Raw genomic sequence first — 72089 nt, 5'->3', positions numbered from 1 at the left:
AGTCTGTGGCATCCACACCTTCTCACGAGGTGAGCGCACAGCATTTTGCACACGACTCGGATCCTGACCAGGCATCCTCAGCAGCACCTATCCCGAGCTTCGCATTTGAGCATGACGACATAGAGGATTCGGATCCCATTTTCCCTCCGGGATTCGACCCGGATCACGACATTGAGTTTATCCCGATGGACCAGCTCGTGGAGGACCCCGCTGATCCAGTTGACCCTATTGATCCTGAGTTCGACTTCGATATGGCTTTTGATGACCATGAGCCTGCCTTGGCTCCTGAGCAGGCAGCTGCTCTAGATCCTATGCATGAGCATGACCTGGTACATGCTGGCGTTCCTGTTGAGCCCATTATAGCTGACCCGCCTGTTGGCGATCTTCCTGTTGATGATGTTCCTTTGTTAGTTGGTGATCATGTTGTTGCTATCGATCCTGTTGTTGATCCACCTTTAGTTGCTGATGTACCGGTCGACCATCCTATTGCACCAGTTAACCCTGTCGTTGCTCCTCCATTTGATCCCATTCCGCTCGAGCCTGAGCACGCACTGTTTGCAGAGCACATGGATCCACCCGATGAGGATGCTCAGCACGGTTGGATACCTGCTGACGAGGACGTCCCACCTTTGCCCCCTCAGATCCCTGTTACACGATCTGTTGATTTCACTTTTCAGGTTCCTCAGTTTGTACCTCCAGCGAGGCCTGGAGAGGGTTCCTCAGCCCATCCTTTTGGGCACATACCGATGTCTATTCCCTTCGTGCCCCAGATGTCATCTGTTCCACCCTCTACTTCACCATTTCATGTGGCACCATTTGACCCCACCAGTGAGCCCTTGCTTTGGCCGACGCCATCAGCCATGCCACCTACTGATCCATACCATTCGTTTCACGTTGGACACACTATAGAGGACGTTTTGATGTCCTTCGTTCATCAGCAAGAGTCGCACACGCAGCGACTCCAGGAGCTTGAGAGAGCTCAGATGCCACCATGTTCATGCCATGGTCAGATACACTCCCCTCTTCAGCCAGGTCGATCTTTACCCCCAGATTTTGCTGCTCGTCTCTTTACCCTAGAGCAGCAGGTTGCTTCTGTTATTCGCACTCAGCAGGCTATAGAGGAGGATTGGCTTCTGTTACGCCGCTTGCTTTACCCTCACTTTCCCCCTCCTCCCCCGCCATCCGCTTAGAGCTCATCAGTGCTATATAGGTAGACGTTGGTGAGACGACCGCGATTGTGACTGCACAGCATTTTGGAGACCAGCTGATGATACTGACTTTTGTTGATACTTGTTTGATGTACTTGATGTATTTGTGTGACAACCCGAACTTTCGAGGTTAGTATCGTTTACATTAACAATTCCAAAATCCTCATTGTTTTCCTCAATCCATGCATTATTTAACTTAGGCACGTTAAATGTCGTGTGCTAACTTTAACGGAAGTGATGACTGATTTCGTTATGGGCCACGAGTAAATTGGGCCACATTCTTCTTAGTTACATGCTACTTTGTGGGCCGATTAGTTGGAGTGTGTCACTTAAACGCCGGTTAGTGGATTCCTTATATGTATCTACACAATAATTATATTTAGCAAACGTATGCTAACACATACATGGTGGGCCGATATTTACACACACTCGAAAAAAAAATTGAATAGTTATGCTTGGGCATGTTTGGGCCACAACTGAATTATCATTTGGGCCAGTCCCTTTCATCAGTGTATAGGCCGGTTCTTATTATTAATATATTGGCAAGTATGCAACTTATGTATTAGTAATTACCTCAAACCCTAAACTCCCTCTCAAAACCACATACGGCAACAGGAGACCCCCTCCATCGTGATATCATTCTAAGGGATCAAGGGTGCTAGGTTAGTGATCTCTTATGTGGAATTGTTATTGTTTGATTGCTTGTTTTTTTTATACACGAACTTGATAACAGTTGGCATGAATATATGTGATGTTAATATGGCTATTCTTGTTGATAATTTTCATAATCAATGATGGTTCACTATTAAAATTACTAGAATATATGGGTATAATGAGGTGTGCACCGGTTCAATAATTAAATCTCCATGTGATTTCACTGTTAAGTGCGGTCCACTAGTATTAGGATAAGGAGCACAGTGTTCGGCCATGGGATGTAAACTACCGATTATAATAATGATGTTATGTATGCTAGCATAGAATAATTCTTAATGTATATACCACCCACCATATATATATATCATATGTCTGAATAATAGGGAATATGCATGAGCTACCATGCTAATTTTAGGGTGACTGACATGTTGAAATCGTTTATTGAAACTTGATTGATAACCTGTGGTGTTTGATTAGAATGTAATGTGTCTCACATACTGGATGGATCTAAATGATAATGGGCCGCATATTAGGTGATGTATTGTGCTGTATAGTTAGTAAATGTGTGTGGTACGAAACCTACATGATCCGAATGATTGGTCGGGCCGTACTATTGTTTGGATAATCGGTAATTGTTAAGTGGCTGGTACAATCGCTGGGCCATTGTTATTAGGGTGGGCCGAATGGACTAAGTGGCTGGTAGTGGCGACGACCTTATGTTGATCGCTCGCTGGACCTGTAGGCTTGGGAGTTACGGACTGGGCCGGGTACATGGGTTAGATTCGTGTAACCTAATAGAGAGGTTATATGTTGCTGCAAATTAAATGTGTGTTGAAACTCTTGATGATGGGGGTAGACTTTTAGTATTAACAATGATCAGCCCAGTTCATCGTGAATGGAAATAGAACATGACGATGTGGACGGCTGATGTTATGTGGTGAAGTTACTAAAATGCTTTGAAACATTAGTCAAGTCATTATTTGGTATATCGCGGATTGGGAATCGGGGCAAACCAACCGATCGGCCCACAACACTTGTGAAATCTGGGCCGCACGGTTGCACGAAATTCAGGTTGGGCCAGGGCCCGAACCGGGATAAATGTGATTACATGATTGTTGTGTTATATGTTGGTAATGTTACGATGAGCTGTGTATGTAGACTAAACGGAATAGGTATAGGGCTTGAATGCACACTAAGGATATGCGATGTTGCGACTATTTGTTACAGCCTATGTGATTGTATGAATCATACTTGTGATTAATTATTCTATGTGCACGAGAGATTGTGATTTATGTAAACGTGAAAACTGATTATCACTGGTGATCATACTAGGATTTGATTTACCAACTGTGAACGGGCATTTAATCTAACCGAGCAACCCAAAGGTGAGTTCACTACATTCGAGCATGCGTCCCAGTGGTTGGGGACAGTCAGTGGGTATTCCATGGGGGGGATGAGTCTTTGGGTAAAAACGAGTATATTGGTTAATGATCTCACCTATCATCATTTGTAAGTCCCTCATCGGGTATTAGTTAGTAGCGCTACTTAGGTTTGGCACCCTCACCCCGTGCCTGTAGAGGACGGAGGTGAACTAATGACCCAGTCTGGCCCAGTACTAGATAGGAGTACGTGGGAAGGGCAGTCGTGTATTTCAGGAGCCGTCATTGTTCGGAAATGAGATATTAACAATATTACTTGCATTGGTTAATGAACTGTTTTACATACAACGGGTAACAAACGTTTTCTAAAACTGTGAACTCGCCAGCTTTGTCTGATACGTGTGTTACATGCTCGCAGGTCCTTAGATACTTGGAGCGCAGGAACTTGCTGGCTGGAGGGCGTGAGTGGTCATGGTTGCAATGTCAAGCTATTTATCGAACATTTATTTACCTTGGTTGTGTGAATCATATATTTTGTGATACGTTTACGCTACCACTGAATTGATGGTTTCGAACAACTTGTGCTTGAATTTTATTAATGATAATTATGAAACTTTGTTTTGAACTTGTGATTCAATGTAATTGGTGGCTCATTGCTAGTAGTCACACGCCCAACGGGGACACTCCCTAGGTGGTAATTTGGGGGTGTGACAGTTTGGTATCAGAGCCAGGTTATAGTGAATTTGGTTTTAAAGATGATTTATAAAACCAGACTATAACTGAACTGATACGACATACTGATACGACATGGACCATGACACTCAGCTCCAGGCAGCAAGGTTCGTCTCTTGTTTACTATTGCATAACATAGTTAGTACATACTCATGATTAGTATCACACTCGAGCGCACATATGATATTACAATATGAATTACTATGCTATCTGACTATACTACGTGTTTCAAGAGTAGGACTCTTCTTGGACTTACATGCTCTATGTGTGATATCGACGGTCGTACTGTATGAATTTGGGGAAACCTTTTTAACATAAGTAGGGAGGAACTGAGATAAACATGCAAATCAGGTTATTATTATGGGTGCACACATAATAACAACGTGAGGTGCATGTGAGTCCCAGTAAATCTCAACTAGTGTGAAAAAGGAATCTCGCGTTGTTAGTCAATTTTGTATTAGAACCTCGAAAACTGTGAACACTATAGCAATACTTGACACCTACTTGAACCTGTCCGTTAATCCGTTCTTTTCCCATCTTTTTAGAATCATGAACGGACGAGGTGGAGGTCGTCGGGGTGGACGTGGTGGAGGCCGCGGTGGTGGGCGTGGCGAAATCCATATGACTCAAGCTGAGCTAGAGGAATTACTCAACGCCCAGGTGGCTGCAGCCTTGGCAGCATACCAGGCTGGTATGACACGTACCAGAAATTCCTTCCTTTGAAACGTGAACTTGAGTCTTACTTGTTGGTATGTTTTCTCCCGTTAATAGGTCAGCCGGCGCTACAAAACCAGCCTCACCCACCGGTTTGCACATTTAAAACTTTCATGGATTGCAAGCCACAGACCTTCAGTGGCACTGAAGGGGCTGTAGGACTTATACGCTGGTTCGAAAAGGCGGAGTCAGTGTTCGCGATATGTAACTGCCCGGTTGGGGATAGAGTAAAGTTTGCAGCAGGCACGCTTGAGGATGGTGCCTTGACCTGGTGGAATGCCCAGGTTCAACTGCTAGGTATTGAGGCGGCAAACGCCACTACGTGGGACGATTTTAAAGAACTGATGAGAGAGGAATACTGTCCTCGAGACGAAATACAGAAGTTAGAGAATGAGTACTATAATCTGAAAATGGTGGGGTCTGAAATTGAGGCGTATGTGAAGCGGTCGTATGAGTTAGCTGATTTGTGTCCGAACTTGTCCCGACCCATGTCCCGAAGAATCGAGTTGTTTATTAAGGGGTTACCCCCACGGGTGAAGGGTTTAGTTACAGCAGCGAACCTCAATAACCTAACCCAGATTGTTAGATTGGCACATAAAATCGTTGACCAGGAGGTGGAGAGCGACTTATTGCCACCTCGTATTTCTAGCACTACCACAGCTGCCACTACTTCCACTGCATCTGCTGCTGATAGCAAACGTAAGTGGAACGATACGGACAAGGGGTCCAACCCTGCACAGCCTCAGAAGAAGACAGATACTGGCAGCACCCGCAGTTCCAGTCAGACAGCATCAGTGAATCAGAACTCGAGTAACAAATCAGGGCAGGGATCATATGCGGGGAAGCTACCCTTGTGCAGCAAGTGTAATTATCATCACAAGGGACAGTGTGCTCGGGTTTGTCATCGATGTAATCGACCAGGGCATATGGCTAGGGATTGTAGGGCCACTTTTCCAGCTCAGCAGCAGCCGTCACAGCAGATGGGTAGGCAACAATCTCAACAAAATCAGGGTACTCAGAGAGGGTGTTATCAGTGTGGGGCCGAGGGGCACTTCAAGCGAGACGGCCCTCAGCTGAAGCAGAACACAGGGGGTAGTAATGGGAACAACAATGCGGGGAGCAATGCGGGTAATGTCGCGCGTGGGCGCGGGTTTGTGTTGGGAGCTGGTGAAGCGCGGAACGACGGAAACGTGGTTACTGGTACGTTTTCAGTGAACGGTGTTATTGCTTCTATTTTATTTGATTCTGGTGCCGACTGGAGTTACGTGTCTTTGGAATTTAGTTCTCAGTTAGGGTTAAGTCCTACACTTCTCGTAATGAAACACATAGTAGAAATCGCAAATGGTAAAACCATCGAAGCTACACATGTTCTACTTGGGTGTAAAATCGATCTTCTGGGTCAAGTATTCGACATTGACTTAATACCTATTACTCTTGGAAGCTTCGACGTGATCGTTGGAATGGACTGGTTGTCCAAGTATCAAGCGGAGATTCTCTGTAAGGAGGAGATCGTACGTGTTCCCCTTCCTAGTGGGGAATTTTTATCAGTTCAGGGTCATCGCAGTGGGACCCCGGTTAGCATTGTTTCAGCAATGAAGGCTCAGAAGTATCTGCGTAAGGGCTATCCGGCAATTTTCGCTCTTGTCACTGATTCACAGTCAGACGAAAGGAAGATTGAAGATCTTCCAGTTGTTCGTGAATATCCTGACGTATTTCCTGAGGAACTCCCTGGTTTGCCTCCACATCGTCAGGTGGAATTCCAGATCGACCTCGCCCCAGCGGCAGCCCCGGTTGCTCGTGCTCCTTATCGTCTTGCGCCAGGGGAGTTACAGGAATTGTCAAACCAACTCCAAGAGCTGTTGGATAGGGGTTTCATCCGACCTAGCTCTTCCCCCTGGGGAGCCCCAGTCCTATTTGTGAAGAAGAAGGATGGGTCTTTCCGGATGTGTGTAGATTATCGCGAGCTCAACAAGGTGACGGTATCTACTACTTCATGGAACGAATATGGGTTCCTTCATTTGGTGATCTTCGAGAGCTTGTGATGGACGAAGCACACAAGTCACGATATTCTATTCACCCAGGGTCCGATAAGATGTACCAGGACCTCAAGGTTTTGTATTGGTGGCCGAATATGAAAGCTCTTATCGCAACATACGTGAGTAAGTGCTTGACTTGCGCTAGGGTCAAAGCAGAGTACCAGAAACCTTCGGGTCTACTTCAGCAGCCGGAGATACCCATGTGGAAATGGGAACAGATCGCTATGGATTTTGTTACGGGGTTACCGAGAACACAGGCTGGGAACGATACTATATGGGTGATTGTCGACCGTCTCACAAAGTCAGCACACTTCTTAGCGATCAAGGAGACAGATAAATATTCGCAGCTCGCAGCGGTGTACCTTAAAGAGGTGGTTTCTAGGCACGGAGTGCCGACTTCTATTATTTCTGATCGAGATCCTCGTTTTACTTCGGAGTTATGGCAGGCTATGCATAAGTCGTTCGGCTCGCGTCTCGATATGTGCACAGCCTATCACCCACAAACGGATGGTCAGAGTGAACGCACCATTCAGACGCTAGAGGATATGTTGCGGGCATGCGTTATTGATTTTGGAAAAGGATGGGAGAAGCACTTGCCGTTGGTAGAGTTTTCCTACAATAACAGCTACCACACCAGTATCAAGGCGGCACCATTTGAGGCACTGTACGGGAGGAAGTGTCGTTCACCTCTTTGCTGGGCTGAGGTGGGTGATAGTCAGATCACAGGTCCTGAGATAGTACTCGAAACTTCAGATAAGATCGTGAAAATCAGAGAACGTATGGCAGCTGCCCGTGATCGTCAGAAGGCCTACGCGGACAAGCGTGCCAAAGAGGTAGTGTTTGAAGTGAATGACCGAGTCATGCTGAAAGTCTCACCATGGAAAGGGGTTGTACGCTTTGGGAAACGTGGCAAGCTAAACCCATGTTATGTTGGGCCGTTTAAGGTTCTGGAGCGTATCGGTAAGGTGGCTTATAGGTTGGAATTACCTACTGAGCTGGGTAATGTTCACGACGTATTTCATATATCACAGTTAAAGAAGTGTTATGCTGACGATCCATTAACGGTACCTTTTCAAGAGTTAAAGATCGACGACAAGCTGCAATTTGTTGAAGAACCTATCGAGATCATGGACCGTGAGGTTAAAGTGCGTAAACATAGTCGTATTCCCATCGTTAGGGTTCGTTGGAACTCAAGACGTGGACCGGAGTTCACGTGGGAGCGCGAGGATCAGATGAAACTAAAGTACCCTCACCTCCTTCCCAAAGACAAAGCAGAGTCAAGCACGACTGGTGAATCTCGGGGCGAGATTCCCTTTCAAGTTGGGGATGATGTCACACCTGAGCAAAATCCGCAACAATCTTGAATTCTCACGTCATTCTCTGTGCTTACTTGTCAAATTTCGGGACGAAATTTCCTTCAAGTTGGGGATGATGTGACAACCCGAACTTTCGAGGTTAGTATCGTTTACATTAACAATTCCAAAATCCTCATTGTTTTCCTCAATCCATGCATTATTTGACTTAGGCACGTTAAATGTCGTGTGCTAACTTTAACGGAAGTGATGACTGATTTCGTTATGGGCCACGAGTAAATTGGGCCACATTCTTCTTAGTTACATGCTACTTTGTGGGCCGATTAGTTGGAGTGTGTCACTTAAACGCCGGTTAGTGGATTCCTTATATGTATCTACACAATAATTATATTTAGCAAACGTATGCTAACACATACATGGTGGGCCGATATTTACACACACTCGAAAAAAAAATTGAATAGTTATGCTTGGGCATGTTTGGGCCACAACTGAATTATAATTTGGGCCAGTCCCTTTCATCAGTGTATAGGCCGGTTCTTATTATTAATATATTGGCAAGTATGCAACTTATGTATTAGTAATTACCTCAAACCCTAAACTCCCTCTCAAAACCACATACGGCAACAGGAGACCCCCTCCATCGTGATATCATTCTAAGGGATCAAGGGTGCTAGGTTAGTGATCTCTTATGTGGAATTGTTATTGTTTGATTGCTTGTTTTTTTTTTATACACGAACTTGATAACAGTTGGCATGAATATATGTGATGTTAATATGGCTATTCTTGTTGATAATTTTCATAATCAATGATGGTTCACTATTAAAATTACTAGAATATATGGGTATAATGAGGTGTGCACCGGTTCAATAATTAAATCTCCATGTGATTTCACTGTTAAGTGCGGTCCACTAGTATTAGGATAAGGAGCACAGTGTTCGGCCATGGGATGTAAACTACCGATTATAATAATGATGTTATGTATGCTAGCATAGAATAATTCTTAATGTATATACCACCCACCATATATATATATATCATATGTCTGAATAATAGGGAATATGCATGAGCTACCATGCTAATTTTAGGGTGACTGACATGTTGAAATCGTTTATTGAAACTTGATTGATAACCTGTGGTGTTTGATTAGAATGTAATGTGTCTCACATACTGGATGGATCTAAATGATAATGGGCCGCATATTAGGTGATGTATTGTGCTGTATAGTTAGTAAATGTGTGTGGTACGAAACCTACATGATCCGAATGATTGGTCGGGCCGTACTATTGTTTGGATAATCGGTAATTGTTAAGTGGCTGGTACAATCGCTGGGCCATTGTTATTAGGGTGGGCCGAATGGACTAAGTGGCTGGTAGTGGCGACGACCTTATGTTGATCGCTCGCTGGACCGGTAGGCTTGGGAGTTACGGACTGGGCCGGGTACATGGGTTAGATTCGTGTAACCTAATAGAGAGGTTATATGTTGCTGCAAATTAAATGTGTGTTGAAACTCTTGATGATGGGGGTAGACTTTTAGTATTAACAATGATCAGCCCAGTTCATCGTGAATGGAAATAGAACATGACGATGTGGACGGCTGATGTTATGTGGTGAAGTTACTAAAATGCTTTGAAACATTAGTCAAGTCATTATTTGGTATATCGCGGATTGGGAATCGGGGCAAACCAACCGATCGGCCCACAACACTTGTGAAATCTGGGCCGCACGGTTGCACGAAATTCAGGTTGGGCCAGGGCCCGAACCGGGATAAATGTGATTACATGATTGTTGTGTTATATGTTGGTAATGTTACGATGAGCTGTGTATGTAGACTAAACGGAATAGGTATAGGGCTTGAATGCACACTAAGGATATGCGATGTTGCGACTATTTGTTACAGCCTATGTGATTGTATGAATCATACTTGTGATTAATTATTCTATGTGCACGAGAGATTGTGATTTATGTAAACGTGAAAACTGATTATCACTGGTGATCATACTAGGATTTGATTTACCAACTGTGAACGGGCATTTAATCTAACCGAGCAACCCAAAGGTGAGTTCACTACATTCGAGCATGCGTCCCAGTGGTTGGGGACAGTCAGTGGGTATTCCATGGGGGGATGAGTCTTTGGGTAAAAACGAGTATATTGGTTAATGATCTCACCTATCATCATTTGTAAGTCCCTCATCAGGTATTAGTTAGTAGCGCTACTTAGGTTTGGCACCCTCACCCCGTGCCTGTAGAGGACGGAGGTGAACTAATGACCCAGTCTGGCCCAGTACTAGATAGGAGTACGTGGGAAGGGCAGTCGTGTATTTCAGGAGCCGTCATTGTTCGGAAATGAGATATTAACAATATTACTTGCATTGGTTAATGAACTGTTTTACATACAACGGGTAACAAACGTTTTCTAAAACTGTGAACTCGCCAGCTTTGTCTGATACGTGTGTTACATGCTCGCAGGTCCTTAGATACTTGGAGCGCAGGAACTTGCTGGCTGGAGGGCGTGAGTGGTCATGGTTGCAATGTCAAGCTATTTATCGAACATTTATTTACCTTGGTTGTGTGAATCATATATTTTGTGATACGTTTACGCTTCCGCTGAATTGATGGTTTCGAACAACTTGTGCTTGAATTTTATTAATGATAATTATGAAACTTTGTTTTGAACTTGTGATTCAATGTAATTGGTGGCTCATTGCTAGTAGTCACACGCCCAACGGGGACACTCCCTAGGTGGTAATTTGGGGGTGTGACAATTTGACACTGACATGATATAGTTTTTGGACAGGGGTGATGTAGCCCCTGATTGATTGATGATTGTATGACACAGTGATGTACTGATACACTTACTACATTGTGGTCTCGATATATATGGCAATCGCAGTATTCTCACCGTATCTGATTCACTTGATTGCTTATTTATATTTTTAGGACATGGGATGTTGTGTATATAACACTTGTGACATGGGATGTTGGGACATGGGATGTTGTGTGTATAATAATCGTAACATGGGATGTTGTGTGTGATATATTGATAACATGAGATGTTATGTGCTATTACTATTACTATATACATACGCTTTATTATGGCCTGACCGACATATACATCTTTAGAAGATGCCGCCAAGACGTCAACCTCGGCCAATGCCTACTACTCAGGACGAACTACAGCAAGTCATTGTTGCTGCTATTGCTCAATATGCTGCCTCTCAAGGAGGAATGAGTGGAAGCAACTCCGGCAACACGGGCAACAACAACAATCCACCGCATGGGTGCACTTACAAACAGTTCTTGGACTGCAAGCCCGTAAACTTCGATGGCACAGGTGGTGCTGTTGCTTTCGTCCGCTGGGCTGAGAAAACCGAGTTCGTACTTCGCATGAGCAAATGCGCGCTGGATCAACAAGTCACTTACATCTCAGGGCTATTTTTGGATGGAGCCCTATCATGGTGGAATCTACAAGTCCAAACACTTGGCGAAGCTGCTGCTTACGCACTGACATGGACCGAGCTGAAAGAACTCATGCGCAAGAAGTAATGTTCTCGCGCTGAAATTCAGAGATTGGAGACCGAGTTCTGGCATCTAAAAATGGAAGGTCCTAAGATAGCTGAGTATGTTCAGAGGTTCCACGACCTGTCGCATGTGGTACCCTACATGGTTACGCCTGAGTTCAAGAGGATTGAACGCTTCATTTGGGGATTGGCTCCTCAAATAATCAGCATGGTGACTTCCTCCAAAGCTGCAACTATCACAGAAGCCATTGATTTGAGTGTGGCTCTCACCGAAGAGGCAATTCGGTTGAACAAGTTCGATGAAACTGAGCCCAAGAAAAAGGAGACTCATGTGGAGTCATCTGGAGGAAACAAGCGAAAGTTTTCGAATTTCAAACAGGGCACCGGGATGGTGGTTAAGAAAGGGGAATCGAATGCGCCAGCTCAAGATTCAGCTGGTGGTAGGAAGAAAGGTAAGGGATATATGGGTGCACAACCCAAGTGCAACTCATGCCAACGCCATCACTCTGGCCGATGCGGGCCAAAAGTTTGTGAATCATGTGGGAAGACTGGTCATTCAAAGGATTCTTGTTGGGCTAATGCTGGCCGGGGAGGCCAAGGAGGATATGGGAATAGGAACAGCCGTGGTGGTGCTGGAAACCGCCCACAAGGAAACCAGGGAGGTGATGGAAACCGTGCCAATCATGCTAACCAAGCGGGCGCCATGAATCGAAACCAGGGAAACAACCAAGCAGGAAACAATGGTGGGAACGGGCAGAGGCCCGGATGTTTTAACTGCGGTGATGTTGGGCATTACAAAAGGAATTGCCCGGAATTAAACCAAGCACGCGGAAGAGTTTTCAACATAGAAGCAAGGGAAGCGCGCCAGGATCCCAATGTAGTCACTGGTACGTTCCCTGTAAACCAACGCTATGCATCCGTTTTGTTTGATACTGGCGCCGATTATAGCTTCGTGTCGTTAGAATTTAAGAATATGCTTGGTTTAGCCGCTAGTAAGTTAGATATTCCATACTCGATTGAATTAGCGAATGGAAAGTTAGTGGAAGCTAATGAGGTGATTCGAGGCTGCGTAATCGAATTGGGAGAGCGTGAGTTCGCTCTAGATCTACTACCAGTCCAGTTGGGAAGCTTTGACGTGGTAGTAGGGATGGATTGGTTATCGAGTAACAAGGCCGAGATAGTTTGTCACGAGAAGATTATTCGTATCCCGACCAATGATGGTGAGACCATTGTTGTTCGTGGGGAGAAGCGTGAGACGCCGTTAGGGATGATTAGCTGCCTGAAGGCAAGGAAGTGTTTGCAAAAGGGATGTGCTGCCTTTCTGGCACACATTGTAGATAAGAAGGCTGCTGAGCCAAAGATCGAAGACATCCCTGTTGTAAGGGATTATCCGGAAGTCTTTTCTGAAGACTTGCCTGGATTGCCGCCTCAAAGGCAAGTGGAGTTTCGCATAGACTTAGTTCCAGGCGCCGCGCCTGTGGCTAAGGCACCTTACAGACTTGCTCCGTCTGAGATGCAGGAACTGTCGACACAACTTCAAGAGTTGTTAGACAAGGGATTTATCCGACCAAGCTTCTCGCCTTGGGGAGCTCCAGTTTTGTTTGTGAAGAAGAAGGACGGTAGTTTCCGTATGTGTATTGACTACAGAGAGTTGAACAAGCTGACGATCAAGAATAGGTATCCCCTGCCAAGAATCGATGATCTGTTTGACCAACTTCAAGGTTCAAGCTTCTATTCAAAGATCGATCTTCGATCTGGATACCATCAGTTACGAATACAGGAGGAGAGTATCCCGAAGACAGCCTTCAGAACTCGATATGGACACTACGAGTTTCTCGTTATGCCGTTTGGTTTGACAAACGCACCTGCAGTGTTCATGGATTTGATGAATCGGGTTTGCAAGCCGTACTTGGATAAGTTCGTGATTGTATTCATCGATGATATTTTGATTTATTCAAAGACGAAGGCTGAGCACGAGCAGCATCTTAGAGCCATTCTGGAGCTGCTGAAGAAAGAACAACTGTATGCCAAGTTCTCTAAGTGTGAGTTTTGGCTACGAGAGGTGCAATTCCTTGGGCACGTGGTGAATGGAGATGGAATCCACGTGGACCCCACCAAGATCGAGGCGATCAAAGATTGGGAAACGCCAAAGACGCCAACCGAGATTCGGCAATTCTTGGGTTTGGCTGGCTATTATCGAAGGTTCATCGAGAACTTTTCAAAGATCGCTCAACCCTTGACACTCCTCACGCAGAAGGACAAGAAGTTTGATTGGGGAATCAAACAAGAGGAAGCATTTCAGATATTGAAAGATAAGCTTTGTAACGCGCCAATCTTAGCTCTGCCAGAAGGTACAGATGATTTCGTGGTATACTGCGATGCTTCGCGTCAAGGATTGGGTTGTGTGTTGATGCAACGCCAAAAGGTTATTGCCTATGCGTCACGCCAACTGAAGATACATGAAAAGAACTATACCACGCATGATTTGGAGCTTGGCGCAGTGGTTTTCGCTTTGAAGATCTGGAGACACTACCTTTATGGTACGAAGTGTACGATCTTCACAGATCACAAGAGCCTCCAGCATATATTCAACCAGAAGGAGTTGAACATGAGGCAAAGACGATGGGTCGAGTTGCTGAACGACTACGACTGTGAAATTAAGTATCACCTAGGGAAGGCGAATGTGGTCGCCGATGCCCTAAGTCGTAAGGAGAGGATCAAGCCCATAAGGGTTAGGGCTTTGGAGATGATTATTCAAACCGATCTTTCCTCGCGCGTTCGTGCAGCACAACAAGAAGCTCTCAAAGAAAGAAACCTTGCAGAAGAGTATCTCCGTGGGATGGAGAAGTTGCTGGTACCAAACAGGGAAGGAACGTTATGTTTTGAGAAAAGGATTTGGGTTCCTTTGTTTGGTGGTTTAAGGAAGGTTATTTTCGATGAAGCTCACAAGTCACGGTACTCTATCCACCCTGGAGCGGATAAGATGTACCAGGATCTTAAAGATTATTATTGGTGGCCTAGGATGAAAGGCGATGTTGCAGTTTACGTGAGCAAATGTTTGACATGCGCCAAGGTTAAGGCGGAATACCAGAAGCCTTCAGGACTTCTGCAACAACCAAAGATTCCCAAGTGGAAGTGGGAACAAATCTCCATGGATTTTGTTACAAAATTGCCAAGAACGCCAAGAGGCCATGACACTATCTGGGTGATAGTGGATCGATTGACGAAGTCAGCACACTTCTTGCCTATCCGCGAGAAGGATCATACGAGTAAATTGGCTGAGATTTACATGAGAGAGATTGTTACACGCCATGGAGTACCTCTCTCGATTATCTCTGATAGAGACAGAAGGTTCGTGTCAAGGATATGGCAATCTTTCCAGGAAGCTTTTGGCTCCAAGTTGAATCTGAGCACAGCTTTTCACCCGCAGACCGATGGTCAAAGCGAGCGGGCGATTCAGACGTTAGAAGACATGCTGAGAGCATGTGTGATGGATTTGGGCGGTAGCTGGGATAAGCATTTACCCCTGGTTGAGTTTTCATACAATAACAGCTACCACACCAGTATTGGTGCCGCGCCGTTTGAAGCTTTATATAGGCGCAAGTGCAGATCACCGCTCTGTTGGTCTGACGCTGGTGATAGACAATTGGTTGGTCCTGAAATGGTACAGGAAACCACAGATAAGATCGCGCAAATCCGAGACCGTATCAGCGCGGCTCGTGACAGGCAGAAAGCCTACGCGAATCGAAGCAGGAAACCTCTAGAGTTTGAGGTTGGTGAGATGGTTTTGTTGAAGGTATCACCCTGGAAGGGTGTGGCACGATTTGGGAAACGTGGAAAGTTGAACCCGAGATATATTGGACCGTTCAAGATCTTGGAGAGAATCGGGTTAGTAGCTTACAAGTTGGACCTACCTGCCGAACTGAATGGCGTTCACGATACATTTCATGTATCCAATCTGAAGAAAAGTCCAACACAAGATAACGTTGCCATTCCTACCGACGAAATTCATATTGATGACACGCTCCACTTCGTTGAAGAACCTGTCGAGGTCACGGATTGGAAAGTGAACAAGACCCGCCGGAGCAGTGTCAAGCTCGTCAAAGTTCGTTGGAATGCTAGACATGGTCCTGAATTCACCTGGGAGCGTGAGGACCGAATGAAAGAGAAATACCCCCACTTATTTCCTGAGAACCCTGCTTCTACAAGCAGAACTTAAAATTTCGGGACGAAATTTTTCTAACGGGGGGAGAATGTGACAACCCTCACTAAACCAGGTATCCGTACGATTTAATTAACTATTAATTGTTGCTTAATTGCTGTGCTTAACTGAGATTCCTGATGAACTGCTACTTGACTGTTGATACTTGTACATATCTGCATCATACTTTGATTTCCGTCACTACATTATTTACCTACTGAACTCTAGTGACAAACATGATGCACAAAAACACAATAGCATTTGAACGGATAACCTATTGAACATGCTGATATAGCCAGCATCAGGCAGACACTGCCTCTAAAGGCCTATATGAGCCAGAAATATTTTACTACACCCATAGTGTGTGTAGGGATACAAGGGTTGTATAACTGCGTCTCTAGGAATAAGATGTAATGATTGGATGTGCCTAAAACATACTCTAAGCACGAAACACATCACTTTTATCAGCATACTAGCTTCTAGCTAACTAATAAAGTGCCAAAACATGAGGAAATATTCCTGACACTTTGCAAAATAAATTGTGTCGCTAAAAATATTACTTACGACGCTTAAAAGATTACTTAAGCACTTTAACGGATTACTATCCAACCGAACAACCGGATTATACCCGGAACATAAAAATATTGCCAAAAGTATTGTTGGTCATTTTCTGAGCCAGTTAGGGTCCCTGATTACCCTAACACCCGTCTTATAACGCATCATGCAACTAACGGAGTTAACCCCTAAAGTTAACCCACTTAATGTAACTGAACTCTAACTAATCAATTGAAAACGAACCGGTTACCCCCCCCCCTCAAGAGATCGGCCAAACTAGGGGAACCAAGGAGTACAACATTTGATTATTTAATTGATTTGTGTCTAAAATCTTGGAGACACATTAACCTATGGATTAAGCATCTAGAGTTTGTCTATAAATACAAGAGATTGCACAAGAGATTAGCACACACCACACTTCACCAAAAACTCTCTCCTTGCCCCTCCTAAGCTCTCGGCCGAAACCCCCTCACCCTACACATCCATCTTTCGATCTTGATCACTCCATTTCAAGCACATACAAGGCTTACGGGTTACATATTAGGAGCCTTGAAGCAAGCGGAAATGGAAGGACCTCGTTTCTTAGCTTTTATCCACCACATTTTCGACTAGATTCTTCCCTAGCCCCGAGCTAGAGGTATAATGTTTAAAACTCACTCTCGATCGTATCTAAATTGGTTAATATGATTTATAACGGCTAAAAGTCGGAATCATGCGTTTTGAATCTCTAAAGTCTACTAAAACTTGAATTTTGTTGGTTAAAAGCTCATAACTTGTGTAAAAGTTGTAGTGTTTGAATATGTTGATTGTTGAGGCCCGATCTACGTTGTGGTGGCTCTTATCATCGTTTAACCCGACTTTGTTAAGATCATAGATCTTGACATAAGCTTGTTTCTATCGGTACAAGGGTTAAAAGGTGAAACTCTACCACACGAAAGACATGAACTTGTGTAAAAGTATTTTGACTTGTAAAATAGTATTTAAAACTAGCGGATCTACGTATGTACAAGTGGTATATTCGTAGAACCAAGTGTCGAGAAAATCATGTTTTATATAAGTTGGATGACAAACTAACAAATGTGATTTTACAAACCACAAGTGTATAAACACTTGTGAAATAAGAAGTATTCGACAAAATATCAATCTTTGAGAAAGATGACGGGAAGTTGTAAAGGATGATTTGTTCTAAAAACGGGGTTTTTACAAGACTAAACTATTTTATACATAGATCCACTAAATATAAGGAGATCTACACAATAGTTTTCAGAAAAACTACAAGTTCATGTAATAATGCGATTTTACATACTTGTCGACTAGTTTGATGTGTTGAAAATTAGTTTGATGTGTTGGAAATTGATTGGTTGATTTAAAGAAGTGTTGAAGTGATTTTGTAAAAGAAAATGATACGCTTGAAAGCGTGGGCACCTCCAGTTACAGGGGAAACTCTGGCGAAATTTTTCTAAAATCTAACACTTAGAATTATTTACAAGTGTTAAACTATTTCGAGATGTTTTCGAAATATATTTCGCCAAGACTTTATTTATTAAATAATCGGAGGTGGGATTTTCACAAAAAAAAATTAAACGTGATAAATATTTATTCGATAAACATATTTTTCACCACACTGTTTATGATTATTTTGTGAAAATATATAAATATTATTTTTAGAGTAAAAATAATATTTACAAACGTTGACGAACCCAAAATAATACAAACGCTTACACAACGAACGTATAAGTTACAACGGTAATTATTATTACCACTTAATCGTTAAAACGTAACTTACGCTTTATGCGGAAATATTCATGAACGCGTGTCTTGTCAACGTATTATTTTTGGAAATATTATGTGAAGAGAAAATATAATATTTTTGAGAAAAATATTTATATTTTGGAATGAGAAGTAAAAATGTATTAAGTGGGACTTAATGAGATGATACAAATACACATGTATTAAATCCCCCATCCTTGGGAAGGAAATTAAATACCAAGTATATAAAAGGAACGGTTGTCTAACCGTTTCCCAAAACTTAAACTATTAAGCTAAGGCACGGCCATCCGTCTAATAGATTTAGCACATGTAGGTCGTTGCACAGCTGCCTGATATTCGGAGTACTTGGTATAGCGACGCACTGACTGTGAGTTCATGTCCCCCTTTTCTCTTAACTCTTTTCAGTTTTATAAACTGCGGGGGTGAAATACATGTTACTATGATTATGAATACTTGATACATGGTATGGTTAGCGTAAGGAGGGTTATTACTTAGATCATGTGAGTGGGTAGGCGGAAACTGGAGGCCATTAATCCTCATTGTAGGACCGAGGGACGTAAGCGGTAGATCTATCTGGGTGTAGCGAGCCCAACCCCAGGTCCAGCATAACGGACCTAGGGGTGACTTTGTGCCCGACGCGAAATCCGCTAGGTTTGAGTCTTCCTACTTGCACTTCACACATATCAATGGACTTGCAAACCATTGGTGATCTCTTTTTCCTTATTTGCTACATACCAGGATTTTTGATAAATACAAAGGTTTATTTACTCACTTTCACATGAACTCGCTCAACATTATTGTTGATTTTTCAACTTACATGTATTTCAGGGAATTAAAGATCTGGCACGGTATGGCATGTTTTCCGCTGCATAAGTCACCAGGGTCATCCAGGGTTCGGGGAATGTGACTCTTTCCTGGACAAGTCACAGTCCTTGAATCATGTTTATGTTATGTTTGGGTTTGTAATGTTTAGACAAGTTTATGGTTGTTGGGTGTTAACCCGTTAAGACAATGTTTTGATTTTATTTTAATGGATGATCTTGCATATTTTTAATTCATATAGCTTTGTTATGATTAAGCTATGGTATTAAGAAGTCACACCAAATTAACCACGCTTCCGCAAAGCCAGGGTGTGACATAAAAGGATTCTTATATAAGAATGACGCGTGCGATTTTAACGAATCACATCTGCCAAGGACGTTAACATGATCACAGAGGTTAACTGGGAGTTTGAATCTTTTAATCAGGTCTTACCATATTGGTCGGGTCTTATAGTGACACCTGGCTAGGTTTCACACTTAAGATTCTTTTAATATTTATCGCAGAACAATTTCTAAATCGAAAATGTTAGTAAGGATCTGAACCTAAATTGGGGAACTGCCATCTTGGCCGGTCTTAATATGACCCCAAGCTAGCTCTTGTCCCTTTTTAGATTTTGCCATTTTATTATAATGGTAGATCTTGCAAAAGGAAATGTTATTTCCCATTCATTTAATATTTCTTGTTTAGAAAGAAAGTTTAAACTTAATCATTTCATTATATAAAATTAAAATATAAAGTTGCCCTAAGCGGGACTTGAAAGGCATTATGTTGTCCTCGCAGGGACTGAAAGATAATTATGTCCTTATGAGGACTAATAAGGAAACGATCTTCAGCAAAAGGAGTTTCTTCTTCATTTTATTTCTGAATGCTTTCTCCTCGGATATTCGTTTCATTTTAGCCGCGGTACGAAGCTCAGAATCTCAGGGCCCCGGGTGTGGAGAACTCCTATTACGGCTTCTTCGCTTGGCGACGTATCCAATAAAAACTTGGAAGTAAAAAAAATTTCTAGATTAGGATTGAGGATTTTCCTAAGTTAAGTCTAGACTCAGAAGGTCAAGGAATGTGCTACTGTGTTATTGAGATTAAACACAAAAGGCTAGTGTTTAATTCACTCAATGTTGGCTCTGATACCAACCTGTCACACCCCGATTTCCACGTGTATCACCGGTGGGCCCGGTGGGGGATTACCGTGACGTAGTTGGCAACAATATAGTCAAACCACACAATATATGAATGCACAGCGGAAGCAATAAGATAATATATTTCAACATTTAGTGTAATATCAATGTATCACCATTGTTGAAATAATAATCCACAGGGGATCTAATAATAATATCAAAAGTATTGTTCAACAAACTTCAGGCATCTTAAGCTTGCGAGACTTCTAATGATGCTAAGGAGAAATCCCAGCCAATTACGCATAGTACCTGCATTTAGTCTTTTTGGGGAAAATACGTCAGTTTACACTGGTAAATACATTCAACTGACTCATTTTGGAAAAATGATTGAAAATTGGTTTGAATGCACATGGCACAAAATATCTTTGATTAAAATGCACAGAGGCAAGATTAACCTTTTTATAACTTGGGAGAATTATTTAATATTATAATCTTGTGAACGAATTACATGTTCCTTTTGCGTTCGGTAGCCCAGATCTAGTCTGGGTTAAAGTTTAATAGACACACCACATTGCGTAAAACCGAGGTGGGTAAACCAACGGTTACGTCTTTTATTAATTATAGACATAATGCCGGGTGCACGCCTACACCCGGATGTCGAGGTCGTGGCCATTTCGTAAAATGATGCCAAGGATATCCGGGACATGGTCATTAACCCCCCAAAGGCTTTTAAGTAACAAGACTGCTTAAACGAACCGATCAAATTATTCAATTAACCACCAAACGATGGAAGATTTGATGCTCGATCAAGCGGTATTTTATATATACCGTAACCCAAGCCCGTATAACGGAAAATAAGTTAAAAGTATTTACCTTTGCAAGTATTATCCTTAATTGAGTAAATCACAGATAGCTTTTACCGGTCTCCTATTCTGGAACGAAGGTTTTAAATTAACCTATTAGAATCCTAACGGGTCTTTATATTAGCCGTAGCTTAGACCGGTCAGTTTCAAAGGATAGTTACGGTTTAATCGCGTGAAAGGCGAAGACCGTGAATGGAGTGTGATTTTGACCCAACAAGGTTGAAGACTTGTTTTATATGGGTATAATAATCATACTCTGGATTTTGGGGTCCAAGCAATATAGTTTGACCCGTTTCGGCTAAATTACGTAAACTAGTTACATAAGCCGAACCGTGCGCGCAAAAGGCGCAACGGGTATCCGATAGAGTCCTACACTGTTTTCCTAAGTTAAAATACTTTAAAGAGGTTGTGGTATCAGTAGGATACCTTCCATAATGCCCGTAACGAGTTTAAGTTAATAATATGCCCCGTAGGGCTATTTCGGTCTTTTTAAAGATTATAAAAGATGTTTCTGAGTTCTACAGGAAATCTGAGTTTCCCGATCAGTTTATAAAGTTCAAAATACTTTATTTATTATTTAAAATCAGTAGCAACTGAAATCGGGTCAAAAGACCTTGTAGAACTCAAGTTATGGCTGAAAAGGGCGTATTCGGTATTTACCGAACCGTAGCCATAACCGTAGGTTATGAGCAGGTTAAAAATAATTAAAAATCCTTAAAAATCCCGAAATATTATTTTACATCAGTGTGTAAAAGATTTGGTGTCGAAATCTGGGTTTAGATAGGCGTTATGCTAATTGCGCTATTAAATTACTAAAGTTTCGTAATTTGCGCTATTTAGCATAACTCATATTCTGGACCTCGGATTGATGTGAAATTTTATGGACATGCCTAGAAATCAGTACCCAAGGTCATGATCCTTCCACATGTCCGAAATTCTCGTTTTAAATTAAAAAGGGCGTTACGGTCAACTTTTAAGCAATTAACGGAAATGCGTAAAAGACTCGGACGAACAACGAACCGGTCACAGAGGGTTATACCATCATGTAACCTGGTCCTAAGAGAGTCCTAAGGCATATCTAAATCAAACTTTAACGGGTCAGAACTGGAGTCAATGCAAAAGTCAAACTTTTGTGACTTTCGGTTCCGAACCGGGTCAAGACAATAAATGGTCGGATCAAACGAGCTTAGACTGGTTTATATACTTATTATCATGTTTTATGAACATCAAAAACAGGTTACGCATCACCTACATTACAGATTATGTATAAAATCGCAAAATAGCTTTCTGTTGACTTTTAAGTGCACGTTTGACTCGACATTTGAACTAGTTAGAGTGGTAATCAGGGGGAACCTTTTTAAGGGTTTATTACCCACATAAATACCAACACATAACTACTTTTGATTCGACAATTCACTGTACCATTCGTGATTTATCGCAAAGTCAATCGTTAGTTACGACGGATTGACTTTTAGGCTAAACTAAGCAAAAACTAAACCACAAAAGGGTTTGACAACTTACAGAAGCTTGTGCACGACTTAGGATGATAGAAGAACACTTGAGAGCTCCAGGAATGATTAGAAGATGTGTTTAGAGGTGTGTTTCATTTGTGAACTAAGAATGGCCTTTTATAGTGAAAATTTCACCACAACTCCTTGACACACAAGTCTACCAACTGACCACAACCTTCCAACATGTGTTCCTAATGCTTAGGGGTTGTTTAGGGGTCAATTGGAAGGATTTAAATGCATCTCATGGCGTTTAGAAGGCTGAACAGCCAAGTTAAGCATTTTTCTGCACCTGGGACCTTCACGCGGCCCGCATGAAAGATCAGGCAGGCTTGTACGCGGGCCGCCTGGATCTTCATGTCAGAACGTATATTTGCAGAAGGCTCGCGGCCCGCGTTAACTTACTCTAAACGTTTACGCGGCCCGCATTAGGTCTATCTTTCAAGATTTCTAAATCTTTTGTAATGATTAACGAAATCTTCGGTAATTAATAACCTGACCTTTCGGGTTTGAAGGGGTAACTTTACGATATGGCCCTCGGTTAATTACAATTAAGGGCCTCGTGCCATTCACCCGCATTGTTAAGTCCCCGGTTAGTTTGTTAATTATTCGGAAAGCTTTAACTTTCATTGTTGACGCTTTAAACCCTTCTCATACGAATTTGATCATAACTTTCTCGTTTTAAAACGGAACTTCGCGAAATTTATATAGTGTATTCTAGTGAGCATATTTTACTGTTACAAAGCCTCGGGTACGTCAAAGGGTCACTCAGAGGTATAATTAAACATGTTGACACAGTTAACCCCCTGCAGCTTGTAATCTCTCACTTTCTTCCGTGTTTCGCTTCCGTACGATCCATGATTTATTCGTTTGAAGGTACGAGCATCGTTTAGGGTTACTATACAGTATACTTACCCTTGTTTGACATTTATAACCCTCGAATTTACTTACTTTCAAGGTTTGCCAACTTTAGTCCTTTATTTAATATCTAATGCCACGTGTAAGCCCATGACACGTGTTAACACATTATTGGACACAAAATTTCGAGGTGTTAACATGGATGACACCCATAATCAATTACCCGGTGCACGACGTCCTACCAATTGATAAAGCAGAGGCTAGAAAGATTCAAATCAACTCTCTACAGTATCAGATGCAAGAAGGGGGTTTGTACCGAAAAACTTTCCTTGGGCCTCTGTTAAAATGCCTCGATTCGGAACAGGCCAGCTATATCATCAGGGAAATACATTACGGTATTTGCGAGATCCACGCCGGGCCGAAAATGATTGTAACAAAGGTGAAAAATGCAGGATATTACTGGCCCAGGATGCACGAGAGTGCAGTTAAAAAACTCCAGCAATGTGATGAATGCCAAAAGCACGCACCAGTAAGCCTCCAAGCGAAAAATGAGATGATCCCGCTAACCGCCGCATGGCCTTTCCAAAAGTGGGGCATCGACATAGTCGGACCTTTACCACGATCGAGCGGAAGCGCCCAATATCTGCTTGTAGCAGTAGATTATTTCACCAAGTGGGTGGAAGCCCGACCATTCACAATCATCTCTGGTTATAATGTAGCAAGCTTCTTTTGGGAGCAGATCGTATGCCGCTTCGGTCTCCCGCTTTACATAGTGAGCGATAACGCTAAACAATTTGCGGAGAATCCGTTCAAGCGCTAGTGCGAAAGCTTGAAAATTAACCAAGTCTTCTCCTCAGGGGAACGGGCAGGTCGAGCAAATAAACCGACGGATCGTAGATGGGATAAAAAGAAGACTTGGTTACGAAGGCAAAGGGTGGGCATATGAGTTACCGAACGTGTTGTGGGCCCACCGGACGTTGCACAAGACTAGTAACGGAGAAACACCGTTCAGTCTCACGTACTGCACCGAGGCCGTGATCCCAGCCGAAATCGGGCTCCCCAATCAAAGATGCAAAAATTGGGAAGAAAATGAACAGGAGCTCCGATACAATCTGGATCTATTGGAAGAGCACTGGAACATTGCCGCAATTAAAGAAGCACGGTACAAAAAGAAGATCGAGAAGTACTACAATGCCTGAGCTAAACTTTACAAGTTTAAAGTCGGAGACTTCGTGCTCCGAAGCAATGATGCAAGCCGCGTCGAAGCTCCTGGAAAATTGACCCCAAAGTGGGAGGGGTCGTACCGCATAAAGGAAGCAAGCGACAAAGGCTCTTACGTAATTGAGAAGATTGATGGAACCCCCGTACCCAGAACATGGAACGGGGTTCATTTAAAGAAGTGCTTCATGTAGACGGCAGCCCGTTGCAGGCAAAAAAGATCGCTATCTTTTACTTTCTAGTATTTCCTATTTCATGTACGAATCGGGAGGGTAATGCCCCGAAAACATTTCCATTTTCCTTGTAAACCGGGAGGGTAATGCCCCGGAACTTTGATCAAGTAAATTAATAAATAAAGCGATCTGCATTTTTATAAGTATAAAGCGTCGCATATGTATAAGTTCGAACAAATATCAAAATGTGCACAAACGGGAAATCTATTAAGCAGAAGGTCCGCATCTGATGCGGTCCGACTATAAGGAAATCTATTAAGCAAAAGAAGTTAACTTACAAGAAACTTCTTGCTATAATCCGGTTACCTAGACGGCCGAACAATGATCCGGCCAAACAGCAAAAAGTTTGGACGCAAACTAAAAGCTGAGAAGCCAGGCATGAATATTTTCACCAAAAAATATTACTTCATATAAAGCTAAAGAAACATGTTCATCAAAAGCGAAAAAGTAAATTGTACGGCTACATGCAACAACGGAAATAAAATATTGTACGATTACAAAAGCTAAACATTAAGATTCATAATCTTCTTTCACGATGGGAAGTTCACTCCTCTGTTTAATAACGGACAAGGGCTTATCTACCAAGTCAGCAACTGATGTGGGTTAAAATACACATATTTGTCCCGTGTAAAGTGTATAATTATTGTATAGTTTTATTTATTTTTATTTAATTTTTAGTGCTTTATTATATTATTTTGTGTTGGACCAGGTCTTGGTGCAAATGGAGCGAAAAAGAGTAATAATTAAATGACCAGCCAGTTGGGCAGAGTAGAACACCAGTGACAGAAATTAAAATCGCCACTATTTTCTTTGATTGGGTCAAGCCCACTTATCTCTTTAGTATAAAACATAGAGGCTGCATATAAAACACATTGGGCCGCCCAAAAAGAACAATCAAACCATGCACATTCATAACTTCAGTGGGGAAGTAATTGTTTTGTTTTGGGTTTTGAAACATGTATTTGGTGGATTACAAAAGAGACCCTAAAGGAATTAAATATGAACATATAAGTGGACGTGATATGAGGAGGCCTATGATTATTTATTTTCTTTTGTATCGAGAACATCAGAGGTGGGCCGCACAAGTAGCACAGTTAAGGGACTTGTGAAATTTGGTGGGTTGTATATTTTTAGTCATTGGTCAACCCTAAAAAGAAAAAGAGATTGTCATTGTCATACAATATATATTTGACGGCTGTGAATACGAATGAACATATTGGAGACAATTTTCGTAGGCAGAGGACGGAACAGAAGAGACATCAAGGGGCTGCGACTAGAGAAGAAAAAAGAAAAGAAAGCCAATTGGTTCGAGGGTTCAAGCTACAATCAAGATTCAACTCCGGGTTGGCAATTTATTAGCATTCAATTTTGTTAAGATTTTGTGTTTTCAAACTTGATACTATGGATTGTTTATTAATTCAGACTTGTTTCTTTTTAGTGGTTATGTTTCTTGGCTAACTTTTTAAACTACCTAGGATAATTGTTAGTTTTATTTACGGTTTCTTGGTTTGGTTAATTAATGTTTTGGCTTAGTGTTATGGTAAAAGTGCTCTTGTCATGGTTTTAATGTTTATGCGTATTTAATAATTGATGGTTTATATTTGTTCCACCTTTTCTTGGTTAAAATTAATTGCGTATTAATTAAAGCTAGGGTTAGGAGAATTCGTTAACTTTGTGTTTTCGACTAATTCTTGTGGTTGCTAGACGTAGTAAACCCTAGGAACAAATTAATAAACTATTTGGTAATTAAATATTCTACCATCTTTGAGACCGAGAGGAGATGAGATGTCGGGTTGTCTTACTTGTTAGACGAGTTAGGTGTTAATTGCACGAGAGTGAATTACCCTAGGTTTTTTTTGATTTTTAGCAAACACTACCAGGATGTACCGTTTCTAGTGAGACCGAGAGGTAATCTAGATTTTGGGTACCATAACCTAGTTAGAGAGACCGAGAGGTAATCTGACATTAACCGGTGAGTTTATACGCTTTTCTTGACCCTAGATTGCGACCTGTTTGGAGAATGATCTGCCAGCCAGTTTAGGTCTTGTTTAGTGAACCTTAAGATCCCGGTAGCCAAAACTTAGTTATTCCATTCCAAGAACCGTGAGTGAATTGACATGCATCTTGCCTAGGTAGCCACTTTTCCATCATCTGAATTCACCTAAATTCGTTATCTGTTTGCTCTGTTTCCTGCTTTCGTATTTGCTCTCTTATTTAATTTTAGTAGTTAATATAAATCCAAAACACAAATTAAAACCAGTTAAGTATTAGTTGAGTCAGAGTCTAGGTCAGCGTCGCTAGTGTCTCGTGGGTTCGATACTCGGACTTCATTGAGCTTTACTACATATGATAGGTACACTTGTCTGTCAGTGGTCTAGCATTTAGAGAGTCTTAGTTTATAAATTTAAAACTTAGAGAGTCTAGTTTAGGGTTTAATTTAGTTAATTTATTTAGACTACTTTTAGCACATCAAGTTTTTGGCGCTGTTGCCGGGGACACTTAGGTGACTGCGTTATTAGCTTTGACTGATCTTATTTGTTTAATTGGTCTATTTGTAGTTTGAGTACTAGAGTTTGTGTCTAGTAGTAGTGTGTCGAGTCTTTATTTTTGTAAATATTTTTATTAGTTAGTTTGTTTTTTTTCTTTCCTTTCTCTACTTTGTGCTGCTTTTGCTACTCTCTTAATGGCAGGTGACCCAATTAACCTGGATTCTTCTGATGATGAGACTTATCTCACCGAACCAATCTGGGATTTGTCTGATGAAGAGGATGAGGAAAGTGAAGATGAGCTCTTTTGGGAGAGAGAATTTGCGGATGAGTTAGAGGGTTTGCCGGAAGATGAAGAAGTAGGTACGTTTGATCCGTAGGGGGACCTTGCATACTTAGAAGCTTTACTTGCAGGAAACCCAATGACGGACATCAAAAAAGAAGAAGTGGTGGTGGAAGAGGAAGACCACCACAGCTGGCCCGTGGTACTGATAACGAATGCGAGTAAAAATTTAAAACCACGGGAGGAGGCAATGAGAAGAACACCTGGGATCGTGATTTGGTGGCTACTGCCAGGTAAATTCAAATTTTGGTGTTTTAACCCGGTTGAATATTTAAAATTCTTTTATAATTCCACTACAAAATTGTTAAATGGTTATGAGGACCGGGTGGAATTAAATGGGTTGGACCGGGTTCAAGTCAAGGAAAAGCCTCCTGATTAAATTCAAGTGTGGGGAGGTTTTGTAGAGTTTGTATAGAGTCGTAGTTTTTATATATTGAGTCTAATTTAGTTTATTGAGTCATATTTTGTTTAGAGTCGGTACTGCTTGGGTTTTTGCTTGTTTTTTTTATGCAGGTTTGAATATGTACCACCCTGTTTAATCCCTTCGTTTACTCCAACCACATTAACGTTGCTCACTAAGTCAGCGACCACCTTCTCCAGCTCGGGGCTTTGATGAACCAATTTGACCACCCAAGCAATCCCGTCAGTCAGAAACCATTGCTTGGTAAGCATGAGCTCCGACACTTGAGCATACAGCTCGACCATCTCGCCGTCACAGCGAGTCAGCATGTCTTTCGCCTCATCAATCGTTGATCGGTGTGATTCAATTGCCCTGTCACGAGCCCTCTCAAGCTCGTCCTTATCTAAAAAAAAAGCAAAGCAGGATTAAAGAAGTGGAAAGAGAAAACAGTAAAGAATAAATCATGAACGTACCACTAATCAGGCGATGATGATCGGCTAGGAGTTGGTCGTAGGATGTTTGCATCTCCTTTAGCTCAGCTTTGCTTCTTTTTCCCGCCTCATACAGTTTCTTCTCCATGTCACCAAATTTCAACTTGAGAGCTTCCAAGTCTTGAAGAGCCTTGTCCCGGGCTTCATAGGCAGCTGCAGCCGAAGTCTGTGACGATTTGCTAACCTCTTTCGCCTCCGAGACTTGCTCTTTCAGACGATCGACTTGAGACCGGAGAGATGAAAGCTCTTGCTTGGTTTTTGACCGAACATTGTCCTCGCTTTTCAAATTAGCAATTTCACGCTCGAACTTACGACAATTCGATTCTGACTCGATCCAACGTTTGTAAGTCTCCACCACCAAAGAATTCAATTGAGCTTGATTCAGCATCAGGGCATTCCCAAGCTCTGGACCGCTCATCTTCCGGTAATGCGCATGTTCAGCCGGAGTTCCAAGATGAAATAATGCCATCTTTGCCGACAAGGCATCCACAATCCTATCTTTGTTCGCCAACGACCACTCAGGGACATATTTCTCCAAAGCACGAGCAGAATCCATGTCCAGTGCATCACCCGAACCTAGCTCTTAGCATAAGAAAACAGCCTCAATTTCGTACCATAAAGGGGAGGAAGAGGCGCTGTCCCCACCATCAATTGGTTGGGGGCTCGGGCTTGAGACATTAGAAGCAACCCCCGTCGTAGGCTTACCAGAAGGAGAAAGTTCGATTTTCTTGAAAGACAGAGGATCGGGCATGTGGATATCTTCAATGAATTTGGTAGTCGGCCCCCCAAAAGATAACGGGCTCGTAGGAAGGGTAACCGGGCGATCCCTTGGAGTCCTACCGCCATGAAGATGAGCATCTAGGTTCTCCAATAAGCCCCCGGCAGTAGAAAATCCGGTAACCTGATCGACCTCGTCGTCATCCAGTGTAATTGTTTGAAAATCCAATTTTTTTCTTCTTCGGTATCTTCGGGTTCGGATCGGGTTTAGAAGAAGTATTTCGTCTTCTTTTCAAACTAACTTGAGGTTGCTCTTCGGTACCATCATTATCACCTTCTCCTCCTTCCTCAGCATGCACCCCTTCATCCTCAACCGAAAGATGCTCTGAACCGTATATTACAAACTTGGAGCCGGACCCCTTCGCACTAACCGACTCAGACCTTTTCCCCTTATCACCAACCACCGCGGTCACCTGAGTAGGGACTACATTCAACGCCCGTATGGAAGGAACTGAACCTGAACCACCCTAACCCACCGAACCCCCTTGATCGATTGGGGTTGTTGGTTCTCTAATCTGAAAAAGATTCTCCTGCACTACACTCAAATATGGAGGATCACCTTTCGGTGTCCTGGTAGCTCGAACATCAAGTTCGGTGGAGTCGAAGGACTTCAACCTTAAAGCTTCTTTCAAACCCATAGCTGCACAAAAACAAACAGATAATATCCATAGTCCGGCATGATAAAGGATACGACGCACAGAAAAATAATCAGTAGCAGTACAATAAACATCATATCAAATTAAAAACCAACCCTCTCCATTCCATCTAAGGGTTGGATACCACTCCGGTTCGGCCCAAATCGTGCTTATCCGCCCCATAACAAGGATGTGTTCCGGATACTTTTGTACGCGCCCGGCCTACTTGATCAAAGCTGCATATAAATTTTTGTTGAATGCAAAATCTTCAGGAATAGGGGGTGGAAGGCATGACTTTTTTAATCTCCATGTCATATCAGTCGGAACGCATCGATCATCAATCAGGAAGAAACGGTCCTTCCAATCTTTTAAACTGGTAGTAATCCAAGTATAGCAACAAGCATTCTTCTTCCTAACTTCAAAAGTATACCAACTACAGGACCGATTCAACTTGTAAAAAGCCCGGAACACATCCAAATCCGGGTCAGAGCCCAAGCCACGACAGGCTAACTCAAAATGACATACCTTGGCGAGTCCAAAGGGGTTCATTTGAGAAAGGTGAACCTCAAGAAATAAAAGAACTTCGATCAAAAACTTCGTCAGAGGAAAACGATAGTTACAGTAGTCGAATAGGCGAGTATAAACCCCTATCTTCCCCGGAACGAAAGGATAAATGGGCGTATTCTTTTCGGGGAGAACAGGGTGTAAGGAGGCAGGAATTGCGTATTTATCTACATACCACTGCAAACCGTTTTTATTCAAAATATTGAAGCAACCAGATAAGTTGCTTTTGTTCGCCACATTAAAAAGAAGGTACTAACCTGATCGAAGTCTCCGTTGTAGAAAAAAAAAAGAAAGGGGAGAAGAAGAAGACAACACAGGTAAAAGTGAAAATAGAAAAGTATTTTTCCTTTTATATATAATGTTTACTCCCCACCGCCATAGTGCCACCAATAAAAGATGACACGTCATGATAACTGACGTCAGTCAAACGTCGCGTCAGATAGGGAAAAGGTAAAACGACCGTCGGTTAAATAACAAAATTCACCGCCAAAATTTGAAATTCAAAAACAACGATACAAACGACAAATTAGGGGGTCAATTCGCCGAAAATTACGCCAACTTAGTTCGAAGCTTTTACCAAGGTAACGCTACGAACTAGAGGGACTTGATGAGGATACGTCCTTGGTCGGACCGAATGACCAACAACATAGGACCGAATCTCATTACTTAAAGATTCGGGTCGCACCCAATGTCGTAGACAGAACGACTAAACACGTTGATACGCCCTAACTAACTGGGGGCCACAACTTTAACTACCATGACAGTGACTGGTCCGACTCTAACTAACTCGCCACGTCAGCACTCCCAAAAACTATAAATAACCCGCCAAGATTTCCAGCAAGGGGTAATCACTACTTTTCTCTCTCTAAACTCTCCCTCTCTCTCCCTGACTTATTCTCTCCTATCAAATACTTATTCTCACGCCCGAGCTTGGTCACAGAGAGCCCCCCCTCCCTGTGACGAGGCTAACGGTGTGCTTTCTTCCTTGTGATCTTGCAGGTTCTTGCTAGGTCATCTGAAGCTCTGCTCTGACCAGGTCGGTCCAACTGGTTTTGAGTCTTCATGTATGCACCATATGAAAGAAAAGAAATTACAGGGGACACGTATGGTAATAAGAAAAATCAGAGGCTTGCGTTATTGGTGTTGTGATTTTTTAAAGGATCTGGTGGTATGGTATCTAAACCGATGGATAGTGCGGGTGGTTCCGGTTCGAGAATGGAGATGAACAGGTAGGAAGATGATGGAAAGGTGATGGCGATTTTCAGGCGAGGGGTGGTGGTTTTCCGATAAAGTTTCAGGCAGTGATGTCCGGTAAGGTGGATGGTGGTGTTCGGCAATTTCCGGCGGGATGAACGAGAGAGAGGGGGAGTGGGGTTAAGTTTTTATAATCTAGTTAAATGGTGGGGTAAATAAGTTTGTCGGCCCCACACTTTCAATATAATAATATGAGTGTTTTTAATATTCATTTTTTATTTTTTTAAAGAGAGGGGTATATAAGTAATTTCATATGGAGTTAACAGTGAAAACTGACGGACATCTACTCCAGAGACCATCCGAGTAACAAAAGGTAAACCACAGGGAGCACCGGTGTAATTTCCAAAAGTTTGGGACTATAGGTGTTACTTTACAAAACCACAGGCACTAGCACGTGTTCGTTGAACCTCGGTGTCTCAACCAGTTAGTCATTAACCAAGATATATATTTTTCTCATCAGTAGTTAAGTATCCTTATCATTGTGCTCGTATTTGCATATTACCGGATCCTGTCGGGTTTTCGTTTATTGTTGATCACTTGTTTATTTTTCCGTTGCGTTTTATTAATTAACTCGCTTAATTAATTGACTATTATTTATTGAACCGGGTTTTGATAAATAATTTTTTTAACCTATCACCATGGAAACCCAACACCACCCGCCCTCCTGTGGTGGTGTGCACACCCAAGGCGCTCCTCACATGGCCAACGGAGCTAGGTAACACACTCCGATAGGGTCTTGTTCATTACGGAGTTGTTCGCATTCAGTCAAAAATATGTAGTGGTCTAGAGAGAAGAGAGGTCATGAAAATAAGATAATTACTTCAACATTTTAAATAAATAGTTAAAGTGTGATATATTGACCAAACAATCTTATGTCACTTTGCTTAATGTTTATATCATAAATTTTTACAAGCAACACACTTGTATTCCCTTCAACAATATTAATGGTCGTACAATGTGTTTTTCAAAACCAAATTGGCTGGCTTGGCTGACTTGGCATTTTGCATTGCACCATTACAGGATGGTCTTAGAAAAGATTTGGCCTTTAATTTATTAAATTTTGTGTGCCATCCACTATTCACCACTTCTCTCTCTCCATCTCCCACTCACATGCACAACAATTTATAAATATGCCTCACCACCTCTTACTACTTGCATTACTTCCTCTTAACCCTATATTTTCTGCCCATGAATTTTTCTATCTTTAGGTGGCTGGGTGATGGTGCTGAGTGCTTATTCCAATTGTAATCATAAACCTAGCCAGCCATGGAGGCTGCCGAAGAACAAACCACCACCGGAGCAGCTGCAGCGGCTGGTGGTGGCGACGATGATTATGATGATGGTCCCAAGGATGTGACCAACATCGCTAAAGGCAAACGCACCAAGCGTCAAAGGCCACAATCCCCAATTCGTTTCACATTTTCATCCTCCAACAACGATTTAACGTCGCTGTCGTCTTCTGGTTTTCCCGCGGATAGCATTACCGCGGAAGATGAGGACACCGCAGAGTCCCTCATCCTCCTGTCGAAAGGTCTGTCATTAGACATTTCGACGTCTAGAAAACACAAAGACGAGTATGATGGAATTTTCAAATTTAATAGCAAAAGGTTCATACAATCATCCACCACCGGAGCAGCGGGTATGTTTGTTTACGAATGCAGGACATGCAGCCGAACCTTTCCGTCATTTCAAGCTCTCGGCGGCCATCGAGCCAGCCATAAAAAGCCGAGAAACAATGAAGAGATGCGAAAACCGCTACCCTACACGGCTGTCATAGAAAACAATGAGCCACCACCGGAATGCGAAAACCGCTACCCTAGGAATGACCAATATTATGCCTCCTCCTCATCTTCTCTCTCTTTTCAATTAAATAATCGCACTTCATTGAAGGCCTCCTCCAGGCTTCACGAATGCTCAATTTGTGGCACCGAATTTAATTCCGGTCAAGCGTTGGGAGGCCACATGAGGCGACACCGCGTAGCCGGTGGCAGAAACAAAGGCGGACAGGCCACCGCCACCGCCACCACGTTGTCTTTGGTTCCGTATAGTCCGATCACCACCATGGTTGTGCATGATCAGAAGTCTAACAATGATGCATTATGTTTAGGTTTGGATCTCAACCTTCCGGCACCACAAACAACCGCCGCTAAGGACAAACAACAACCGGTCGTTAATTTGTCCTCCGCCCCAACATTGGTGGATTGTAACTACTAAAGAACCTCCTCATCTTTTATTTATTAATGATAACTTAAATTAATCTTGTGAAGGTAGATGTTAAATCGTTAATCAAAAGAGAGAAACATTTGTACTATAAATTACTAGTTCTTTCTATTATTGTTTTTAAAGACATTAGGTTGTTGATGCATTGTCAAATATGTAAATGACTAACTATTGAATAAAACTTGATTTTTTCTTTCCAAAATTTTATTGTTTAAAGTTACTTTACTTTAATGGCATTGTCAAATATGTTATGAAGCAAAACAGCTGTTTGGAAAAAAATGTATGAAGCAAAACAACTGTTTGGAAAAATGCATGAAGCAAAACAACTACTGTTCGGCTTCAACACACCTTGGTTAAAGAAAGTTACTTCCTCAAAATTAGAATCGAACGAACACGAACAAAGTCTTTTTGTATCCGTTCGTTAAAGAAATATCGAGTTTGTAAACACTTATCAAACGAGATTTTCTATCCGTGTTTGTTCATTAAGGAAATGAATGTCTTCACGAACACAAATCCATCGGCGTAGGCTAGAGGTGGATGGCGAGAAGGAGCAGCGCTAAATGTTGAAGTCTTAATCGTCGAACAAAGGTCCATAGTATTTGTCGATGTGAATAACGGGAATGAAAGGGAACCGTGTATAAACAAAGGGGAAATTTAAATAAAATAAATAAATGCACATAATGCTTTAAATACTTGTTAGGGTAATAAATAAATATGAATTAAAGAATATAAAATTTATAATTAAAATAAATAAATGCACAAAATTCCTTAATGAACAACATAAACAAACAAACATGAATGAATGAATGTTCACAAACACATAATCGAACGTTCACGAACACAATTGAACGAATGAGACATCTGTTTGTGTTCGTTTATTTAACTAATCGAACGGAATTTCATGTTTAGGGTTGTTCATTTATTAACGAATGAACATATACGAACTTCTTGCCAAACGGTTCATGAACCGTTCGGTTAATTTGCAGCCGTACTCGAAATCCTTGTTGCCCTGTTCAGTTCTTTGGCCTATTAAGTCAAAATAGACATAACGTGCGTTAAAATTGTAGTTCGTATAATCCTTACTTTGGTATACAAACATATTCCAAATCTGATTACTTGAACCAAAAACCGAATTAAGAATTCCGTTCGATTTGCGGTTTTGAACCAAATAAAACGTATCTGTTGTCAGTAGTCACCAAAACAAAAAAAAACTTTTTTAGTAAGTATATACATAATGTAAATATGTAATCGATTCATACCGAACCAAAAATACTGGAACCAGAAACCAAACACCCAAAAGGGTTAGCGCTGCAGCTTGTAGTACGTTTGGCTTCTATTTTGATGAAATTTACTTTAAGGGCAAAAAAATATTTATGTAATAAAATCGGTTTTGGTTTCAGACTGAACTAAAACTAAACTTTTTATTAGATTCATTTTTTTTTGGTTGTGTTTCGGTCCGGTTCGAACAAAATAATGAACACCCCTAGTAGAAATTCGGAAACTCAAGCAGGTTCATGACTTCATAGTTGGGAGTTTGATGTAAAGATCGTTTATCACTATAATTTATACAATGAGAATTAAAAATGAAAACTTACTCATAACAGTGTGTTACATGTTTCCTGTCATAGCATCTCGAATGCCATCTGCACAACGCAAGTTGGGATTTACCAGATCCCGTTGGTTAGCAGGGGTATTGGCAGGTCCTGTGAGTTTACCGGTAGCAGGTTCTCATGGTTACCAAAGAGAAAACAACAACAACAATAATAATACTTTTGACGCTTCTACCCTTGAGAAATCGGTACCTCCAGGGTATCTGAAATTCATTAGTAATTTGGAAAATGAGATTTTAAATGCGTCGATGGAGAAGGGGACTTTCAAGATTGAAGTGATGCGAGCCCAAGTGATGATCAGCATTCTTCAGTGTCGCGTTGACTGCTTGACTGAAGAGAATAATGAATTGAGGAAGGGTGTTTAGGTAATTACAGCTCTATACTTGTGTTCATTATTAGTTTAACCATGTAGCTAATGAACACAAAGTTAAGGGGAAAGGGCCATTGCTAGGTAACATTGATAGATAATAAAGCGTCGTTGGGCTCCTTGACCAAGGGTAAAAGGCTCAACATTGTTGCATAACTCAATTAATAAAGCAGCATAGTTACATAACTCAGTTAACACGGGAAACAAAAGGCTCAACATTGTTGCAATCTAATCCTACACGCATACTCGAAACCTGTTAACAAAACCCATGTTGATTAGACTCGAGAATCAACTCTAATTGCAACAGTGCTTGATTGGGAGTTGGCCCATTTGTGATGTTCTTGATGGCTGTATCGGTATGTTTCCATGTATCCCCGCATCCCGTCTTGAGCTGTCGAGCATGGAAGCAAGTTGTTAAAAGGCAGCCAGCACCAAAGCCATGAGGACCATCTTCCAATGCTCAAGTTAGAATATATCAGTAAAGGGTCTAAACAAGTATATGTGTAAGTTTGAGAGGGTGAAATAAATAGATAGAAGAGAAAATAAGGTGGTAAGTGAGAGTGGAAACTCTTCAATAGTTCAATGGTTTTGACTTTAGATTTTCTGTTAGGGGAGTATTTGGGCCTCACCTCTAACGGGCAAAATAAATACTCATGGGCCTATTATTATTGTTAGCGGATCTAACTCAAACCCATGTTAAAGAGAATCTCTTCCGGAAGCAAACATCTGACTTCAAAAATAACAATGATTTTGCAAAAAAGGACTTTTTGTGAAAAAGACTTATTGACTTATGACTTTTTAAAAATGAGTTTTTAAAAAAATGTTTGGATTAGCTTATGGGATGGTAAAAGCCAATAAGTTGTTTTTTAAAAAGTGTTTGGTTTATCTTATTAATGTAAAATGACTAAAAGGGGCATTCTTTCATAAGTTAACAAATATAAGGAGTGTTAAATCAGGGGTAATCTGATAATTTAATCTTTGAAAAGTTATAAGCTGATCAAAAAGTCACAAACCCTAACTTCTCAGAAATGACTTTTTCTCTTTTTCAAAAAATTATTTTGAAAGTGAATTTTAGGTTTGTCAAACACTAAAACTCATTTTTAACTTTTTGACTAAGTCAATAAGTCATAAATTGGGTTGTAAAAGCTTAGCCAAACATGCCCTAAGATTACAAATGATTTTCCGGTTGGTACAAGTACATTTATCCACCTCAGGTTATCCAATAGCTTGATCATTAACTTTTGGTATCTGAATGAAGATCAACAATTCCCTTGTACCTGCCTACATCAGGTCAGGAATACGGGTTCAGCTGGAAGTGGAAGTCGAGTATCGGGCCAGGGGAACTGCAAGCTGAGTTCGCAAACTTATTGGGGCTGAATAACATTTATCAATTTAGTGGAGGGGAGGATGAGTGGAGCTGGAATGTTGAGGGGGAGGCTGATTCTTTGTTCTTGAGATTAAGAAAAGGCTGATGGTGGAAGATTTCAATAATTCGAGTAGATAATTGGGCTCCAAGCAAAGTTAATATTTTTGTAGAGACGCCTTCGGGATAGACTCCCCATGGCTAACAACCCGTTTAATAGGGGTATAACGCAACAGTTAGATGATTGCAAGTTGTGTGGTGGAATGACGGAAACGGTGTCGCATCCCACATATCTCGTTCTCATCAATTCAGGATTATATGAACATCCATAATCAAGCTAAGGGTTCGGAGCAAATAAGGAAAGCGATAAACGTTGTCTGGGTGGCGTCCCTTTGGGGTGTTTGGTTAAGCAATAAATAAAGCGATTTTTGAAAACAAAGAAGTGAAGCCAAAGAAGATCCTAGGCGATATCAAGGCAATCAGCTATGTGGATCAAAAATCGTTCAAAAATTGTAATGTAGATTGGAACCATTGGATGTTATTGTTCTTTACCTCTATCAATTCAACACAGACATTAATAATCTCATCCCCAATCTGCTCTTAAACTAAGCATCAACATCCCCTTTCATTCATTCAAATAACAAAAACTTACAAAACGCTTAAACATCTAAAACAAAAGTTCATAAAGCATATGAACTTCACTTCTTAAAAACAACCAATTACAGATCTAAACATACCAAACAACCAAACCTAACCGCTAGTAAACTTGGTGACAGCCTTAGTCCCCTCAGAAACCGCATGTTTGGCCAGCTCACCAGGCAAGACAAGCCTGACAGCAGTCTGGATTTCCCTTGAAGAAAGCGTGTTCTTCTTGTTGTACCTGGCGAGTTTGGAAGCCTCAGCCGCCAACTTCTCGAAGATATCGTTGATAAACGAGTTCATGATCCCCATAGCCTTGCTCGAGATTCCGATATCCGGGTGAACCTGCTTCAACACCTTAAAGATGTAGATCTTGTACGTTTCTACCGACTTCTTGTGCCTCTTCTTCTTCTTGTCGGTTGCTGATGCGTCCTTTGGGATCTTCTTCTCGGCCTTTGGTTTTGGGGTTTTCTCTGCTGCTGGTTTCTTCTCTGCTGGCTTCTTCTCGGCTGCCTTGGGTGCCATTTTTTGGTTTGGGGGTTTGGAGTTTTTGATGAAAGTGTGCTGAAAAGTGATGATGGTGGTTGTGGTGAAAGGGGGATTTTGTTATATAGGGTGTGATGAAACTGTTGAAGATATTTGATTGGTTGGTTTTGAGTGAGGCGGATTGAGAATGTGGACTGTTGGATTGTGGTTAGTGGAAAATGGACGGTTGAGATTGAGGGGGAAGTTGGGACTTGAAGCCATGTGCAGAGCCGAGTGATTGTTAACTTTCTTTTTATATAAAAAATAAGATTTTAAAATTACATTAAACGTATACCCAAAGACCAAACTTTCTCCTACTAATTTTTCAAATCTTTTTATATAAAAAGGTCCCTAATATTAATATATGACAAAAACTTATTTACACATGGTGTATACGGGCCGTATACAGTTATACGGCCCGTATAGAATGAAATAAAACTAACAAAGTCTGTGCCTTCAGATTTTGTCAGTTTTTTTCATTCCATACGGGCCGTATAACTGTATACGATCCGTATACACCATGTGTAAAGAATTTGCCTGGTCGTATACAATGGATACGAACGATGTATACGGGCCGTATAACTGTATACGGTCCGTATGAAAAGAAAATTAGATTTTACCCAAAGTATTTTAATGGATTTAAGGTGTCAATCACACGAGACATTTTACAGTCGTTAGGTGGTCAAACCTTTCTAAAAGTATAAAAAAAAAACTTTAACAAGTAACAAATATTGAAGAACAAAAAAACGTGTCGTATGACTGTAATAAAAAGGAAGTGTGAGGCATTTGATGAGAGTTGTAAGGAGAAGCGTTTTAATCACTTGTTTTCAACGGGGAATGTAATGCAACGATTCTGCTAGTGGTCGGGCTTCCAATGCTTACACAGGGTGATAAACAACGCTGATATGAACACAAACCAACTGCTTTGTCTTGAGTCGTCGTGAAAACTTTTCCTCAAGGGAGGGTGAGTAGTATGAGTCTGAGTCCATTGTGGTTCGTGAATGTTTCGAATCATCATAGAAGACGTGTCGGGTTCTGCTAGAAGAGTATCAGGATTTTGTCGATTTGTTTCCAAGTAGGGTTTAGAATGTTTGAACTATTCTTGGTTCAATACCAACTCTTCTGAAAGACAAGAATACAACGTTCATGTATCACAAGGAATGACCGATCTAAGGCAGATAACCTGATTTAGATACACAAATTCATCACCGGTTTCAACAGCACAAGCACATACACAGTTTGTTGGAAGAACCCGACACGTCTTTTGCTAGTTACTCTTTTCTTCGATTTCAACAAATCTTCAAGGTCTTAAGTGATGGACAATTGGTTAAAAGATGTATAAGAGTTTGTGTAGAGATCTTTACGTACACATTTGCATCATCCTTAATAAACGAAGTATTATCTGTCCTTACTGCCTCTTCGGTTGGTAAAAGACATAGGATGGTTTCTAATACAGGCTCTTTTAGAGAAGCGTTGGGATTCAAGGGTTTATGGGTAAAAGATGGTAGTTTCTTGACAGTATGGTTTCTCGACAAATGAAGTATTATCTGTCCTTGCTGCCTTTTCGGTTGGTAAAAGACATAGGATGGTTTCTAATACAGGCTCTTTGTCAGTTGTGGTTGATTTATAGGAGGAGGTTATGAAACGAATATATGTTTATGCAAATTCACAACATCCTTGCTTTATTCTCTTTAATCTATTAGAACGATCCTTTTTTTGTCACGTACATGCGTTTAATTCCCAACATCCTTATTGTATCAGACTATCTCCCCTCCTTTTCTCTCTCTGACAACCTAGACCCAAACCACCGCAACCCACCACGTTCTGCGAAAAAAAAAACATCATCTTTTCATCATTGTTCTTGAAAATGAAGATGAAGAAACGAGGGTTTATTCTCTTTAATCTATTAGAACGATCCTTGACTTGAATTTGTGGATTTCGGTTAGGTCAGAAAAACTTAACAAGAGAAGCAACTAAAAAAATACAATTGATTACTCGGTCGAATAGCGGGTCCGTTAAAGTTGAGCTTCCTGATGCAATTTTCACAGTGGTACCAATGTCCTACTACTACAATGTAAACCTGAATTTTCAAAATTTTAGACACTTACTTGAACCGTTAGTAATGCTAGATGTCATTTTGGCTGAACCACAACCTATTACAGCACTGTATGAACCTGTGTTTTGAAAATAGGACATTGGTAAACCTGAATTTTAGTAGTGTTTAGACTGTTTAGTAGTGTTTGACATTGGTAAACCTGAAAATAGGACATTGGTTAACATTCTGATTCAGATTCAGGAAGCAAATGTTTAGTAGTGTTTGAGAAACTAACAAGGTAAACCTGAATTTTCAAAATTTTAGACACTTACTTGAACCGTTAGTAATGCTAGATGTCATTTTGGCTGAACCACAACCTATTACAGCACTGTATGAACCTGTGTTTTGAAAATAGGCTTTGTTCTTCGTTTATTGGATCGTTCTAATAGATTAAAGAGGTTTTTACCATTTTTTCCCATGCGTATACGGGTCGTATACCGTTTATACGGCCGTATACGATTGGTAAAAAATATTTTTACCGATCGTATACTATGTATACGATGATTGTATATTGGCCGTATATTGTTATACGGCCCGTATACTATGGGTAAAAAATGGTAAAATTGGTTTATTCTCTTTAATCTATTAGAGCGATCCTTGTCTTGAGAACCTGATTCTGATTTAAACAATGGAATTTGTGGATCAACAGAAGTAACTGAAAATAACTCGCCATTCTCTTGCATCTGTATACGTTGATTGTGGATTTAACTTGCAAGAATTGTGTCCGTCGCATGGACTCAGACTCATACTACTAGCAGAACCCGACACGTCTTCTGTGATGATTCGAAACATTCACGAACCACAATGGACTCAAACTCATACTACTAGCAGAAGAACCCGACACGTCTTCTGTGATGACTCGAGACATTCTGAATCACTAGCAGAAGAACCCGACACATCTTCTGTGATGATTAGAACGATCCTTGTTTTGTCACATACGTGGAAAAACAAGGACCATTCACCTCTTTCAACCTACATAAACACCAAAATCCGTACCGGTGATTGTTTATCCATAATATTCTTCATAGCCATATTCCCGTTCATAAGTTGTTGATACATATCGTCCGTTCAAGTTGAGCTTCCTGATACATATCGTTTGTAAGAAACTTTTCGTGCACTGAACCTTCAGTTGTGTACCCTTCAATCTTCCTGAGTATTTTTCTAACTTTATGCTTGCATCCACCACAGTAAATATTAACTTTGAGTGAAAGAGTTTGGAAACCGGACGGAATCTACGAAGAAACTGTTGGAATTTGTGGATTTCGGTTAGTTCAGAAACTTAACAAGAGAAGCAACTAAAAAAATACAATTGATTTCTCTTCCGGTTACCAGGCCTATCATCTCCGTCTACGTTTGGTTTCCTCAACGAAGAACCATCAGCCATTATCAACACTTTTTCCTTTGGTTTCTGGTTGATTTTGAGGGTGAGGGTTTTGAATTGATTCCTGCGCTCAAGTTTCAACTACTGGAGTGAAATATTTGTTGGAATTTGTGGATCAACAGAAATAACTGAATACAACCGGTCAAACCACACACTATATAAAGTGTAAAGTTATCGTGTGTTGTAGTTTGGAAAGATGACCGAATAGAGATCTGAATCAAGATTTACGTTAGATGTCCAAGTTTGATCACATTTGACTTTGTTCTTCGTTTTTTGGATCGTTGTAATAGATTAAACAGAGTTACCTTGTTTATACGGGTCGTATACTATTATACGGCCCGTATACACCATGTGAAAAAAATTTACTGGGTTATTTTTTACCCTTTAAATACGGGCCGTATACTATTATACGACCATATACAACATGTTGATATAGGAGAAGAGTATGTTGATATATGAGAGTTGATGCAATTTTACAAGCATTTTATTTTGCGTTGTAATTTTAATGAAGCAATGAAGATTGAATATGCAAACCGCATCCGTCTGCTGTGATGATTTGAAACATTCTGAATAACTAGCAGAACCCGACACGTCTTCTGTGATGATTCGAAACATTCCGAATAACTAGTAGAACCCGACACGTCTTCATAACCAATTGTCCATCACTTAAGACCTTGAAAAGATTTGTTGAAATCGAAGAAAAGAGTAACTAGCAGAAGACGTGTCGGGTTCTTCCAACAAATTGTGTATGTGCTTGTGCTGTAGAAACCGGTCGGGCTCTTCCAAAGTTGTTGATCTTTGAGTGGTGATTTACTCCCGAACAAACCATGCCCACCTTGACCAAATATAAGCGTATCACTCGATCCACTTACATTCGAATAACGCTGAGAATCCACAACGCTTATAGCCAGATTCTTTCCTTCCATCTTGGCAAAATCAATGCCTACTTGTTTTATTATCACGAAAGTACTGAACAACCGAGATAACAGCTCCGGTATTTATCACCAACTCAACTTTAGTAGTGTTTGTTTGAGAACCTGATTCAGATACACAACGGTCTCTTTGCTTCGTCCACTAGAACTATTTGTGTATGCATTCTTTTGGTAGTTAACAACGCTAATTAGAAAAAAATCTGAAAAAAATTAATCATATCGATTGCTATAACAAGATGAATATGATACACACAGACAGATAAGCTGTCACAGTTGTCAAGACTGTTTGTCGGGTTTTCAATGCTCACATAGGGTGATAAACAACGCTGACAAACGCATGTGTTTCGAAATAGGCTTTGTTCTTGGTTTAATGAAGTTACACGTAACATCTAGTTATATTCAGATTTAAACAATGCCCGCCTAAACTGAGATAACAGACATCCATCAAGCCCAAAAAGAAAACTTGTGTTTCCCATAGTCACAAAAGATTGCGGTTTGTATTTCGCATAGCCACCGTTTCCGTAGTAAAAAACGGTTGCGGTTTGTATTTCGCATAGCCACCGACACGTCTTCATTTAACGGAGAATTTTCTAGAAATTGAAGGAAAAAGAAATTTGTTGAAATCGAATTTGACAACTATGACAACTTATTAAAAGTAGCAATCACCTCCAATCATTTTCCTGGTCAAATCACACACTATAAAGTTTAAAGTTATCGTGTGTTGTAGTTTGGAAAGATGACCGAATAGCGATCTGAATAACAAACTGTGGAGAACTTGTTTGTGTCGGGTTCTTCTGCTAGTTACTCGATCAACAGACTGATCGGTAACGTTACTCTACTTGTGCTCCGATTTAAGCGGCATGTTCCGAACAACGTTGTTTAAAGGTGATGAAGAGTTTAGAAACCCTGGAATGATGGTGTTTTTACGGGAAAAAACACCATACTTGAAAAACATCCATATATACGGCCCGTATACAGTTATACGGCCCGTATACATTTGGTAAACATCAAAAAAACCTCCCAAATAAATCCATTGAGGCGTATAGTTTTTATAAATCGTATACACATGTATACGGCTCGTATAACTATATACGGGCCGTATATAGTAAAATCAAAAAAACATTCTCTGCGCATTTTCCTATTCAAAAACATTCTATACGGGCCGTATTTTGTATACGGCCCGTATACACTAGGGATGTGAAAATAAGATATAGAGGGTGTGGGAACAAGACACCCCTATAAAAAATATGATTTTAAAATTACATTAAAAGTATACCCAAAGACCAAACTTTCTCCTACTAATTTTTCAAATAATGTTTTAAATTTTTTGTATTGATGTCGTACAATTATCTTATCCCATGCAAAGTTTTTTAAAATTTTAAAATTTGAAACATAAGGGGATACGGAGTGGGCGATAAAGGGGATCGGCAGAGGCAATTTGCCGCGCGGGAACACCGCCGCCTACCCCCTTTGCCGCACGGTGAAGTGAGGGATCGGTGACAGGTTGCCGAACGGTGAAGGGAGGGAAGATGTGTGTGGTGGGGTCCATGTCATCTCAACCAATTACACTTTTTTCCTTTTTTTTAAATAGTTTACCAATTCATGAAGTGTCTAATCATTGTCAACACTTTTGAGCATAGTTTAAACACTTTTCATTGAATGACATGACACACTCTCATTGGTTGATTTTGAAGTTTACCATTTTCAAGTGTCTAACACTCCCTACACCCTAAGAGAGATCTAGAGGTGGGAAGTAAAAGCACTAGCCGTGTCAAAGCATAATGATACACAAGCTCGGATACGATTCGGACATATCGCTTTAAAAGAGAGCTCAATTCACAAAACAGCCTTAAAGATTGAGATCAACTTGTTAATTAGGTTGGTTGTCTAAAGAGCTTAAAGGAGCTAAAGCTCGTTTGTCCATGAGCTTGAACTCGCCTATAGGTTTAGCATTTGAGTCAAATAAGCTAAAAATGCCATTAACAAGACCAGGTTAGCTTAAAACAATACAAAAATACTCAAACCAAAATGACTTGTTTCATCCTGCAGATTACAAGACCTAGACTCTGTATTCAAATCGTACAGTAAAACTTAGGATATGTTTAGGATTCCTTCTCAAAAGGACTTTTTAACTTCTTTGAAAAATTAATAAGTCAGAATTCTGACTTATTAACTTCTTCACTCACATTACATGAAATCCCAAACACCCTATAAGTTTAAGTTTTGGTCACAACCATAAAAGTTCTCAACTATTCAGTTGTAAAACCAAGATTGCACAAAAGTTAGGGAGCCTTTTATATTGTTAAACAAATATATGTAATCTAAAGTTTGAGACTATTTATGGTATGATTTGAGGTTCAAATGACATTAATAAATTAAACTAGTCACCCGAGTTATTCATTAATGTTGGATCTTGAATTCGATTTAATACCATGGTTAATTGATTAATGAATAAACTCTTTTGATTAACAATCGAAGTCTTAGACTAACTTTTTTTTTTGGAAGTCTTAGACTAACTAATCAAAAACAATGGTTATGTAAATGCACCTAAGTTTGATAAATGTTGGATGTTGCCGAAGATCGATACTTCAAGGACTTGTTTTGCAATTTGTGTCCGTACTTGTGTATTAGTCTCATGTGTCCGCACATGTTTGATTAAACCTGGTCCGCACTTAGTGATATCAATCTGTCCACATTTGTTGATAAGACTTTGTCCGCACTTGTGTTTCAAGACTTTGTCCGCATTTGTGTTTCAAGACCTTGTCCGCACTTACAAGATGTGTTTGAGGATTGTTTGTCATCCGAACTTATGAATCATTAGTTTGTCCGTATTTATAAAGTTAAAAAAAATTGTTCGCACATAATCAGGAAGTATATCGTCCGCAGTTGTTATAATCAGTCAGCCGATTTTGTTATTTCACCATTTTGGTGACTGATTACACCCACGGCGACTCACCCTCTCAATCCAGAAACTTCTAATTCTCTTATTCATTGTGTTCGATTTCAAGAATTGTATCATCATCAGGGTTTGGGTGTTAGCTAATTCTCTGATTCATTGTGTTTGATTTCAAGAATTTTATCATCATCAGGGTTTGGGTGTTAGCAAAATTGAGAGTTTTTGTTTAAGCTTGAAGAACTTAGTGTTCTTGAGAATGGGTTTTACGAACTTATAAATGGTCAGTACTTAAACTCTCTTATTCGAGTTTAAGTGTGAGAACTTATAACATTGTTTTCTATCCGAACTTAGTGTTTCTTAGTTTTTATTCTCTGTTTGTGCAAGTTTAAGTGCTTGTCATATTTCTCCATTCTCTTTGTGTTGTGCGAATTTCTTCATTCCTTTGAAGTTCGAATTTATGAGTTATATTCGGAATTTCTCTGCTTGATCCAAATGTCTTTGTATTCTGAAGTACTGTTTAGATAATCTGATTCGCGGTTCCAAAAGCTTTTGGGTTTTACGAGTTCCGAACTTTCTAGAATTTCGAGTTACCGGGGGTACCGGATTTTAAGTTAAGTTTAGAAGTTTGTGTAGTTCGGAGGTTTCGATTTGTACATGTTCTGAGTTTTTCTAGCTATGCCGGGTTACCAGGGGTACCAGATGATTAGCAAAAGTCAGAATGTTGTGTAATTTGGAAATTTGAAGTCAGTTTTGGATTACTGGAAAGTTACAGGGTACTTACGTTGTCCGGATCAAGTGAGGGGATGAGAAGCAGAAATGGTGGCCCACGGTGTTCTGTTCAAGATTCTCGGAGTCCGGATTTGGTCCTTGCTTGAGTTTTGGGACACTCTTGGACTGTTATCGTGACTTGGTTGGACTTTGACAGCTTGTGCGTAAAAAGACTCGTATGTGATGGAGTTTTGTCAAGTATGTTCATGTTTTCAATCAAGTATGGACGTGATGAAGTTGGATTCTCGATTGACGACTAGTTAAAGATTCAGCCTTATTAGTTGTTGTTTAGAGTAGAGACGATTAGTTTCTTGTTCTCTCTTCCAAGATGATTGCTATTCAGTTCTCGAAATAATGTGGTGCTTCTTGCTAAGGGGAAGATCGGAGATGAAAGGCATCGAGAATTTAGTAGATTTGTGAAAATAGGAGATTGATTCATGAAGATTCGTGACGAGATGATATCATACATAAAGGGTTGCAGATTTTGATAAAGATGATGGATGTAATTTTACAAAGTTCAGTTTGTTATTAACTTATCGAACTGAACTTCATGTCTTTGTGAAGATTGAAGTGTTCAAGGTTGGGGATTGGAAATCCAATGTCTCTTTCCGCTACCGGTTAGGTTTGAAGATTATGGTTTCGAGCGATATTCTTACATTTGTTGTAAGCTGGTTCGAGTTAACTTGATTCGGGAGTAGTTTGAGGGGGATGATCTAAAGTGTTCGATGTTGGATTCTTCAGGTTTCACAAAGCGACCATTTAAGTGATCGTCAACAAGTATTTAATTAGAATGGTTGAAGATCGTTGTGCTCTGCCGAAAAGATCAAGTCACAACCATAGTAGAATGCAAGCATGACATCATCAGTCAAGGGGGAGTCTATAAGCGCAGTATCCGGTGACTGAAGATTATTGATGCCAAACAGAACTGTTCGCAACAGTTAAGGGGCTGGTAATTGTGCTTTATCAGTTCTGTGTAACAAAGTCAAAGCCAAGTCAACGTTATTGATTAAATTCGGATGGAAGTGAGTCTAAAGGGTCCGAACTTATGTGTTGACAAATTCGGATAAAGTTATGTACTGTGTTGTCCGAGCTTGTGGACATGGATGGTCAGGACTTAGGGTTTTGCCCTAGCCTATATATATGGGTGTATAGGTTAGAATTGGCTATCTATCCATCACATTCATTCATCTCAGTGAGAATGGATCTGGGTGATCAGCTGTGTGCAACCTCTCATAAACCCTAGCTATTCATCAATAGTATGTGCACATTTCTAGAGAGAGAGTGACTATGTTTTAGTGAGAGAAAGCTCGGTTTAGATCTTTGTGATCTAAACCAGCTTGTAGATGATGTATACTCTTTTGGTTTATAATCTGTGATGATTGATTCGTTAATAAATAGATTCATCTTCTACATCTTTCTATCTTTTATGTTTATGATTGTTCTTCATGTCTTGAATCAAGTGCAATGTTGATGTTCATCATCGATCCGGTGCTTTCACAGGTTGATCAAAAGCAAGATTCAACAATAACTCGTAATTAAGTTTTACAATCAAACTGATCTGTTTATGTGATTCATATCTATACTATATATTATATACATATTGGAATGGCAACTTAGGTCATTTACCACTTCCCTTAAAATTGATATGTTTAAAGCACATGAATTAACAAACATTGGTTGGCCGCTTCTTTTTCATTTGGCTCCATCATTTGTGAATTTTGAATTTTTAATTTTGAAACATGGTTTTGAATCACGTTTAGAGGCATGTTTGGCTTAGCTTTTTAAAGGGGCTTATGACTTTTTGGAAAAGTCAGGATTTAGTGACTTTTTTGGAAAAGTCACTTTTCCCCTCACATACACCTCATTGCCAAACAGCTTATAACTTTTCAAAAAGCCAATAAGTCAATAAGTTGTTTCAAAAACTTAGCCAAACATGCCCTAGATCTCAGCGCCTCGTTTCTTCATCTTCACCCCCGTACCCTCTCTCTCTCATCTGTCATGTCACAGGAATCCTAATGGAGCTCGTCTTTAGTGATTCCAACTCTGAATCCACCAATTCCCTCCATTCCAAACTTGTTCTCTTCTAATTCATGTGTAGTTGAAGAAGATTTGGTGATTTCAGCACCCTCTTTGGGAACATAGACACCTAATTTTGGTGGTTACATCAAAAGCTGCCAAAGGCTTGAAGACTTCAACATCTAATCTATATAATCTGAATGGGATTTAGTCCCTTGTGAAACCTCTTGTAAACACCGCTCACACAAAATTAACGTTTTTAGGGTTCATGTGAGTTCTTCATTCGATTGAACTCTTTCCGCTATTTGTCTGGTTCGAAACTTGCTCTAATTTTACGAATAGTTAACCGCTTTGGTAGTCTAAGTTGTTAACATTTTTAGGGTTCATAGGATTCGTTTTTTTTCTAGGTCACACTGCCATAATCATCGTTAGAACCACCGCCTCATTCTAAAGAGCCGATGACCTTGGTAAGTCATGATTCTTCTTCTTCTACATATAATTTTGCTTCAGCAATGTTATGAGGGTGCGCTTTAGTCCATTTTTGTTTCAGCAAAAAAGTCTATAAACTGTTTCTAGGTTGTGTTACCATGTTTTATTGAACATTATTGCAACAATTAAAAGGCAATTTCCAGAGGCTTGATCCAAGTTTTTGTTTTGGATTTTGAATGCATTATGAGTTATGTTCTTTTTGTATTAAGGCTTATATTCATTTACTTTGTATGCAGATACATTTTACATGGCTTGGTAGGATTGTTCCAAATTTGATATCTTGGAAGCAAACAAATAGTGCTGTTACAATTAGTTGACCTTTTCTATTTTAGATGATTGTTAGACATAAATATTTGTTACGATTTTTAAGAATACGTATTTTTTGCTTGTGAATCTCACATATGAACATTATTCTGCGTTTTCTGTCATATATAAATTGCATATAAAATACGAAGATGGGCCGATATCTAAATTGTTGTTCTATATTGCAGTTCTTTATGCCTTTTATTGGCTCGTGTTTGCTCTGTATTGCTTCGGGATCATATCAAAAGCATTCATAAGAAGGAGATGGAATAATTATGTTTTATCTTTATTTTTTATATTTTTTGCACTCTTAACACTAGATAGCCCTTTAATAGATGTTACTAGGGCAATTGTTGAATATATCCTAGCATTTTTGTTGAAAACAAATTAAATTCTTGGTTATCTTTTTGGTATATTACATCCTGAAGTTTAAAAACCTATTGAGAAAGTCCTTGTGCATGAGTAAATCCTTAGGTTTAACGATTAGGCTCTTCTTGTTTGCATGATTACATCCTGAAACATTATTAAAAAGTCTTTTCATTTTGACCTGGTTCTCAACCTGCCTTGCCACCACATGTCACACCCCAACCGATGACGGAAACATCGGTGAATGGCACTGAGCGAAACAGATTGTCCAGGAGTTTCCATAACAACTATGATTACCAGTTATTTAAGCATCACGTCCCGTACCATGACATAACAAGTAGCATAGTTATTACAGATAATTCAAAGACAAATAGTTCTGTTCCGACAACTCAGATTCAATTAAATAAATCGTTTTTGTACTCCATCCTACTTGATTCCACAAAAGCAGGTAAAGCACAACATCCTAAGCACCTGCCACATACATTAAAATAAAGTCAATACACATAGTGTAAATGTGAGCATACAAGTTTGATAGTATAATAGAGTTCGAAATCGTTTACGCATAACCAACATGTAACATGTACAAAGTGAAGGCAAGTAGGTTATCGACAGGGAAATATGCACAGACGTGACTGCGAGTTGTAGAATGCGCAACACATACCCCCACTGGGACACGTGAAGTAAAGCCCTTAACAACCCCTGTCCACGACATGTGGTGAGTCCAAACTATAGTACTATCGTTGCTAAGGTGTCAGGAAACAATCACTGTGTTAACATAACATACAAGCATTCATCGAATAACACGTGGCATGCAATAACGGTCAGCGTATAAATAGTTTTTGCGTTGTGTGTAGATTGTGATTTAGAATAAGTAACGTATATAACACCCAAAAGTGCGTAAAGCAAAAAGGGTTCGAGTATACTCACAGATAGCGTTTAACAAGTAAACACTGTCTTGGATTGAAGGGAGCGTTGGGAGATTAGCCTGAACAGTTAACGATAGCATAACGATGAGCAGTGCGTAAAACGGTAAAAAGTGTCAAAGTGTCGAATGGTAATCCGATCGGATGGCCATTCGATTGGATTGACATTCATTGGTAAGGATGTGTTTGTGTATGATGGCTTTGAAGTTTTCGTTGTAGCATTTTGAAATCAGAGAAGTATCTCTACCCTTCAGGTCGTCGATCGAATGGTCGTTCGATCGGATGAAGATCCGATTGGTGGGACACTTAGTGAGAACAAGTTCCCAACAGGATGGTCATTCGATCGAATATCAATCCGATCGGTTGGCAATCCGTTAGTTACTGATGATATTTGAAAATTATGAAATGATTAAGTGTCGAAGTTGCAAATGTCACATGATCGGATGGTCGTTCGATTGGATGGCTATCGGATCGGACGGTAATCCGTTCGACGTTCAGATCCTTGAAAACTTGAAATAAATGTTTAAGTGTGGAGCCAAGTGCAATCTAATCGGATTGCGGGTCGATCGGATGGCAATCCGATCGGACGACAATACGTCCCGCGATCTTATCTTTTTGCAACTTGAAAAGTTGTTAAGTTTTGAAGGTTTTGCGGTTTGATCGAGACGGTATGACAACGTGCTAGACAACAGAATCACCCAAATCCGACCAGTTTACTGGTTCGTGACGGTTGTCCATGTTTAACCCGAAGTCGGTTGTCTCTTTGATAGAAACCCGATCTTAAACCCGAAGTCGGTTGTTCATGTTTAACCCGAAATCCTTCTAATATGCTTATTAATATAGTATAATATAATATAGATTTAAAATCATATACAATTTAAAACTTTTAATAGAAATAAACCAAGATGATGTAACCCGCGAAAAGCGAAGCTTTTAACTTTTCAGATACCAAACGAAAAATTCAAATATCCTCCAACCCAATCCACCCACACAAGATCTTCACCGTCCAAATCCCACTCCTCAAATCAACGGCTGAATCCCCCGATCCGCGTCACTCCTCATTAACCAATCACAACACCCTTCAACAACCTACATAAACAAACCCCAGTAACCACTCTTCACACAACTCACTCCCTCATTCAACCCTCATCCACTTTTTTCTACATTCTCTCTAACAAACAAAAATGGCACCCAAGGCAGCCGAGAAGAAGCCAGCAGAGAAGAAACCAGCAGCAGAGAAAACCCCAAAACCAAAGGCCGAGAAGAAGATCCCAAAGGACGCATCAGCAACCGACAAGAAGAAGAAGAGGCACAAGAAGTCGGTAGAAACGTACAAGATCTACATCTTTAAGGTGTTGAAGCAGGTTCACCCGGATATCGGAATCTCGAGCAAGGCTATGGGGATCATGAACTCGTTTATCAACGATATCTTCGAGAAGTTGGCGGCTGAGGCTTCCAAACTCGCCAGGTACAACAAGAAGAACACGCTTTCTTCAAGGGAAATCCAGACTGCTGTCAGGCTTGTCTTGCCTGGTGAGCTGGCCAAACATGCGGTTTCTGAGGGGACTAAGGCTGTCACCAAGTTTACTAGCGGTTAGGTTTGTTTGTTTGGTATGTTTAGATCTGTAATTGGTTGTTTTTAAGAAGTCAAGTTCATATGCTTTATGAACTTTTGTTTTAGATGATTAAGTATTTTGTAATTTTTCTCTTTGGAATTGGGTTTTATTTAAGAGGAGATTTGGAAATTCATGTTCGAATTGAAATCTGAATGACGATTAAATGATAAACATAGAACAGATTGGTAATGAGGTGATTCGATTTTATCGTTGTTAATTTGCAAAAAAAAAAGTGAAAAAAAAGACAATAGTCACCATTCTAATTTTGTTTTTAAATCAGGGTTTTGATACCCTGTATATGGAGGGCAATTTAGAGCGTTTACTTTTTTTAATTTTAAAATTTTATATATATTTCTATTTCTATATATAACAATTAAGGTATCTTCTTAGGAACAGAACACTACATTCATGGGACAAAAGGAGGATAGTAATTATGGTTATGCCATCTCTATAAGGATGAAACAGACACAGTCAGAAAATAGAATACGATAGAGAGAACACTACATTCATGGGACAAAAGGAGGATAGTAATTATGGTTATGCCATCTCTATAAGGATGAAACAGACACAGTCAGAAAATAGAATACCATAGAGAGAGAGAGTGACAGTGGCCGGCCACCAACCCTTATGGCGGAGATACTATGGTGCGTCGGCGGTGACATTACAATCCAACACGTACACTACCATAATGTTGGAAATTTTAGTGAAAATGAGTTTTTTACTATATATTTTGGACATTAATAATATATATATATATATATATATATATATAGGTAGAGGATCCTGTAAAAAGTGGGACTTTTGTAAGAAGTGTAAGAAATAATATTGGAATGACAAGTGTCCCTCTTCTTAATTAATTCAAAAGGGTACATTAGTAATTTACGTTTTCTTATCAATTAATTGTGTGTAACTGTTTTGGAGTTAATTTAGGAGATTATATCATCAGAATCAATCATTAACTAGTATTATATCATCTTCGTTCATTAATTCAGGTTCAAAAGTATTTTTTTTCTCTGCAATTTTGGAGCAATTTTTTCATTACGAAAATCACAAATGGAAGAAAGCGATACAGGTTCATGTGTGGTGTTTTATTGCATAAAACAATTTTTTGTATGGTGTCGTTTATATACAGATTGCGTTGAGGAAAAATATATAATAAAACTTACTGTGTTTTCATGGATTTCATCTATATTTTTTTCATGAAAAAACATGAGTTATTTGATAAAGTTTGTCTTATATAATGTTTGGTATGAAACGGGTTCTATTAAGTTCTATGGTGTTATATTCATAGAAGGTTGCTTGGGATTCCAGATAAAACACCATGACTTGAATCATGGCGTGGTGTTTTATCTGGAGACATTGTTCATGGCTTGGTGTTTTAAACATCTGGAGACAAAACACCACGTCATGAACAATGTCTCCAGATAAAACACCACGCCATGAATAATGTCTCCAGATAAAACACCACACCATGAACAATGTCACCAGATAAGACAACACGCTATGAACAATGTCTCCAGATGTTTAAAACACCACGACATGAACAGTGTCTCCAGATAAAACACCACACCATGAACAATGTCTCCAGATAAAACACCACGCCATGAACAATGTCTCCAGATAAAACACCACGCCATGAACAATGTCTCCAGATAAAACACCACACCATGAACAATGTCTCCAGATAAAACACTATGCCATGAATCTGATTACAGTTCTTCTTAACGTAAAACACCACGCATTGAATCTCATATAAAACAAAGAGGCTTCCGATTTAGATCTTGGTAATTAATTCCTATAATTAAGGAAAAAGGAGTGAATGTAGGTGTTTTTGGTTGTGTAGAATACGGTTACCATATTTGAAACATTGAAAAAGACATTATTGCCCTTCAATTTTACATAAGGTCCCTCTAATTAAAACACAATTTACATTTTTATACTCTATTGATCTCAACCACTAGATCAAATATCCAATGGTTTAAAACACTTCTTACCCTTCTTACATTTTAGACACTTTTTACCATATCCCTACCCTATATATATATATATATATATATATATATATATATGTTGTATAAATAATTATTTATGGTTTGTGTGTTCAAACTATGTCCAAATAGAGCTAAGATGAATGAGATATCGAAGCTTGAAGTTGTATGTTTGGAACAAATAAAGATGAATAAAATGGATTAGTTTTGTCAACTTGTCCCACATAGGTGGGATGACAAAACTTAAAGTGGTTTATAAGAAGGAGCACTTCTTGTACTCATGCACATATGCGCGCGTGTCGTGGGCTATATGCCCTATGTAGTGCACTTTGAACTTCGCACACCGCCTTTGTATTTTTGTCCATGAGCGCGTGGTCAGATACATGGCGGGTCCGCTTATGGCGCACCCTTGGGTGGCGTAGGCGGATGCCATGGCATGTCGATGCGGCACGAGCTCCTTAGGCGCATGGCACACGTCATTGGCTAGGGCGGAAAGTGCAGGTGGCGCACGAGCATGGACGGAGCATGACCAGGTGGCGTCCTAGTATGCGTAGTGGCATCCGTATGGCGCGCGGCTCCATATGGCGTGGCATGAGATCCTTGAAGCGTGGCACACGGACTGGCGGATCAGTTCTAGCATGCGCGCAAGTTTGCAACAGTAGTAAAAGATCTAGTTAGACCTAGTCAAGCTAGTTGTTTCAAACCATTTAATTCGTGTCATGATGAATATGACCGTTTTGACTAACCATTTAAGTCCATTAAATTAGAGATTATTGTCATATTCATTATCTTGTTTATTACAAGATTAATGTTATAGTTATGACAAGATTAATGCCTATTTTATTACTAGTTTTAATGAGATTAAAACTATAGGTGTATTTATATGAACTTGGTGGTTCATACTAGACACAAGAAAATAGACATTCTCTTTAGTCTCGAAGTTTCATTGAGAGGAGTACTCTCAATTTTACACAACTTCACATTGTTCCAATTTTTTTTACGAACACCAATTTATACCCGGTGTAATCTCGGGCGCGAGTGTCATCTCCGGCAGTACAACTACTGCTTCGGTTGTTGTATCCTGGAAACAGACCGTCTGAGAGGAGGCGCGAAATCTGTTTTAAGGGCCCCATGTCTAACACGATTCTCAACCAAAACCGTCAAAGACAGTTTGTTCATTCTTGCAGCGGAGGTTTGTACAAGATGGTGCGGTTGAAGTTCTTCCAAAGATGCTGGCTTGAATCAAGATTGGTACAATTAAGTTGTATTTTATATTCGTTTATTTAGTTTTTATAACCGGTATTGTACTAGTTGAATTTCCCACAAATAACGAGAGTCTCGTTATTATTTATTATATATTTTGTAATATATTTATTAAAAAGTGAACCTAGTTCCTACAATCTTAAAACAAACTTTCGTGAAGATTGTTGCTACAATCTAAAATCCCTTCTCTACGAGGATTTAGGTTCACGAAAGTTTAAATATTTAATGGGATTTGTGTTAAAATCTTGTAAATATTTTTTTTTTGGGAAATATTTATTTAGTATAACGAGTCGGATTAATTTTATGATTGGAGTACGATCTTTAATCCGAATACCGTGTTACGAAAACGAACGTTTGATTCAAGTTTTGGAGTTCTTGGTTTTTTCGTGTTTAGATAAAACCGAACCATATACAAAATAATATGTATTTCAATATGTTTTGAAATACTAAATTTTCTAATGAGTGTATTAGAAAAATTTATTTTGTAACCCCTTTCAAATTAAATGTTTGTAACGTTTAATTTATTTTTTAATAAGCTTTTAGTAACCATAGTTGATATATTAATCTTGGTTTTAAAAGTTTTGAAATATATTTATTTTCTAATTAGCATATTAGAAAATAACTAGAAAAGTGACCCGCGCGCGTTGCGCCGTGGGCAACGAAACCCTTGTCTCTCATCTTTAGTTTTTAAGTAGCCCGAGTACGCATGCCGGGTTCCTCTGAACCCAGTCTTGGCATGTTTTATTATGTTGGAACCAAAAGGCGACACACTGCCTCTTGGCTTAGTGGCCGGGGGCTTACAATTTTAGGTGCAACGTATACAAACGCTAGATGAGGGTTAAATAACATCAAACATTTAACCACGTAAAGCCTTTGACAACACAAAACTCCGGTTTCACATGTTAAAAATTCCAGGCCGTAAATCGCATTCAGCTCTTCTAATTGAATGAGTACATATTTGATAGTAGAGAAAACGCCATCATCCCAAGGTTTACCTCCACATGCTCCCCACGGGCCTGGGGTTGGCACCTTTTGACCCCTAGGAAAAGAATACTTATTTTGACCCGTTACCCAAACCTGTCTCACAAACTAAGATTATTATAATAATATAGTTTATGTATTTATTGCATCATGTAGTTTCCAAAAAAATAGACAAGTATCTGCGGGTCAACCCGAAAAATTACACTGCTTCTAACCCGTTACCCAACTGACCCATTTTGCCACCTATTTACATTACCAACCCGTCATTGTTTTCCGGGTTACTTAACAGAAAAAACTGTATTTTTAATTCTTTTACCTCTTTGCTCCATTCAGTTTTCTCTTCATATCCACAACTAATAACATGAATGGCTTCTTTAATAAAAGAATTACTGTTAGTTCCTTCAGGAATCCCACCGTTTTCCAGCAAAGTTGTAGTTATAAAAACAGGAGATTGCCCGAACCGTTTCTCAAAATTCTTTTGTGACATCAACGACGACTTCTCCAACTTGTCGTAACCCTCGAGTCGTTCTTCAATACCCTAGAGATCATAAAAGGGTCCACTAAGAAGCACATAGCTTCTCTTACAGCTTTATTGTTGTTGACATAGTGATCACAATCCAGATTGAGTATGAATGGTGCATTTGTAAGCACTGCAGACACTCGAATCTGATACAGAAAACAAACAAATATACTTGAATTAAAACACAACCGCGGATACTTTGTTGATAGTTGACTAATTATGCTACAATGGGTTGGAAAGTGTAACATACAAGGGCGTTCATGGCTCCTGCTTTCTTGTGATGGTTATAACCGGGTCGTTTTTCACGCAAAACGTAAACCAGTTTCGGTAATTCCTTGCCTTCAACATCAAGTGCACCTCCACTTCCTAGATAAGCCTGTGCAGAGTAGAACATAACATGCATGTTAAGTCGAGATTAAGTGGAACTCGTTTCACAACAGGCCGTTCTGACCCGAACACATCCATTTGGTCAAAACATGTTTTAACCCGGAACAAAATGACCACTTTTTAAAACGGGTCGTTCTGACCCGAACACATCCTGGCCGGACCCATTCTAACTCGTCCCTATTTTGGTCAAAACCCGTTTTGACCCAGACCAAAATGACTACTTTTTAAAACGGTTGATTCTGACACAAACCCATTCTACCTATCACCAGCCTGACCCGACCTACCTGTTTTGCCATATATGATTTGTACATAAAAATATTCGGGTGAATCATTGTTATATAATATCTGATAGTGGTATTTTGTGTATTATATATGTATTTGGCACTCAAGTAACAACGATTCTTCGATTTTTTTCGAATCATTAAAATAAAAAAGCAAATATACCTGAATTATTTCTGGGTGATCTCGACTGTCATTACCGGGCCATGGTGTCCCGTCTTGCATGACCCAACCTACTTCAGGCTTCTTCATAGCTTTAGCAACCAACACGTTAATTCTTACCTTAAACTCCTTGTATTCTCTCTGTCGGGTAAAAAACAATTAAATTCTCGTACTCGACTATTTGCATATAAAAATACCATACAGTCATTAAGAATAAATAGTCGGGGTTGGCTAAACGTACCCTACCCCTTTAAAGATAAGTAGATCCACATGTAAATAATCACAATTCATACATTATTTTAATCCCATCATGTGTACAAAAGTAAATAAAACATAGAAAAACTATTCATTCCAGCAAAGCAAATAAATCTTTGACAAATTTGGTTTGGTCAAAACCAAACAAATAATAGTAGTATTGTTTCCTTACAACTTAAGTTTCCGCTGTCCCTTAAAAAATAATAAACCCATATATGTAAGTTACAAAAATTCAATACTTACCGTTTCGGACCCTAAACCATCCGAGCACTACCTTTGATATTGGATAGGTCTTGATTCTGGTGAAAAAACCACGCCACTGTTGTTGCCGGGAACTTTGAACCACTCCTTCGATCCACCGCCTAACCATGAACAAAAATTACTAATTAACGACGATAATTCTTGTCACAATATGTAATCTAATAACCAACTTTTTACAATATGGATAATTACGAAGCAAACCTAATAGAATCAATAATTTAAAGTAAATGTAACTTAATCAAGAATAAACCTAAGGACAAAAATAGTAAAATCTATGCACTTTAATAGTATAAGTTCTTCAAATATTGTTTAAAATTGTTGAAAGAAAGCATAGCGTATGAGATTCTTCATCAGCACGGCTAGGCGTTTCCCAAGCAAGCATCATATCGAATGTAAAACGACTAAAATCTCCGACTTGTGATCGGACTTTGATTCGTCGTTGTGGTCCAGTGCACAGTCGCCGTTGTTCTTCTTGTGGTCTGGTGCACAGCAGCCATCGTTCTTTTGGTCGTCGTGCTTTTGAGCGTCGTCGTCGTCCCCGAGTTGAGTCACCCACTGCCCAAAGAAGCTAATATAGGCTAAAAGCCCCGAGTTGGTATTCACCTCTCAACCACTCCTGATGTTAAGACCCCACGCATCGTGCATCTACTAAGAAATGACCTGTAATTTTGTGGTTGATCAAAACTCCTAACTAACGACCAAACTGAACAAAATAACAACTACAGAAACCATCAAAAGTAAATTAATGATTCTTCAATTTCCTAGAAATTCATTCAACTGCAATCATCACAGCAAAAATTGAATCTGAGTAAACGGATAACTAAATATTGAGTAACTTCATGAGATGCAAATTATTAACGCACTTAAACCCAACTCATAATTAAACCCAAAAAATGCAATTCACACTACACTCAAGACATGATCATCAAATCGACACAACACCAGGAGAAACTCATTCTGGTGTTTTGATTCAAATAACACATCAGGAGTTGAAAATGCTTACCATATTACTTCCATTATCGATGATGATTCCAATAACATAACCTTGAACATAAAACTTCAGGACCGTGAGTCTTCTGGGTTTACTCGGGTTCTTATTTCACCTATCTGAATGAGGGGGCGCCGCCACAACTCCGCTGACTCCACCACCGCTCCGTCGATACGCCACCGTTGTGGCCACTCTGCCTCTTGATTCCACCCTGTATCTTTCTCAGACTCTCTAATTACAGACATGTGTGTGCTTCTTTGAGATTAAATGTGAATATTAATGGACAAAAGTTACAATCAAATTAACCTATTATACAACACAAACTGTACAAAACACAACTTAAACATAAAGCACAACCACTTACAAGAACTTCAGCAAACCTAGTTGAACAAACAGAAAATTAAAATCAACAACCAAACAGACCTAAAGGAACATGGAAAAATGCTTATCAGGATCGAACACCAAACCTGACCAAAAATTTAGGGTTCAAGGTTTTTCGGGGGAAATTAGGGATCTGAGCTACGGTTCCGACATGTTGAATGAGTAATCATGGAATAGGATGAAGCTTTGATTTGTAAAGTTAGGATTCAGAGAGTCATCCAGGGGTGTGGGAAGATTATTAGGAGCTGGGGTTGAATGGAAGCATGAAGAAGAAAAGAGACATTGTGGTTGTGGTAAGAGATATGCTGGATGCAAGAGAAAACAACACGTGCCCCACAAAGCATACAACAACCTCAACTAAATGTACAACAAACATTAGCATGAAACATCCAAAAAGCAGAAGTTACAACCCACTAATGCACAAACATGTTGCAAATTAGAAGTATATATAATTATTTTGTAAAACTAACTAGTTTTAATATTTTCTAACGAGCGTGTTAGAAACGTTGTTGAAAGAATAACGACATTAAAACTTTTTATATCTCTAACGAGCGTGTTAGAATTGTATAGAATGATAAGTTTTAATATTATCTTTTATATCTAATGAGCGTGTTAGATACGATGATTGTGTAAAACTAACTTGTTAAAAACCGATTACATTTTCTAACGAGCGTGCTAGAAAATATACGATTAGATTTTCTAACAAGCGTGTTAGAAAATATTATTATTTCAAATAATTACCGACGAGCGTGTTGGAGACAATTATTTTGGATAATAAACCTTGTAACGGTTTCGTCTAAACTATTAAATTTCTAACGAGCGCGTTAGAAACGGATTTTTTCCACATATGTTTAAACGAATTTTATTTGTTTATTTCTAATGAGCGTATTAGAAATGGTTTATATTTTTTTATAAACTTCGAAACAAATTTTGTAATCGATTACTTCTAACGAGCGTGTTAGAAACGATTTAAAAAGTTTGATAGTTGTTTATTTTCTAACGAGCGTGTTAGAAACGATTTAACGACTTTGTCAATTGTTTATTTCTAACAAGCGGGGTTAGAAAACGTTTATTTTATATAAACCAAAAACGGCTTATGGCAATAAATAATCGTCTAATTTTCTAATTGGCGTATTAGAATTAGTTCATCTTATAACCAACTATTTTAACGATTTGCAATCGTTAATTTCTAACGAGCGGGTTAGAACCGGGTTAACTATGATAAACTATTTAAGATGATTTGTAATCATTTTATATATTTTCTAACGAGCGTGTTAGAAAAGATATGTGTTCATTTCTAACGAGCGTGTTAGAAAACGTTCATTTAAGTAAACCAAAAGTGAATAATTGTATTCGTTTTCTTTCTAACGAGCGCGTTAGAAGCGGTTTACTTTATAAAAACCGAGTATTTTGAATGTTTGGTTATCATACAAACCACTCTTTTTAACGATTGATAATCGTTATTATCTAACAGCGGTTAGAAGTGGTTTGAATATGATAAACCATTTATTAAAACGATGTGTATTCGTTTTATTTTCAAACGGGCGAGTTTGAAATTGTTTTATTTATTAAACTATTATAAGGTTTATTGTCTTGATTTGTAATCAAAACATTAATATATAGTTTAATATTAAAACACTTGCAAAAACGAACCTTCTGGGGTGTCCCAGTTGGCCAGTCCCACCCCTCTCTTTCGTAGAGACCCGGGTTCGAATCCTGGCGCCCGCATCCCACGGCCAGGTTCTTCGGATTCCGGTAGGGGTATTCACCGCCAGGCAATATTGGGACGGTACTAGCTTGCGGAGTGAGAACACTCCGGCGGATGGGAGGTCCGTGCAATTACCCCCCCCCCCCACTTGCAAAAATGAGAAATATTTTGAACGAATAAAACATGTCTTTGCAAAGTATAACGTCTTGAACCATATAATAGTCTTGGAGAGACTATTTGGTGAAAAACAACTCGATGTTGTTATAGACATAATAAGTTGCTTAACTACTTGCGAGTAGTTAATTGTAAACAACTTTATACTTTGGACAACTTGTGATTATTCAAGTTTAGAGTTCCAAGATAAGGGAGTACCTCAAAACATGACACTGAACGAAATAATTGCGTTTATTTCGGTAAAAAGTGTTGAAGATAATAACACTTTGGCTTTTGATGTTTAGATATCATTGGTGTATCCGTTATTTTGGACTACTATTAAGTTGTCAAAAGGATACACATTTTTATACAAAGTGTAAAAAGTAATTTACACAAACACAACGAGCGGGTTGTGGTCATGACTTATGTAATAAGTCACAAATCAAACATCAAATGCATAACGGCGTCGTGAGAAATGTGGTGTATGGTTTGAGATGGAATACACGAAAACGAGATATGTCATCTAATGTTGAGAGCATCAACATGGAAATGCACATGTAAGTTTTCAAAGAATATACCATATGAAAGAAATATATGTTATTATTGTAAATGTTTTAATAAATTTAGAAATTTATTAATGGAAATTTACAGTAGTGATGGACTTGTAGATGCTTCTACCACCATCAATGTTGTTTAAACTATATGGAGGCTTGGTCCTCAATTTGGGAGAGTATCCCAATACATGGTATTAATGAAACAACAACGTAAATGTATATATCACTATAGGCATACGTGAATGCTTTGTTGTTGAGAGTCAATCTAATTGGCTATATCTCAAGACTCAAGTGATTTTATACAAAGATTTTTCATCAAAGTTGTTATTGGTGAAATCCTGAGCCCATATCCTGAGAATTATCTTGAATTATATCTTGCTTATATGATATCTGTTCACATCCGGGATGCTGATTCAGGATATTGGTAACATCCTGAATGGTATCCTCAGGGTTACTAACAGATTATGTGCAGGCACGTGGGTTAGAAGCTAGCAACGTTCATGAAGACCTTTTCTACTGAAGACTCGGTCCAAGTCGTTCACAAGAAGCCGTTGAAGCCGCTTTACTCGGTCTTCAACGTTCACATTGGAATATTCCGAGCATCCCATGTTTATAGGAGTTTTAGTTTACATTTCGTTACTATAAATAGATGGGTATACCATATCGAACAGGACATCACAGCTACACTCACTACACTTACACACTTGTTCTCTCGCAACTTGTACTCTCACACAAAGCATTGTAACACTTAGCGATCTAGTCAATATCCTGCATTGTATCCTGAGGTTTGAAGCAATAAGAAGAACTAGGCAGCTGCGATTGTCAGCTCCCGAGGTTTTATGCCGGCGATCTAGATTGATCAAGGGCTTTCCTCGTACATCTCGTGTCAATCCTTTTACTTTTTGCTCATTGTTTGATCGTAGATACAGCTCAATATCCTGAGCCATATCCTGAACACTGTTTTTCCAAACAACTTAACAAGCATATTTTCAATACACTTGACACTACCTCACTTAACTAATTTGATCACTTAATTGCTTCGGTAATTTTTGACCAAAACAATTTGGCGCCCACCGTGGGGCAAGTGGTGCTATCTTTACTAAAAATCTTTGTGAAATCATTAATCGGTTTTCTGTTTTCAAAACTTTTTGCCACATTATCTGCAATGGCCTCAAGATCAAGCATGAGCTCTTCCACTGTGTCTGCTATGACTTCTGCTACTACTGGTCCGGTGCTTCCACCACCCCCTCCAAGGATGCAATCTTCTTCGCAACCTTAGGATATTATCCCTACTCGGAATATTCAGGGATCTGCTCCGATTTTAGCTTCAAATGATGAAATTCTAACCTTGTTTGGAAGTGTGCAGGAACAAATGAGGCAACAACAGGAAACAGACCAAATCTTTTAAGAGAGATACAACTCTTAAAAGCTGGCTCAAGCAGATCCACCGAAGATATCGTCACTCCTCTACAACCCAGAGCTTTGAACTTTACTTCAGCTGTGTATACTGAGGATAATAGGGGGAATATTGTGCCTAGCCTTCCTCAGAATCATACTCCTGAAATACCCTCCTCGGTTAGGATGTCAACCGTGAGGAGCTCAGGATATGCTTCAGGATATGGGCAGAATCCTCCGACTGGTAACGTGCCTAATAATAATAATACTTTTGCCACTGACAGTGTTGGATCTTTGCAGGATGCAGCTGTGACATCGGCATTATCCAGGGAGCTTCAGAAGCTAAAGGATATGATATCCAGTGTACTTGGGGTGGTTCAGCCAATTCCTGAAGTATCCCAGGATAGCCATAGGATATCTCGGTTCATACGCCCTATTTGTGATGCTGAAATCCCAAAAAGATTCCAGACTCCAAACATGAAGCTTTATGATGGAACCACGGATCCTGAAGAGCATATTGCCCAGTATAGGGAGAGAATGGAGATCAACCCTATCTCTCCGGAGCTCAAGGAAGCTTGCTTGTGCAAGGGTTTTGGTTCTACCTTAACAGGATCAGCCTTGAAATGGCTCCTAAATGTTCCTCCTCATTCGATTACATCATTTGCTTACTTAGTGAATTTATTTAATAGTCAGTTTTCTTGTAGTAGAAGCTTTGAAAAACTAACAAGTGACCTTTACAGGATAACATAGGGGCCTCAAGAGTCCCTAAGGGATTATGTGAACAAGTTCAGTAGGGAATCTTTAGACATCCCGCATCTTGATGTTGCAACAGCTGTGCAAGCTTTCAAGATGGGCTGCAAAAAGATTCTCAATTTTACCAAGACCTTGTAATGAACCCATGCAGGAACTTGGACGAAGCTCGAAACAGGGCCCTAAGATATATTCGGTTGGAGGATGACAAAAAGATGCAAGAGAGGATGAATGCATCCTCAACATACGAATCGACTAACAGGAAGTCAGAATCCTCGTATAAACCATACCGCTCTAAGCCATATGGTAGAAATGATAACAAGAGAGTGAATGCTGTTGAAGATGAGGATACTAAAGAATATCCTGAACTATCTGAATATTGCTTTTCTGTTAACATTCCTGAACTGATGTATGCCATGCAGGGTTTAGGAGACAAGGCTAGGTGGCCTCGAAAGAATCAACAAAAAGCTGATTGGAAAGATAAGTCAAAATGGTGTGCCTTCCACGAAGATTTCGGACATGTGACTGAGGATTGCATTGCCCTAAGGAAAGAAATAAGCTACCTTTTGAGCAAGGGGTATCTGAAAGATCTCTTAGGAAGAAAGAAGAATAAAGGTCAGGATACTGAGAAGGATCCTGAACGAGCGGCCTCACCTCCTGCGGACGCCAAGATAATAAACTTCATTTCGGGAGGATCCGACATTTGTGGGACTTCGTATTCGGCAGCAAAAAGACATGCAAAAGAAGCTAAGGCTGAGAGGGGAGACAAACCTGTCAGGATGACTACCCTCACAACTGATAAAATGATCACATTTGATGCTGATGACAGGGATACTGTCCAGGATCCTCATCATGATGCTCTGGTAATAACGTTATATGTGGCTAACCATTTTGTACGCAGGATATTGGTTGATAATGGCAGCTCCGTCAATATAATCCAACTAGAGACTCTGAAGAGAATGAATGTGTCTCCAATGGATATCACTTCAAAGTCCACCGTGCTTGTTGGGTTCAGTGGAGAGGCTAGGAACACAGTGGGAGAGATAAAGTTACCGGTATATGTTGAAGGAGTCAACTCGATACAACGTTTCTGTGTGATGGATTCTCTGTCCTGCTATAACATCATACTGGGAAGACCATGGATTCATGATATGAAGGCCGTACCATCAACATATCACCAATGCATCAAGATCCCTACCCCTTGGGGAGTTGTCAAAGTCGATAGTGATCAGCAGGAGGCGAAAGAATGTTACTCATCCTCAATGAAATCTTCGACCAAACCCAGTGCAGCATAGCAATTAAAGATGCGGGCCCAGGATATCGTGGAAGATCCGGAGCAGGATGTGAAGAAAGTTATCCTGGATCAGGATAATCCTGATATCTCGGTGCTCGTAGGAACCAATATCCCTTAGGATATTGAAGATCAATTAGCTATTTTTTTTAAATGCAGGATGTCAACATTTGCATGGAAGCATGAGGATATGACAGGTATATCTAAAGACATTATTACTCACAAGCTTGGAATTGACAGGTCATTCAAGCCTATACAACAAAAGAGAAGGAAGTTCGCCCCTGAACGAAATACAATTATCCAAGAGGAAGTTGAGAGATTATTGAAGTCCAAGATGATCAGAGAAGTCAAATTCCCTAGGTGGCTAGCAAATGTGGTAGTGGTTCAAAAGAAGAATGGGAAGTGGAGAGTTTGTGTAGACTACACAGACCTAAACAAAGCTTGTCCAAGAGACCCGTTCCCTTTTCCACATATCGACTCAATGGTGGATGCTACTGCCGAGCATGAAATGTTGACTTTCATGGATGCATCCTCAGGATTTCAGCAGATTCAAATGGAACCTTCTGACCAGGAGGATACTGCCTTCATGACACCAACATGTATTTATTGTTATACTGCGATGCCTTTTGGTTTGAAAAATGCAGGTGCAACATACCAGAGATTGGTAAATATGATGTTTAAAGACAAGCTGGGGGACACCATGGAGGTATACATTGATGATATGGTAGTAAAATCAAAGAGAGCCCAGGATCACCTCCAGGATATTAAGGGAGCATTTGATATCTTGGACCAGTATAACATGAAGCTAAATCCTGCTAAGTGCCATTTCGGACTAGGGGCAGGAAAATTCCTAGGATATATGGTGACCAAAAGAGGAATAGAGGCGAGTCCGGAGCAGATTAAAGACATCTTGGATATTAAATCACCTTCAAATATGAAAGACGTTCAGCGATTAACAGGGAGAGTGGCATCACTAAACCGATTTATTTCAAGATCCTCAGAAAAATGCAAAGAGTTCTATGATATCCTGAAAAAGAATAAGAAATTTGAATGGGGTGAGAAGCATGAAGCAGCCCTGCAGGATTTGAAGCAGTATCTTTCAACCTCACCTCTATTGATGAAGCCTGAGGATGGTGAACCATTATCCCTGTATCTTGCAGTGTCAGGGAATGCAGTAAGTGCAGTCCTTGTAAAGGATCACGAAGGTCAGCATTATACTGTTTATTATGTTAGCAAAAGTTTATTAAATGCTTAAACTAGATATTCTCACCTAGAAAAGTTAATATTGGCTCTAGTTATGGCATCAACAAAGCTTAGACATTACTTTGAGACACATAGGATTCATGTTAAAACTAATTATCCTGTTAAAAATGTGCTTAGGAAACCAGAAATGTCCGGTAGGATGGCTAAGTGGTCGGTAAAGTTGAGTGCTTATGATCTAATATATGAACCTAGAAATGCCATAAAGTCCCAGGCTTTAGCTGACTTTGTGGCTGATTTCAGTAGTGACATTCAGGATGAGGTAGACCTAGAAGTCCAGCAATTAGGGGAATCCTCAGGATCCTGAATATTATATACTGATGGTGCATCTAATGTAAGAGGAGTAGGTTTGGGAATACTACTAAAATCGCCACAGGGGGACATATTACCCCAGGCTATTAGATGTGAATTCCCTGCTACCAATAACGAAGTAGAATATGAGGCTTTGATTGCAGGATTAGAATTGACTAAGAAGATGAGTATTAGGAATTTGCAAATATATGTTTATTCCTTGTTAATTACCAATCATTTTAACGGATCCTATGCAGTCAAAGGTGAGAAGTTAATCGAATACCTCGGTATTCTCAAAAAATTAGCAGGATATTTCGATATTTTTACACTTGAACAGGTACCAAGGGAGGATAATGCTGAAGCAGATGCCTTGGCAAATCTGGGATCATCGATCAGGATACTAGATGGGACCCAAATACCAATATTACATATCTTGTATCCTGCAATGAATCCCCAGGATAAAGAAGTAGCAGGTATTCAGGATCCTGGAGTGGAGTATCCTGAGAAGAATCCTACATCCTGGATGACTCCAATCATGAGATATCTCAAAGAAGGACATATCCCCGAAGATGAAAATCCTAAGGCATTTAGGATGAAGGTATCATGATTCACTATTATAAACAATGTTTTGTACAGGAAATCTCTTGCAGGACCGTATTTGAGGTGCTTAGCGGACCCTGAAGCTAAAGAAGTGCTTCAGGATATACATGAAGGGGATTGTGGTAACCACACTGGGGGCAGGTCACTGTTCTCTAAAGTATTAAGGACAGGATATTATTGGCCAACGATTAGGAAAGATGCTGCAGAATATGCTCAAAGATGTGATGCATGTCAAAGGCATAGTAACATACTATATCAACCAGCTGAACCACTATATCCTATAGCATCCCCCTGGCCGTTCATGAAATGGGGGATGGATATAGTAGGGAAGTTACCGAAAGCTCCGGGAGGAAAAGTCTTTATGCTAGCAATGACAGATTATTTCTCTAAGTGGGTTGAAGCTGAAGCATTTGTCCAAGTTAGAGACCAAGAAGTAGTATCCTTCATAAAGAGGAATATCCTGACCAGGTTTGGGGTACCAGCTGAAATCATCTGTGATAATGGGTCCCAGTTTATAAGCAAGAGGACTACTGACTTTTGCAAGAGTTGGGGAATCAAAATGATCACGTCTACTCCGGTGCATCCTCAAGCGAATGGACAAGCAGAATCCTCAAACAAGATAATTGTCAATAACTTAAAGAAGAGACTTGGAGCCAAAAAAGGAAGATGGGCAGAAGAATTACCCTTTGTTTTATGGGCTGATAGGACGACGGTAAAGAATGCGACAGGCCAGACCCCATTTTCCTTGGTATTTGGAGCAGAAGCAATGATTCCAACGGAAATGACGATACCTACTGCAAGATCTATCCTACAGGATCCTGAACGGAATCCTGAGGCTTTATGTCAAGATTTGGATACTATAGATGAAAAAAGGGATGCAGCAAAGTTAAGGATGGCAGCATATCAACAAAGAATATCCAGGGCATATAACAAGAATATAAGAACTAGGAGATTTCGAGTTGGTGATTGGGTGCTGAGAAAGGCTTTTCAAAATACCACTAATCCTGCCGATGGCAAGCTAGCTCCAAAATGGGAAGGACCGTATGAAGTTGAATCAGAAGCAGGGAAAAGGAGCATATAGACTCAAGAATATGGAAGGGGATATGCTACCGAGATCCTGGAATGCAATACACTTAAAGCTCTATTTCAAGTAAGAGTAGAATTTAATTTCTATCCTAATGGTATGTACTCTATCTTTTTTAAATATATTTATGTATTATCTTGAACCCAATACTGACTTAAGCATCAGAGGGGTGTTAGCCAGGCTAACACCCACCTTAGTTTATAGTTGTTTTGCAGCATATGCTCCAGGATATAGCTCCAGGATTTGCAATCGGGACAAATCGGAAGACTAGAGGATTGGCCCCCTCTCTCATGTTTAAGGGATCTCGATCCCTTCAAAGGTTTAAAGGTATTCACCTTTCTTTCGAATTGGGTTTAAACACCTCGTCTGGAGCGCAAATTATCTAGGTATAGTTCAAGGTAGCGGGACCAGTTCATGTAAAAGTGGCTGACAATTTCGTTACTGTTGGCTATATCCTGGATCCTGAAGGTATATGAGGATTGATCACCCTCTCTCACGAAAGGGTATTTTCATACTCTCTAAGGTTTAAAGGTTTTCACCTTTCTAAGACTTGGAGTTTATACACTCTCGCCTGTAGCGCATGAAACTCAGGGTTTATCCCCAGGATATTAAGGGTTTACCCCAGTATGTTGAGGATTCATTTCAGGATAACAAGGTTTTTGCCTCGAGGTGTTTGGAATTTATTCAAGCCAGAGCATGAGTACATTTGCATTTCTATACAAGGGACATATATTATACTATTCAAAAGTTGGATCCAAGATTATAACTGTGCACTGGGGACATTCCTAAGGTGGAAGATTAGATTTGACTCTCCAAGAGTCTTTGGTATGATCTCTCCTTTTCTCAAAAGACTTAAGTTTTCTAAGTTATATGATGATATACTGACCAGGATATCTCTTAAGATACTTATCAGGATATTCTCAGATGATGTTCCTATAATATTTCCAAGAGTTCTCAAACAAAACAATTTTCATAAGTAAAATTCATGTAATGGAAGGAATAAAGCCAAAAAAGGGTTATATTATTAACATAGCAAAAGATTATGCTTTTGGCTTCGTCTCAAACCGAGACCCATCCACCAAAAGCATGATTAGTTTTCCAACATATTTACTTAACAAATGAAGGCTTCGTCTTGGAACCCAAGATACCTCCACCTTCACTTGTTAAAAGCGTTCAAAATAAACCATACTAACTGATGACCAAGGGCTTCGTCCTGAAACTCAGGATCCCTCCACCTTTGGCCATTATATTGTTTACGTGCAAGAAATTAAAATTGTTCAACAAACAAGAAAAGTAAATTGTTCAAAACACCAACCATCAAATCTAAAAAAGTGGGCTCCGGCCTAAGCATCAATATCCATCATCGCCCACTCAGATGCCCTCACACAGCGGCATCCTCTCCAACCTTCCCCGGCTTCTCAGCACCAGCATCCTTCCCAGCATCCTCACCAGCATCTGCTCCAGCATCCTTCTTGTCTCCAGCCTGATCCACCACCTCTGCTGACTTAGAGGACTCACCGGCGTCTACAGGGAGTGGCACAGCTTTTCCTCCAAGCTCCTTCAGTTTGGCCACCCAAGAGTCAACCGACCAAGCTGGGCACACGAGGCCTGTCTCCTTGGCCTCGTAGGCCATCTTGATGCGGGCTTGTAGCAAGGAGACGATGGCAGAGGCCTTGATCCCTTCCCGGAAAGAAACCATGGCCTGCTCGTGATCTATTTCTGCGGTGGCAAGTTTTAGCTCAGCCTCTTGGGTGACCTTCTTCATCAAGCTCTCATAGTGCCGGGACTTTGCTTCAGCAATGACACCTTGGTCAGCAACAATGCTTTCAAGCTGTTTGATTCTGGCTTCATGGAGTGCAACAGTACCGCAGGCATCATTATACAGGTGGAGCAGATGCTGAAGGCCCTGCACATTAAATTCAGGTATGGGTCAGAATATATTAATCAGGATATCCTATCAGGATATATATGCAGGATATGTAGTAGGATATTACCTTGTTGAGGAAGGATGTCATTGGCTCTAAGGAGTCAGAAAAGCTGAGTTCATCATAGGAGAACCCCTCGGAGCCTGGGACACTAATTTCGGAGCCCTTCCTCTTTTTTGCTGTGGAAGCACGGGTCCTTGGGTTAGCCTTAGGGGCCGGCAGTGGCTTGGAGCTGGTGGCAGCAGGTGTCTCTTTCTTGACCATGACTGGAGTAGGATAACTGTCGAGTTCGTCAAGGTCAAGGAGGATTGGAACTTTGCTGGAATCTGCACACAGGGAGTAAAACTTCTTTCCTAAATATTTCAAATAAAAGCATGTATGCAGGATATTGAACGGGATCCTTACCAGACATGTTTACACTGGAAAGAGGGCTTGGAGACGGTGGAGATGGGTTAAAACTTCTTTCAGCTTCAGGAAGGAGTCTGATGGCGTCGATTCTCTTCTGTGATTCAGCAAAGGGAGGTGCAAGCTTCCTAAAATCAGCTGTGTACAAGGAAATAACAAAGTTAGTTCAAGATACGTGGCAGGATATAAGACAGGATTGTCCTAAAACCCTAAGTCCTACCCTTTTTAACCATTTCACCGGATAATCCGCCCCACCAGGGATTGAATCTCTTTTTACAAAAAAGAACTTGGATTTCCATTCCTCTTCATTCCTCGTGGCTCGGAGAATCAGTAGGTCACTGGAGGTGGAGTAGAACAAAAATCGACAATAGCCATGACATCTAAGCCGATATGCTAAAGGAAGGTCGTGAACAGAAAGATCAGAGATATGGTTGTTCTTGATCTGATCAAGAACAGACAGGACCCGCCAAAGCATTGGCATTGTTTGACTAAAAGAAATCTTGGTGAGGTTGAAAAACACGGTGATAAATTCAGAAAAAGGAAATTGTAGCCCTAGAGTAAAGGGGAAAGCATTGAAACATAACCACTCGTCGGAAACCATATCCGATTGGATTTCCCGATCAAATGGCCGGAACACCGTCCCTTTTAGGAAGATGCTGGAGGTTTTGAGGGCCGACAAGTGGGCACTGTCGAGAGAGCATATTTCCTTCTCCGGATCTTGGAGAATATTCTGGTGAATGAATGTGGGGGCGGAATCGCCGGAGCTGGATCTTGTCTGCCTTGTCATGATGTTACCGGAATATTGAAGAGGGTAAAAAAGGAAGATGAAGTTGAGAGAGAAAATGTTTACCTTTTTTCTCTTCGGAGATAGTTAAAAGAAGATAAGAATGAGAAGATATAGGGAGCAATGAGTAAATATAGACTGATCGGTTACAAGCAGTCACATCATGGGTCTTATCACTTAATTGCCTCATTCTCCGGAAAAAATATAACCGTTAGTGACCAGGATACTTAACGGTAACATTTTTTGGGGACAATTGTTATGGGTG

General features: G+C 40.1%; 4 protein-coding genes across 5 annotated transcripts; 2 read left to right on the top strand and 2 right to left on the bottom strand.

Annotated features, from left to right (window-relative positions):
* The first annotated feature begins 32916 nt into the window (after window positions 1–32916).
* Window positions 32917–33867, top strand: LOC110874388 (zinc finger protein ZAT5). Its single transcript, XM_022123084.2, has one exon. It carries the CDS (start codon window positions 32917–32919, stop codon window positions 33862–33864), a length of 948 nt encoding a protein of 315 aa, XP_021978776.1. The 3' UTR covers window positions 33865–33867.
* A 3943-nt stretch (window positions 33868–37810) lies between these two features.
* Window positions 37811–38441, bottom strand: LOC110877832 (histone H2B.3). The gene has a single exon (XM_022126044.2). The coding sequence runs from the start codon at window positions 38372–38374 to the stop codon at window positions 37961–37963; it is 414 nt and encodes a 137-aa protein (XP_021981736.1). The 5' UTR covers window positions 38375–38441; the 3' UTR covers window positions 37811–37960.
* Window positions 38442–51658: 13217 nt separating this feature from the next.
* LOC110877830 (histone H2B.3) lies at window positions 51659–52300 on the top strand. Its single transcript, XM_022126043.2, has one exon. It carries the CDS (start codon window positions 51728–51730, stop codon window positions 52139–52141), a length of 414 nt encoding a protein of 137 aa, XP_021981735.1. The 5' UTR covers window positions 51659–51727; the 3' UTR covers window positions 52142–52300.
* Window positions 52301–56673: 4373 nt separating this feature from the next.
* Window positions 56674–60028, bottom strand: LOC110877829 (cellulose synthase A catalytic subunit 7 [UDP-forming]). 2 transcript variants are annotated; one of them, XM_022126041.2, is made up of 5 exons: window positions 59259–60028; window positions 58238–58356; window positions 57743–57880; window positions 57162–57287; window positions 56674–57057 (listed from the first exon to the last, which is right to left on the bottom strand). In XM_022126041.2, exons 3-5 carry the CDS (start codon window positions 57827–57829, stop codon window positions 56878–56880), a joined length of 393 nt encoding a protein of 130 aa, XP_021981733.1. In that variant the 5' UTR covers window positions 57830–57880; window positions 58238–58356; window positions 59259–60028; the 3' UTR covers window positions 56674–56877. The 2 variants fall into 2 exon arrangements, with proteins under 2 accessions (XP_021981733.1, XP_021981734.1); XM_022126042.2 differs by lacking the exons at window positions 58238–58356; window positions 59259–60028 and having other exon boundaries at window positions 57743–58030.
* Window positions 60029–72089: the final 12061 nt, after the last annotated feature.

The sequence above is a fragment of the Helianthus annuus genome, chromosome 9, assembly GCF_002127325.2.
Source record: "Helianthus annuus cultivar XRQ/B chromosome 9, HanXRQr2.0-SUNRISE, whole genome shotgun sequence".
NCBI classification, from domain to species: Eukaryota; Viridiplantae; Streptophyta; class Magnoliopsida; order Asterales; family Asteraceae; genus Helianthus; species Helianthus annuus.
Note: the sequence above shows the minus strand (reverse complement) of the source record. Positions and strands in the feature narration are given on the sequence as shown.

Coding starts and splice junctions, on each gene's coding strand:
- LOC110874388 (XM_022123084.2), top strand. CDS start 32,917: ATGGAGGCTGCCGAAGAACAAACCACCACCGGAGCAGCTGCAGCGGCT.
- LOC110877830 (XM_022126043.2), top strand. CDS start 51,728: ATGGCACCCAAGGCAGCCGAGAAGAAGCCAGCAGAGAAGAAACCAGCA.
- LOC110877829 (XM_022126041.2), bottom strand. CDS start 57,829: ATGAAGAAGCCTGAAGTAGGTTGGGTCATGCAAGACGGGACACCATGG. Junction 57,288..57,742: donor ATCACCCAGAAATAATTCAG/GTATATTTGCTT, acceptor TACTCTGCACAG/GCTTATCTAGGAAGTGGAGG. Junction 57,058..57,161: donor CAGGAGCCATGAACGCCCTT/GTATGTTACACT, acceptor TTTCTGTATCAG/ATTCGAGTGTCTGCAGTGCT.
- LOC110877832 (XM_022126044.2), bottom strand. CDS start 38,374: ATGGCACCCAAGGCAGCCGAGAAGAAGCCAGCAGAGAAGAAACCAGCA.